The sequence below is a fragment of the Rhinolophus sinicus genome, chromosome 17 (assembly GCF_057876585.1).
Source record: "Rhinolophus sinicus isolate RSI-liver-muscle chromosome 17, RSI-T2T, whole genome shotgun sequence".
In the NCBI taxonomy this organism is placed as follows: domain Eukaryota; kingdom Metazoa; phylum Chordata; class Mammalia; order Chiroptera; family Rhinolophidae; genus Rhinolophus; species Rhinolophus sinicus.
The window spans coordinates 74624818-74696906 of record NC_142517.1 but is presented as its reverse complement, the minus strand read 5'-3'; the positions used below and the strand labels follow the sequence as shown (position 1 = coordinate 74696906).

The window sequence follows — 72089 nt, the reverse complement described above, 5'->3', positions numbered from 1 at the left end:
GTTTTCTGAAAAACATCCAAAACCTCTGATCAAGTTATTTTACTTTTGAAACTGTTTTATGGAATTAAATTGAAGAAAAGACGAAAACTTACTCCAATGCCATTTATTATTGCATTGTTTGTAACTGGTAAAATATTGGAACATACATATTCAACTTGAGGAAATAATTAAATATGATCCTGATGTATTTATATAAACCATAAAGATTTGAGAAAGATTTTTTAATATTGTGGACAACTGCATATGAAATAATATTAATAAGATAGGGTACACAAATATTCCGTATACTCTCAACTACATAAAATGTGTGTGAAACACAATATTCCAAAAACTTCAGAGCCGTCCTGGCTTTACAGAAGTAGTATGAGACTTAATTTGTTTTTGCTTTGTATGTTTTCAAAACAAATCTGTGTCACTTACTATTAGAAAAAGGAACAAGAAGTGAAAATGTTTGAAACATTTAAGAGGGAAAAAATTTAAAAGAAACATTTACTTGTGGCAAGTGTTAGTATAAAAATAGATTTAAAAAATTCAAATTTTTGGTTGAAAAAGTTTACTCACTCTCTTTCATTTAAGGATTCACTAACTGACTTTCTCTTAAAAGTTTGTATGAGGATTTGTTTTTTTTATTCCAAAAATCTGAGTCATTCTTTTTAAGATACTCTGGTGATTATACACCTACTTATTTATTTCTCTTTCATCTTTGTCTACCAGGAAAGGCAGCGTCAGGTATCATTCTAGGAAAAATAATCATGTTATTTTCTTTTCTTAATACAGTTCCCTACCTGCCCTGCCTATTCCTATTTTCACCTTTTTAAACATGTTTTATGATAAGATTTGTTATAGCAGATGCTACTATACTTTTTAAAAATGTTTATAATATAGAATATGTGAAAACAATTTAAAGAATTGGCATGATGATGAGAAAAGTTGAACAGTTAATTCAGAACAGAAGTTTGCAAATTACTGAAGGTTTAAAAGTACAGCTAAATTTAATCAATGTTTTTTATCTTAAATTTTGGACTCTAGATAAATCCTAGGTTTTTTTAAGCGTAAAGGTCATGAGGGTGACCAGTAAAGGAGACCAGGAAAATCATTTTCTCTGCAAGAAAAATTGAGTTGATTGCATGTAGAGTGGGTTTGTCAATAGGATTATCAGTTGAAGGGCTTTTGATTACATCATTTGTCTACGCATACTATTCCTTTGTGGAAGCTTTCTCTTGTCAGTAAAGCGATTCTATTATTTTGTTATACTAACCCTTGAACAAATCTTCTCTCTCTGGTGTAAAAAGCTTTCTACCAAGTCAATAAGTGAGCCATTGAAATATATGAGTAGAGAGAGTGGCTATACTTCACCACCTTCCCTGGTCATGCTGTGGGTTTGATGTTTTCTGTATAGAGTGATGACTTACGGATGTCAGTGGTTGTTTCTACCACTTCTCTTTAGGAAATGTTCTTCAGACTCTGTTATCATCATCTGTTACCAAAATGCACAGGTCTTTTTTCTAACATAATTTGATTGAAGTACAGCACATTTTGAATAATCTTGTATATTCTGTGCTACTAGTATTGTAATATCATGTCCTTGTCTTTGAGAGTAAAGCTATGGATTCACTTTTTAAAAGCACTTACAAATAGTTTTTTAAAAATCTTCCCAAAGTGGAATTAAATGTTTGTATTGCTCTCAACAAATGACAATGTTTTAGGAAGTTACAGATTTACCCCTATGAATAGGCCCATGCTTTGATTGAAATAAAAACTCTGGAAAATGTCTACATGTCCTAAAAGATTAACATCAATCTTGTCAAAAATAAATCCAGCAAGGGACAAAAGAGAGAGGGCTTGCTAGTAGATGGGACTTAGAGTGCTGATGGACACCTACATGGGGCATAAAAACTTTGCTGCTTCATTAGGGATTATCTAGCTAAATGCTTGTAATTGTTTTTTGAAAATGAACACTGGTCAGATTGCTCTGTTATATGAACTGGCTTAGGTTACTAATATCTAGAACTTGTAATTTAGTAAAAAAAAATTATGTGAACTGCTCATTTTACCTTTTAATTCCTTATATGTAAATTGATTAAAATAATTTGAAACACACTTCATATATATTCTCCTTGTGCAAAATTAAAATATTGTAAAATTAAAGAAAATGTTCATCATCAACTTAAATTCCAGGCTTCTTCCCAGAGGGACCCACCATTATCGAGTTTGTATCCTTCCTTCTCCTTTTTAAGGGTTTTTGTGTATATATATATATATATATATATATATATATATATATATATATATATATATTTGATGAATTTTTATTGTGAGTTACTTTTTAAAGAGGAGATTCTGTTAGAATGTTTGCTGTAGCACTTTTTTCTTTTGTTTGCTGTACTGAAATTCTGCTTTTGCCCTAGCAGTGAATTTAATGCTAATTGACAAAACAGCTAATAGAAACATAAGCTGTATTCTGTGATTCACATGCTGTCACCTTTCCCTTCTGGCAATTTGGGTGCACTTTTGGCCTTAGAAAGGAAACAATTAGGTAAAAAACAATGTTTTCACTGCCTGGAAGACAAAAATAAATAATTTCTTAGAGAACTTTGGGTAGAAAATTATAATTACAAGATTCTAGTATAAAGATGGCAGCTCAAAAACAATCCTGCTGTCAACTGTAAACGGTAAAATCATTGTGGGGAGGTTTCATTTCAGAATGAAGGTTTGTACTTCAAGAGGTTGTTTCCTTTAGGTCACTCCATGAAAAGAAGATTGGTAGGAAAGATGCAGTCCACAGCATTCAGAAACTTAGCTCCTAGCAGAGTCATGAGTAGAAAATCAATTTGAACAGGAATGATTCTAAAATTAGATGAGATTTAACTTTGCAAGAGATATTAGATCAAGTCACTTAACCTTTGTGAATTCCCAGTGACTTATTTAGAAACTGACATTGATCATAGTTATCCACACATCACAGGGTTTTGTGGGGACAAAAATGGGTAAATATATCTGATTCTATTTTTCATAAACTATAAAACATTGTAAAGCATCATTTGTCACATATGCAGGCCCTTGCTATATAACAGACTACCACGTTATAATTTATTAAGTTAATTTATAAATTACCAAATAAAATTTTGAAATTTGCTTCTGCCTTTGTGTATAATCATGCCTTTCCATCCTATTCTTATTTCAGATAGAGATGAATAGTTAAATAATATTCCCTTGATTTCTTAATATCCCAATCCAAAGGTGCAATTATAAATCATGTGTCACCATTGTGCTTGAACATAAGAATCTCTTAGATTGCTTGTTACACAGATAATAATTTCTAGATTCAGGAAGGGCCCAGACAAATGTGTTTTTAGTAGGCACCCAAAGTAAAATCTGTCATCAGAAATATTTGGAAAACACTGGCTAAAAGTAATGAGCCATAAAGATTTTCTAACAAGAATCACAAATTCATCTAGTGCTGATGGCAAAAGCTAAAAAATGATAACCCAGTAATAAACTGTCCAAAGTTTGTCAAAGGTCACCTGTATGCTCTCATCCCAGTGAAAGATACATTAAAATACTTAGAAGAAACCATTTTCAGATCTTCTAGTTTGTGTTGTATTTCTATTATTCCAGGTAGATAAGACTAAATCCTATTTCTTAAGACTTCCAAGTGAGAAATATTTTCCTCCTTTGTGATAACTCATTCCAATATGTTTCAAATTTCCAAAAGCCCTTTTTTTATATTTGGCTTAAATACTTAATGCATATAATTTCATTGTTAACATATTAACATTACTACTGACATGCAAAGAATTTTATCTTACATCTTAACTAAATTCACAAAATGTCTCCAAAATTATAAGCTACTCTTCAGCATTTATTAAGAGAAGCTCATTTCTTGCTAAGAGGTGCCAAAAGTTCAAAGCAAAGCAAAGCAAAGGAGAGAAAAAAGGAACACTAACCAGCACCCACTTAAACATCTCTGTGGAATGTGCTGTCAGCATTACCTGCACAGGGGCGGGAAGGGTATGTTTTCCAAGAGACAAATGATTAGTATGAATACACCATACTCAGGCATTTAAGAAAGCAAAATAGCCAGGAGGAGCTGGCAGCTGTCCAGGGGTGTTTTTATTTATAATTTCATGAAACCTGTGCCAAAAAAAAAACACCAAAAAAAAAACACTCATTCATCTGCATGATTGTCTTCAAGTCCTGTCTACAGCAGTAATCACTACTAAATATGCAGAACATTTTCAAGGCTCGCCAGTTCTCAGATAGGCTAGTGACAAACAACCTTGACTACATTTGCTCTCAAGGCCCTACTTAGGAAGACAGAGCTCCTGACATGGTGCCAGTCTTGCTGGCACACAGGAGAAAATCTGCCTTGATTGTGTACTTGTTTGCTAAAAAGCCTAAGCTGTTGTATTCAGCTCCGTTCTCATAGCAGCCTCTTCAATTGCTTGGCATGATCCCACAATCCTAAGAATGCCTGTTTATGGGTGGCCAGATGGCTCAGTTGGTCAGAGCACGAGATCTGAACAACAGGGTTGCCAGTTCGATTCCCACGTGGGCCAGTGAGCCGCGCCTCCACAACTAGATTGAAGACAACGAGCTGCCACTGAGCTTCCAGAGGGGCGGCCGGATGGCTCAGTTGGTTAGAGCCGAGCTCTCAACAACAAGGTTGCCCTTCAATTCCTGGGCATGGTGGGTTGCGCCCCCTGCAACTAAAGATTGAAAATGGCAACTGGACTTGGAGCTGAGGTACGCCCTCCACAACTAGATTGAAGGACAATGACTTGGAGCTGATGGACCCTGGAAACACACTGTTCCCTAATATTCCCCAATAAAATTTAAAAAAAAAAAAAACCTGTTTAAACTACAGACTGATGAAAAGAGGAAAATAGACTCATGTACCATTAAGACTTGTGGAATGGGAGACAACATTAAAACTTAACATATTCATGAGTATGCAAACATGAAACGTCATTGTGTGATTTTTAGTTCCTGCACTTTTGGGCACTTTTGGTCTGTATTTTAGTTAGAGATCTTTTATACAGCTAGATATGTAAATTTACCATACAAACACCAAAAGATCCATGATGTGAACAGTATAGCTTATTTGTTTTTAAAACTCTTTTGTATTATGACATAAAATACACATAACGAAAAGTGCAAAAAAAAATGCACAACTCAGTGAATGATCGCAAAGTCAGTTCCTGTGTAACTATACGTAGGTCAACAAAGAACATTGCTAACTCTGTATATGCCCCCTTTGTGCCCACTCCCAAGCACTGACCTTTCCCATTTCCTCAGAGGAAACCATCATCCTGCCTTCCAACAATGTAGCTTGGTTTTGACTATTTTGTAAAATTTTATGTCAATGAAATTATACAGTAGACACATTTTTGTTTCTGACTTCCCCCCCAGTATTGTAATTGTGAGATGCGTCCCTGTTGTTGAGTGTAAGGGTAGTTCTTTCATTTCTATTTCTATAAAGTATTTCATTGTATGATTCTAACACACTTACGCATATCTATCTACACTACTGCTAGGCAGACAGTTATGTTTTTCCAGCTTAGGACTATTATGAAAAACGAGGCTATGAATATTCATTTACATCTCTACTTGTGCACACATACACATTTTCTGCTGGACATATCTAGGAGTAAAATTGCTGGCTCACAAATTATGCACAAGATCAGCTTTAAGAGATACTGCTAAGTATTTTTCCAAGTAGTCTCACCAGTTTGTATTCTGAGAAGCAGTATAGGAGGATTCCTATTTCTCCACATTCTCAGCAAACCCTCTTTTTTTATTTTAGCTGTTCTGATGAGTATGTAGTGATACATAACTTGCTTTTCTCTCATCACCAATAAGGTTGAGTTCCTTTCAATATGTTTACTTGGATAGTCTCTTTTGTGAACTTCCTGTTCAAATTTTTTGCCTATTTTAATATTGGGCTGTCTTTTTCTTACTGATTTATAGGGTTGCTTTTATTAATTCTAGCTATCTAGTCTTTGATATATATACATATATATATATATACATATATATATGTATGTATATATATATAACAGCGTTTATATATATATTCTAGCTACGTAGTCTTTGTTTTATATATATATATATTAACACTGTTTCACTCTGTGGCTTACCTTTTCATTTTCTTAATGGGGTCTTTTGATTAAGATATTTTTAATGTTTATTAATCTTTCTTTAATGGTTAGTGTGTGTATATCCTTTATATCTTTTCATACACCCGAGTCATCAATTATTCTCCTATATTAATTTCTAGAAACTTTATTGATTTGCCTTTCAATTTACGTATCATGAGAGGTGGGTCATTTCACTTTTTTTTTAAACATATAGAATACATTTGAATCAGCACCACTTATTGAAAAGATGGTTCTTTCTTCATTGCATTGTACACTGCCCCTTTCTCTTAAGTCAAGTGCCCTCTAAACATAATTGCGATTTGGGGCTCTCACTTTTCTTCTAAATGTCCATCTGCCAATCTTTGTGATAATTCCACACTTTCTTATTAGTATAACTTTATAATGCATCTTCATATTTGGTAGAGCAAATCTTGCCACTTATTATCATCAAGAGTGCTTGGCATATGCTAGCACTCTGTATTCCCTGGTAACTTACATAGTTGATCAGTTTGTTATTTCCAAAGGAAATCTGTTCAAATTTTCTTGGGATTGTACTAGATCTACAAGTCATTGGTGTAAAATAGACAACTTTAAAATATTGAAATTAAAGATATATAAACATCATCTATTCCTCTGCTTACTTGTTTCTTTAATTTCTCCCAATACTTTTGATTGTAGAGCTCTGTAATTTTCTATGTAATGGTCTTGCCCATTTTTTACATTATTCCTATATAATTGATATTTTTCAGATGCTAATGTAAGTGGTAACTATTTTGCTGTCCTCTTTTCTACCTGTATGTTACTTATATATATTAATACCCTGGTGTCTTTTTAATAAACTTATATCTAACAACTTTGCTATATGCATTTATGAATTCTAGTAATTTATCTTATGGATTTTCTACATAATCATATAATTTGCAAATAATGAAAGTTTATATTTTCTCTCTCTCTCGCTATAATATATATATAGTGTGTATATATATATGTAGCTTTATTCCACTGACAAGGATCTTCAGTATAATAACAGACATCTTTGTGCTCTTATCATTCTGAAAGGAAAAACTTTCAAAATTTTACTATTAAGTTTTTTAATATTTGTTAGTACAGTAAATTGTACTGGTTCCTTTTTCACTAACGTATAGTATTTTAACAGCTTTATTGAGATATAATGTGCATATCATAAAACCAACCTATTTAAAGTGTGCAATTCAGTGGTCTTCGGTGTATTTGTAGAATTGTGCAATCATCACCACAATAGAGTTTTTAAATATTTTTATCACCCTAAAGACAAATCTCATACCCTTTAGCATTCATTTTCACCCTCACCTGCCCAGCCATTGACAACCACTAATGTACTTTCTGTCTCTATAGAGTTTCCTATTCTGGACATTTCTGGACTTTTCACACAATGGAATCATGCAATATGTGGTGTTTTATGACTAACTTTAGATTAACATAATGTTTTTGTTATTCACCCACATTATAGCATGAATCAGTACTTTCTTCTTTTTACTGAATTTGACATAATTTTATGGAAATACTACGCTTTGTTTATATATTCATCAGTTGACGGACATTTTGGTTGTCTTCACTTTTTATCTAGGGGCATCAGAAACTGATCCATGCCAGGAAGCTTTCTTGTATAGGGCTACTACTTAACTCCCGTGTATCATTAATCCAACTAAGTAAACAACTTTATCATTGGGTCTCTTAGTTTGAATATAATTGATTTTATTTCTACCGTATTTTTCTGAGTGTTCTGAGTTTTCTTTCTTCTTCTCTTTTAATTTTTCCTGCTTTCTGTTGGACTGACAAGTTTCCTTGTTTTTTTCTTTATTCATTTCCTGTAACTGATCTGGAAATTCTATATTATATTCCTGTCTGTGTAAAGTGTTTACCTTAAATTTGTAAGCCACATACTCAATTTTTTTCCAATAAGAACATTTCTTTCTTCCATCCCTGACAACATTCAGAGAATGTTTAAACTACCCAATAACAAGCACATCTTCTTATTTTCGTTGAATTTAATTTACTCTCTTTTATAAAACATTCAAAAATTATTATTGTCTCTATTTCACAATCAGACTGACTATAACTCTTTCCTACAGAAGTCAAGGAATGTATATATATATATACACACACACACGGAATATATATATATATATATATATATATATATATATATATACACACACACAAGGAATATATACATATATATATGTATGTATGTATGTATGTATATATATATATATATATATATATATATATATATATATATATATATGTCTTTTTACATTAGGATAATATTCCTAAATTCCAAACAGAAAAGAATATCTATCAGGCAACTGTCACCTCTAGTTATAGGCTTCTTCAAGTACATGTACGAGTCATGAAACTCAATACAAACCAAATGTTCAAGATTGAGCAAAATTTCTACCATTATCAAACTTGGAGCACATGGAAGCTCTGAGAGAAACATTTCATTGAACATTTGAAAGCATGCAATAATAACAGCTAATGTTTACATAGAACTTACTTTAGGCCAGTACTGTTTCCTGTGCTAAGAAAAATAAGCAACCCTACGGAATAGGTAGTCATATTATATTATTACTCCTATTTTACAGATGAGAAAACTCATACAGGAAGTTAAGTAAAATGCCCAAGGTTTATAAATGTCAATGCTGGAATTTGAACATAGGCAACATGTCTCCAAAATCCATGTTCTTAAACTACTGTCTGGCATATTACTAAAGAATAATTCATAAAAGTTTGTACCCACTTGTAACATATCAATAATTAGCAGCACATGTTTGGAACAGGAATGTATGAATATTAGTATTAGTATTTTTCATAATGGCTTGTAATGGCTAATTGAAACAGAATGCAGACCTCAGTGAGCTGAGGTCCGTCTTTGAGAAGCATTTTAATTTTAAAACCTAGGTATGGAGACTTTGCACTGCTTTTAGAAATTCCTTTGTTTAAACTTTTAAACATTACATTACCTAAAAATACAGCATTTGTAATCAAGAAGCCATAAAAATAAATTACCTAGATTTGGCAAATTTAACTGTAGCAAATAGTAATAATGATAAAAATCTAGGTCTATCTAGTCCTGCTCACGGATCATGCACACACCACTCCAACCTGACTACCTGAATATTCCAAGTCACAGATAATGAACTGAAGGGGCATAACCCCTATTTCCAGCTAAGATCTCACATGCATCGCACTGACGAAACGTGTCTCGGTGTTATAAGTTAACCAAGAAAAGTAGCACTAACTAGGAGAACCAAGTACTCAAATAACCCTGGCCCCATTTAATTTGAAAACCTTACTTATTCTTGCCATGCACTCAACTCAGACCCAATCACCAATTTGGAGAGCTTGAACTCAATGATCTCCCCCAATTCTCTCTGTCCCCTGGAGTCCATTCAGCTCTCTGATGGTAATCAGTCTTATAGTTTCAGCTCCACGGAGGTCCTGGGAGATCAAATATGGTCAAAGATAGGAATTCTGAAAAACACACACACTTAAATCTCCTCTGAGCAAAAGAACAGTAAATGAACAAGAGGAGAAAGTATAGTTGTGTGGAGCTATTTTCATCTAAGTGGTTTTGACTTCATCTGTGTATATTCCTCAGCTTTCAATTATTTAAAACAGCATCATTTCCAGCCAGTGTGCCTGAAGGAAAAACTAATGCAATGATTGTAAAATAATTTGCTAAAATAGATATTGCTCTAAAATATTCAATGAGATTTATTTCCTTTCTTGCAGAATAATAAGTCCCTATCGTACACACAGTAGGTATTCCAGATATACTTTGTTGCATATTTGACCGAATTTTGAATATTCGTATTGCCTAAGAATCCATTTATTAGAGATTTCATAAAAATACTTTTCAATATCCTACACAATAGCATAAATCCCAAGTCTTGTATATGAATTCACTAAAGTTGTATTCAAATAGAGTAATTATCCTTAAGTGCACCTACTTAAAATATGTATAAGATATTTATGTATTAATGCCAGTAGGTTCTGATTGCCTTTATTTTGATGGTGAGTTATGAATCCTTTACATTTAAGGGGAAATGTGTTTTCAAGCCCCAAAGCTAGAAATCTTTTTAAAACATATTGAAAAGGAAGTCTTATTTCCCTGGTCTATTGCAGTATACAGAACTTTGTAAAATAAATACTCCAAAGCGGTTTGACTTCATAATTAGTAATTGCTTAAAAGCTGCCCCAAGGTGAGGTCTGCATTGCAGATTTTGTCTGGTGGCCAATTATGATGGTTCTGTTAATGCTCCAAAACACTGTCTATAATGAAAATGTCAACTTCTCTGTAGTCCCTATGAATGAAATATTGCAAATTAAAGTATGCAGTTGATGTGCAACTTCTCCTATGAAATGCAATGATTGCTATTTGCCAATAAATTTTCAAAAGAATATATGAACAAGAATTAGTATGAGTGCTTAAGGACTGCAACTAAAAATATATTGTTGAATTCTTTATAATCCAATTTTCACTATATTGTACTTTGTGCCTAGTTCATTATGAGTTATACCAGAAAGTAAAACAGTCTTCCCTAAGTCAGTAACGTACCATACACTATTATTAGTTATTAGGGGCTTATATACATTTACTTACTCTGTGATTCTTTAGTAGACATTTTAAGCTATAAAGGAAGTAGAATTTAAAACAGAGATCATCCAATGAGAAAGAATGGGCATGCCAAGAGCACCATATTAGAAGCCAACTCACCTACTTCAAATTGGGAACAGTGATAAGAGCATGTTCTACCACCTGCCCCAGCAGTCCCTACTACACAGTCAAGAGAAAAAGAAAAAAAAAAAAGGAAGATTGCTGGGGAAACAACACCCTATGCAATTTAAGTTTGCCTCTTCTTCTGCTAGCTCTATTGTGTCTGTTCCAAGGGTGACAAGATCCAACCATATATGTGCATAGAAAGCATCCAAATAATACCAGTAAGTCAGGGAGCTCTTTCACTTATACTGGGTTGTAATCAAAGTTCATAAAGTCTTAAAATTCTGGGGAATAATTTATATAATACAGAAGTATATGTGTTACAAACTATCACATACATGAAGAAACAGCATTAGCCTGCTTCTTTCACCCTTGCCTGGAAACATTATTTCCATATAGCAGACGTGCTTGAAATCAGTCTATCATTTCTTCTTCTCCAAAAAGACGTCAGTCAAGAAAGGGTTAGACAGCACCAGATATATCCTAGTCACTGTGGAGGTTTAAAAAAAAAGAGTAATCTATGTGTTCTCCATCACTGAAAAATCCTATCTGGATGGTTAAAAAAAAAATTTAAAAATTACATATATATATATATTTTTTTAAATCATCCATATATATATATATATGGTTGAGAGTGAGAGAGAGAGAGAGAGAGAGAGAGAGAGAGAGAGAGAGAGAGAGACACTAGAATGTTTTCACACTATACTTGCCATAAGAATTTAGGAAGCAATAAAAGAGTTTGGTCTCAAACTGTCATTGAAGGAAGTACAGGTATTGGATTGATTGGTGGAAAGACAAGAAGATATTCCATGTGGAAGGGTGAGCATTTGGAAAATGGTACAGAATGGGAATGAGCACGTAGGGGACAGAGGTTAACCAATACGATCGAAGTGGAGCTTCAGCAATTAGATGTTTAAGATAGTGTGCACTTAATGATGGGTGCTAAATGTCACATGAGAATATATAGGGACAAACAAACCACCAGAAGTATTGACGTAGGACTATAACAAGCTTCAGGCTTTGTCTTAGAAGATTAATCGGGAAGCAGGGGTAAAGTAGGGTACTATAAAATTAGTGATTGCACTGGGCACTTTAAATGTGTGAAATACATGGGGCAAGAGGCAGGCTCTAGAGTGAGTGTGATTAAATTGGACACTCAGCAACTCCACTTACTAGCTATGTGATCGAGGACAAATTTTTGAAATCTCTGTGCCGTAGTTTCCTTATCTAAAATTTGACATAATAAAATACCTGGCTCATTGGGTTATTATGAAAATTAAATGGATTAATACAAGTTAAAAGCTTGGAGTAGAGCTGGCACATCATAAGCACTCAATAAAATATCACTATTATTATATTATTATTTACATGTACATGTTGCATAATCACACACATTTTTTACATTAATTCTCCCATACTGTAAAAAATATTATCTTGAGAACAGAGGATTATTAACTTAAAAACTATATCCATAGCAGTTTTCAAGTTGCTAGTCATAAAATAGGCATGCAATAAGTATTTCCTGTAGAAAAAAAATCAATATAGAAAGGAAGAGTTGGGCTAATGTTGGGTATTGATTATTAACCTACTGGGATAAAAATTCATGAGGGAAACAAGATTTCATCAAATCTACTTTACCCCCCTCAGAACTCAGTAAAACACAGTTAGCCAACACCAACAACATGTTCCAAGGGAATGCATGAAAAATTCCTGAAATTATGCACAAGAGCAAACTGATTGCTTAATCATGTTAGATCCTCCCCAAACAGACATAAAATCACACAGGAAATTTAAGAGGAATCAGAAACACTGCAGAGATGAACTGGAAAGGGGGCTCTTCAAAGAAAATGGCCTTGAGTCTTCTAAAACAAATATAAAAGCAGAGACCCAGAGATTTGTATGTGAGGAGATGAAAAATGGGGACAGTTCCTTAGAGAAGAGAGGTTTCATACCTTCTCTTCCAGGTGAGTGTGTGTGTGTGTGTGTGTGTGTGTATGACCTATGTATTTGGGAGCAAATGTGAGCACACAGCACATAGCTCTGGATGCATCTAGGTTAACAAGCTGTCAGTGAGCCTTACAAATTTGGGGAGCAGACATCTTGGATCAAATAACAAGAACATAAGAATGAGGAGGACTGGTGGAGATGAGATGAAGCCTGCCCCTGAAATACTCCTTACGCTTATGATCTTACTGTTCAAACCTTCAGTTGCTGGAACAAGTTGAAAGCTATTCAAAATAGAAGGACCTTAGCAGCATGGGTGAGATAGCAGGTCAGCCTGATATGCCACAGCTTAAATTTAGTAGATATTATTTTCTTTTGATTCAACTTCTTAGTATAAGTTGGGCTCATAATTCTTGCAAGATGTGGTGCATGGAAACAAAAGAATGGCAAATGAGTCAGTATAATAGAACTTTGCAATAGATCACAAACTAAAAGCAATTCCTAACTATTTTTAACATAGTGACAGTTTGATAAGCCCTGAGATTACCTATGCATACATAGTGACAAATATCTAACAAAACTATGTTGGAAAGGTATGTCTGAGTTAGCAATCTAATCATTCTATAGGTGCTACAAATTATGACTTCACAGGCATAGAGGAAAGAGAGGCTCTGGTGGTGGGCTGGTTGAGAAGGGAGAAGTTAAACATATAATTATTTAAATACTCTAATGTCATTTTCTCAATGAGGCTTTCCCAAGATTAGTGGACACTTGGTCTTGTCCAAAACGTCCACAGCAAAGGTCCTTGAAATTTGGTCCTATCAAAAACATCCATACTTGGGAAACATCTTTGGGTCTAAATAGCCCATAATATTTACTTACACATTGGGTTTATAGTATTAATACATAAAAATGTTATCATGTTTCATTGGCCCAATAACTGTGGACAGGATCAAATATCAAGGGGCTTTTGGCATGGACACAATGTCTCCATGGACATTTTGGACAGGATCAAATATCCTGCAAGGCTCTCCCAAATACTCCTATGAGAAATAGGTGTGCAAAACTCACTCTATCACAGAACTATATGAGCTTATAATGATTTTTTACTTGTTTATTTTCTTTTTCATCTATTAGAGTATAGGGTTCACGAGACAGAGGACAGCAACTGTATTGAGAGGCAATACAACATAATGATTAACAACACAGATTTGAGTGCTAAACAGTAGAATTATAGCCTTGGGCATACTGCATAACCTTTCTATGTCTTAGTTTCCTCACCTATAAAATAGAGTTAACAATAGGACAAATGCATTTTAAAACACATAATAACAAGAATATATGTGGTAGGTATGAACCTATAAATATTAGCCTATAAATATTAGCTTTTGTTATTAATGTTTAGCATACTCTTCAATGCCTAGAACAGCAAATGAATGGATAGTCAAATACACATATACATATAAACACTCTGTACATCCCACTTTCTACTGAAATGTGGGATATTCACCATCGGGTGTTCCTTTTAAATAATTAAAAGTGTTCAAATTAGCTGTGTATCAGACAATGGTTTGGTGGTTGCCAGAGGGTAAGGGGGGTGGGAGGTGAGAGATGAGGGTAAGGGGGATCAAATATATGGTGATGGAAGGAGAACTGACTCTGGGTGGTGAACACACAATGTGATGTATAGATGATGTAATACAGAATTGTACACCTGAAATCTATGTAACTTTACTAACAATTGTCACCCCAATAAATTTAATAAAATAAAATTTAAAAAAAATTAGACCAGAATTAAGCAAAATAGAGAACAAAAAGATGACAGAAAACAATTAATGCAACAAAGAGCTGGTCCTGTGAAAAGATTAATAAAATCGACAAAACCCTGGCTGGACTCGCTTCCTTCTTTTTAAGGAAAAAAGAGAAAAGACTCAAACAAAATCAGAAATGAAAGAGGAGAGGCTACAAAAAACATGACAAAAATACAAAGGACTATACAAGAATACTATGAAAGGCTATATGCCATCAAATTCTATAACCTAGAAGAAATGGACAACTTCTTAGAAATATATAACCTTCCTAGACTGAATCATGAAGAACTGGAAAATTTAAACAGACCAAACAGTAAGGAAATTGAAAGTCATGAAAAATCTCCCAAAATGTAAAAGTCCAGGACCACATGGCTTCACTAGTGAATGCTACCAAACATTCCAAGAGAATTTAATACCTATCCTTCTCAAACTCCCAACATTTGAAGAACAGGCAATACTTTCTAACTCATTTTATGAAGCCAACAATATCCTAATATCAAACAAAACCTAGCAAGGACAACACAAAAGAAGAAAATTACAGACCAATATCTCTGATGAATACAGATGCAAAAATTCTAAACAAAATGCTATCAAATCGAACACAATACATTAAAAAGATGGTCAAGTGGGGCTCATCCCAGGGGCACAAGGATGGTTCAAAATATGCAAATCAATGGATATGATACACCACATTACAACAAACAAAGTATAAAAATCAGATGATCATATCAATAGATGCAGAAAAAGCATCCGTCAAGATACAACATCCATTTATGATTAAAACACTTGATAAAATAGGTATAGAAGGAAAGTACCTCAAAATAATAAAGGCCACAAATGACAAACCCTCAGCTAATATCATACTCAATGGTGAAAACTGAAAGCTTTTCCTTTAAGATCAGAAACAAGACAAGGATGCCCCCTCTCACCACTGTTATTCAACATAGTACTGGAAGTCCTAGCAAAAGCAATCAGGCAAGAGAAAGAAATAAAATGCCTCCAAATTGAGAATGAAGTAAAATTTCATTTTTTTGCAGATGACATGATTCTTTATACAGAAAACCCTAAATATTCCACCAAAATACTATTAGGAACAATAAACAATTAAAGTTACAGAATACAAAATCAATGTACAAAAATCCACTGCATTCCTAGATATTAACAATGAAATATCAGAAAAACAAATGCAAAAAAAATTCCATTTGCAATTGCAATAAGAAGAATAAAACACATAGGAAAAAACTTAACAAAGGATGTGAAGGACCTATACACTGAAAACTACAAGACATGGTTGAACAAAATTGAAGAAGACACAAAGAAATGGAAAGATATTCCATGTTCAAAAACTGGAATAATCAATATAGTTAAAATGGCCATATTACCTAAAGTAATATACAGATTTAATGAAATCCCAATGGCATCAAAATCCCAATGGCATTTTTCAAAGAAATAAAAGAAAAACATCATCAAATTTGTATGGAACCACAAAAAACCTTGAATAGCCAAAGCTATCCTGAGAAACAAGAACAAAACCATTATACACAGTAGCCAAGATATGGAAACAACCTAAGTATCCTTCGCTAGGTGATTGGATAAAGAAAATATGGTATATAAACAATGGAATACTACTCAGCCATAAGAAAAGATGAAATACTTCCATTTGCAACAACATGAATGAATCTTGAGAATATATGCTAAGCAAAATAAGTCAAGAGGAAAAGGACAAGAACCACATGATTTCACTCAAATGTGAAATATAAAACAGAAAGCAACAAATGAACAAAACAAACTCATAAACACAGACAATGAAAGGGTGGTTACCAGAGGGAAGGGAATGGGGGAGGATGACGAGGGTGAAGGGGGTCAAATTTATGGTCAGGGAGGGAGACTAAACTGGACGATGAGCACACAATGCAATATACAGATGATGTATTATAGAAATGTACACTTGAAACTTACATAATGTTATTAACCAACGTCACCCAAATAAACTTAATAAATGAAAAAAAAAAAATATTAGCTGTGTATGTCAAAAATATACACATGCATGTAACATGAAGTGCTGCCATGATGCCCAGCACTGCATTTGGCACCGCGGGAGTGCTTGCTTCAGCCAAATCCAATGCTTCCAAACCAGTGGTCCTCAGAGTTACTGTGAAGTATCTCCAAGTCCATAGTACACCAAGTATAGTTGATTGAATCAATCTGTCTTGGATTTCTTTGACTAATTTTTCAAATATATGTAACTGTAACTAATAAAGCACAAATGCATTTAAAATTACCACTGAATTCAATGGAATTATTATTGTTTTGTAATTCATTGTTTGTCCTTCACTATTTTGCAGTTCCTTCATTGCTTTGGAGTTCATCAGCAACTGATTCAAAAAATACAGCTAGAATCTTTTGGGATTTTGAAAATGTTGACATTTAAAAGGGAATCTTATACTTGGAAAGATTGAAAATTACAGGTCTACGTTATGCTGAGTCACTACAACGTCATCTTGACCTCCCCGAGCTCTCAGGCAAACAGCAAGGGGCACATAAGTCAAGGATATACTCATATATATACAAAAACTAGAACTGTTCCTGCTAAGCTTTCTCTTCTAAAGAGCTCTGGGCATCATTGCCTGAGTTCGTCTACACTTGTGAATTCTATTTCAGCAAAATGGTCAGATCTTTGGTCAGAAATAGCTTAAACCATGTGGACAAAGTCTGCATTCATTTTTAATATAGATAATTTGAGATGGAGAGAAGGTAGTTGGCCACAAAACTCAGTTTTAAAATTTCAGTGGTGCCTTTCTAAATATTTACTTTTGTTAAGAGGCTCTTCAAGTAGGTGATAAAATATTAGCAACTTTACCCACTAATCACCCACCATCACTTCAGCTATATTCCAACATCTGCGCAACAAATATAGATGCCTGTATGCTATACTCAGATTCTGGAGGTGAAATGGTGAGCATGAGAGACATAATAAAGCCAGTGTGGAACTCCTGTATCAAGAGGAAGGTTCTGATGTCCTACTATATTCAAGTTTTCTGGAAATTCCTAAATAAAGACTACTACTATCAGGAAGATGAAAGCTCTGTGTTATTTTTATTTACTTATTTATTTATTGTCTGAGTAAAATAATAAGATAAAGCAGCAGCCCTTCAGTTATCTACACCATCATCAGTAGCAGAGATACAGTATATAGGCAGAACCAATGCTGCGGGTTCATGAAATCCTATTTAATTTTTTCCCCTTCTTAAAATACAAGAACACCACATTTCCAAATTGCCCTTGCTATTAGGTCAGGCCTATATTAGTTTGTCAAGCGGGGATGTGAATGGAATTGGTAAGTGTAACTTCCAGTCAGAATATCAAGAGTGAGTATATGTCCTCCACCCACTCTTATCTCCTGACACCACTTAAGACCTGCTGCTAAATTCACGTGAATAAGAAATAAAACATTTCCATATTAAGCCATGGTTATTTCATGTCCTAATTTGTTACACAGTATATCCTCACTTAACCTAACTAATACTTAGTGTGTTTTAAACAAGTTGCTTTTCCAAATAAAGATTAGTCATTAAACAAAAGTGCATTGGCTTTGAAGTTTGACAGACCTGTTTTTAAATACCAAGTTCATTTCTTATGATTGAGATCTTTGGAAGTTAAATGACTTCTGAGTCTTAGTGTTTTCTTTATAAAATGTATAGAATATCACATGCAATTCAGCACATTATTTTTAAAGATAGGCAAACTGAGGTACAGAGAAGTAAATAGCATTGCCTGACATGCTCTTCCTTCCATCATACTATTTGCTGCTGAATTAGATAAAACTTAAAAGGAGTTAAGAAATTTAATAAATTACTGTGCTTTATGCCAGATACCATAGCATCAAAATGTGGAATGGAAAGAGTTATTCATCTGTAAGATTTATATTAAAACAGCTCCTTTGTCTTGCCCAACCATAGTGAAATCAGAAGCACAGATGTTTCCAGCAGTGCAAAGGATGGAGACAAAAAAGCAGTGTTCTTTCCTCCATGTTAAGGCCACTGGTTCATGTATAAACTGACTATCGTACGATGGCTTCATTAGTGAATACTTAAGTAAGTAAATTTATTCACGTAATGTAGCACAGAAGTCAAAAGCCTCAATTCTCACCAATGTAGACTCAGGTCTGAATTTCAGTTTAACCACCTCCCAATTCTAGGATCCTCGGCAATTTACCACTTGGTAGCTGTAGGACCCTAACTTTCAGTTTTCTCCTCTGTGGAATCAGGGTACGGATATTTACTAAATAGACTTTTTTCTGTATATTAAGAGAGTTGTTTGTAAAATCATTTAGCATAGCATCTGACAAACTAGTAAGTACCCACTAATAGTAATTATCATGATAAACAGAAAATCCATTCCTCTGGATATATTTGAGTATAGATATTCATACCCACATATATATTGTGAATTACAGTATGCTATATCTGCTAAAGAATTTATTTTGGTACCTCTATGGAAATGCTCTTGTAATTGAGTTAACACATAGAATTTCACAGATGCAAAACATGAATGAGATATTATATAATGTAGACTTGAAGATTAAAATTTGTGTGAACTAAATTTTCAAAAATATTTACAATGTTAGTGTAGCCTCTTAAAGCAACACATTAAATAGCATTTTTTCCTTTGACTTAAATATAGTGTAACCAAATTTCACATTTTATCAATTACTTACAATTATCATTATAACATCAATTATACATGCCATAGCTTCTCCTGATGTGAAACATAGGGAGTAAGGAATATGAATTCAAAGACATACTCAGACATTTGCTTTCTATATAAAGTAGCTGATTAGTTTGCTTTTTGCTCATTTGCATATTTCTTGTGAAACTGAAATGAGTAATGTTGAGCTGTCTATCCTTCAGGGAAATAGAACACTACTAACTTTTTGAAGAATAAATTAATAAATTAAAGACTGAAGTAATCAGCCCTGAACGGTTTCACTTGCCCTCCAGAAAATTATCTTCTTTGCTTGTGCTTCCAGGATCTTTTGAATTGTCACTACCATTCAAAACATTTCTTATGATTTCACCATGGATGTCATTTCTTATCGTTTCTATTGCTTCTCACACTGCCCTCTCCTTGCCTGAACCAAATGACAAACTTGACTGTGTAATTTTGAATTAGGATGTGGAATAACTCTCAGTCCTGTAACAGGTGTGAGCTCCAAAATGCTTTGGTGCCTACTGAGCTATTGCTTTCTCAACCCCAACTTCCTGAGTTCCTTCCATGGCAATGGGAAAATGAGCCAAGTCCTGATTTACACCCCAGTTCTCTGACTAGGATTGGATCTGGGTCCTCAGCGTCAACAATCACAACAGGGATATAACGATCCCAACACCCCTAGGAATTGGACCCTCTGTCCCTCTACCAACAACTGGCTAGAATCCTGCTTCTATTCTGATGGACGCCCACACTCCTGAAACCACACAATTCCCATCCACCTGTCTCAGAATAGCACATGTTAGGGAAACTCAGACTGCTGGGCCCCAATCATCTGATCTGAATCTCAGGATGTCAGCTGAGCCAAGACGGAGAACAATTTGCTACATCAACTTGGATCCTGAACCAATTCCTGCCACATCCTTACAGGCAACCCCTCCAGCTGAGTAGGATTCCCTAGTCCTGGCATTGCCTGTTCCTAACTTACTTCTATCTTCCTGCAGGCTGAATAAGTGAGGACTCATCATGTCAAATGACCTGCCTGATTAAGTTTATTATAATAAATACCTTTGGCAATCTACCGCTCACTTCTTTCTCTCTAGCATCTTTCATTAATACAACGTCAATGAAAAGTACCCTCAGATATACCTAGGATTATTCTAGGATATTTTGGGCTCATTTTTAATGACTCAGCAAGAAAATAATATGGCATACTCTACAGTTAGGATACTGAGTTAAAACAATAACATTCGCATAGTTTATGCTAAAGTCTGTTTGGTACAGATTGTATTAGTTTGCTCAGGCCACCATAAGAAAATACAATAGATTGGGTGGCTTTATCAACAGAAATGTACAGTTGAGCCTTGCACAACACAGGAGTTAGGGGGTGCTGACCCCCTGTACAGTCAAAAATCTGTGTATAACTTTTGGCTCTCCCAAAACTTAAGTTGTTCCTCGGTGTCCCCAGGGGATTGTGGGGAGCCATGGTTTCTTGCAACCCTGAACCTTGCAGACTGGCTCGGTTTCTGCCCCCATAACATTGTCTCTGCCTTATCTGAGAAGCGCCTAACGGCTGCTGAGGAATGTGGTGAAAACGGCCAGTTCCCAGACACAGAAAACTAAGGGCTTTCTAGACAATTAGTAGAGTCTGTCTCCTTGAAATATTTACTTTTGTGAGTTTCAGTGACCTTGTATCTTCTATGTCAAAGTAAGGTTGAAGCTGGAAAGATTTACTTTCACTGAGATAATGCATATCTTCTTCGTTTAACTGCACGTACTCAAATTGTATATATTGGTTAGAGATAATAAACTCAGGGCTTCAGCATGACTGAAGACCGGCCGCATTAGCATTTGTGTGTGTCTTTTATTTCATTCCCACTCCCCCATTCAGGTACTGATCGACTCGTGGCGGCTGGCCCGTCACAGGGGATTGGTTCCAGGACACCCCCACACACACACGCACACACAGATACCAAAACCCGAGGATGCTCCAGTCCCCTATCTAAAACAACGTACGTCAATGCATACAATCGGCCCTCTGTATCCCTCGACCTCTTCCCATGGATTGAAAACAGTACAGGTATTAAAAAAGAAAAATCCACATATAAGTGGACCCTCACAGTGCTAACCCATGTTGTTCAAGGGCCCACTGTATTGCCTCACAGTTCTGTAGGCTAGGAGTCCAAGATCAAGGTGCTGGCAGGTTGGTTTCTCCTGAGGCCTCTCTCCTTGACCTGCAGATGACCTGCTTTGACCTGATTGTAGTATCCTCACATGGTCGGTTCTCTGTCCACATACATCCCCAATATCTCTCTGTGTGTCCAAATTTTCTCTCATTAGGATAACAGTCAGACTGGATTAGAGTCCACCGTAATGGTCTCATTTTCAATTAATTGCCTCATTAAAGGCCCTATCTCCAAATACAGTCACTTTCTGAGGTGTTATGGTTAGGAATTCATATGAAGGAGGGGGCAATTCCCCCCTCCTTCATATGAATTCCCATATGAAGCCCATAACCCATGTGAAATAATACCTTCTTCACAAGGTCTCCTCGGTATACTGCCTAGAAGAATAAACTCTCTGTTAGAGTTTATTAAGGGGTTGAATAACTATTTCATACCTTCAATCTTGATGTCCCTGAGAATATGTATGATAATACTGACAAGGCAAAATAAATAACATCTTACATCACATTAAATCTGATTTCCTGAAATGGGCTGGACAATAGTGAAAATAGCTAGTGTACCTTGATAAACCTATAGTTTCTAAATTATCTTTAATTGATGCTTCAGAAAGGAATATCCTGATCTATCTACACTCAGGCATGTTCTCTTCATACTGCAATCAATTCCATTCCCTTCAATTCTTTAATGAACAGTTCCAATTGCCAGATGTTTTATGTTATGTTAGTCTAGACTATGGACAACCAGATGACTCCTGGAAGTATTGTGTTCACTAACGCCTACTACTGGTATAACATTTGACAAAATCTGAGAAAACATGATTCACTTTTTACTGTAAAATGAGCAGAAAATGGTTAGTATCCAAAAATGAATTCTATGAAGAGACCCATATTTATTCTATGGTTTTTAAGGACTGATTTTTCTCCCCACTGGCCATGCCATTTTGAAATGCCAAAGGGTCTCATCCCTGGATTCAATTATTTCAATTAGGTAGGCTAATCTTGGATGTGATCAAATTTCAGAGTCCACATAGTGGTGAGGCTCCCATGAGTCAACCAGCATTGTTCAGCTGTATGTCACCACTGCTGGACAGGCTGCTGGGGTTCCTGCCTGGCACATAACCCTCTGGGACCAAGAAGGAGGAGGTTCCCTCACAGCTGGGTCTTCCTCAGACCATGTTCCTGAAGCTCGCTGTCTTAGCACAGCTCCTTATCTCTCCCACCCTCATCAATCCTATTGTTTCAGCTTTCTGCTGGCCTCAGCTTCTCCTTTTCTCTCCATCCTCATGCTGCAATGAATGTTTTCATAATAGAACTTTGCACCCTCATGGGAGTATAACTGTAGAAGAAATTCCTTGAACTGGACTTTTGGGGACTGTTCAATACTTTTTGAATCAGTAAAGAAGGAAAGGTGACTCAATAAGAAAACCCTTTGTTTTCCCTTCACTGTTGAAAGAACACAGGTTTCTATACTATTCCAAGTTATTTTAAGAGCATTTGTGGCCATAGAAAAGGTGAGTAAAGATCATTTGTAGCTGTGGATGGAAACAGAAGCAGAGGGGAATCCAAAGAGGAAGAAAAGAAGAAAAATAGAGAAAAGAGGGAGAGAAAGAATTGGAAGTTTTTCAGGCAAATGAGAGGAACAGTTGGCAGGGAGGACAAGATTTAAACCCAGTCACAATGACATTCACTTCCAAATTAAAATTGCCTTCTGATTGTAGCTGAAAATCCACAATGCTTTTCTTTTCTTATTTTTATATCATAGTCGTCTCAGGTTGACATAATTGCCTTTTGGGGTTTCATCAGCATTCAGCAAAATTAGAGTTTCTCCATTTTAAAATGTTCTATTTCCAGAAGGGAATCTATCTAAAGCCTCTTTTTTTTTTTTTTTAAACACATAACAGGTGGTTAGCTGTTAATAACTTTTTATCTAAAAGTGACGTAATTATCCCATGTGTTGCATTCCTATTGCTAGATGTCCTATTACTGACTTTTTTAAATCAGACTTCATTTAATAATAAACTAGCATTTGAAATCATTATTTATTCATAATTCTAGTCTGCTGACAACTCCACCCTAGGTTCTTTCACAGAATAGTCGTCTGTTCTCACTAGATTTTGCCCTGCTGCCGGTGACAGTCCACATGAGGGTAGACACTGGAGAAAAGAAAAAATATCAAAGCAGATATGCTGTGTCTTTTTTGAAAGTAGTTTATCTTTTCATTTCATATTCACATGAAGAATTCAAGATTTGTAGGTGACCATCTTTTGGGAAGAAGGGTCCAGCTGAGTAAAGTAGCCGGCAGGCTCCTTGGTCTCAACGACAAGGGGGGGGGGGGGGTGCTATGGCTTCAGTGGAATAGGTGGTCCTTACATTGGAGATTCAGAAATTTAATTGTATCAACTCAGGGAGGGAGATCAGGCCTTGGCAAAGGGAGGAAACGTAACCAAATCTGAATAGGCTGCTTTTTCAAACTGATGCCAATTGGTTGAATGGCGATGAGAAACATACTTTTGAATTAAAAAATCGTTTTCTACAGAATGAAAAGTAGTGTTTTTGTTTTTTTTAAATAACTGTTTATCAAAATGCAACTGTGAGCATGGACTCAGAGCAAATGAGGTTAACATGATAAAAAGAAGAGCACCTGCTCACAGAGCATAGTCTGTCTGTCAGCTGTTCACTCTGCCTTGCACTGTGAAGTAGCCATGAAAAGGGCTTCCTGGAGCAAACAGATGGGCAAGGCCATTTCCCAACAAAACTTTGTATACAAAACAGGCAGCACGCAGTATTTGGCTCAGGTCTACCCTACAAGTCACGGGCACAATCATATACTCGTATGAGAGTCATCACAACTCCCTGAGGTTAGTGGGTGAAGAAACTGTGGCTCAGATAAATTAATTGACTTACTGAGAATGACACAGGAAAATAGTGCTAATGAATTCTTCCAACCAGGACTTCCTCTTTTAAGTCGGATTCTACCACATCAAAGCTGTGTAGTCCAGAGGTAATTTCACTGAGGCAACAGCACAGTCTTATTAACTTTTCTTAATTCAGAATAATCCAATTTCCAGGCAATTTGTGTCAGTTGAGATTATTATTTTCTCCTAAGAGAGAAACACCAATATTTTAATTCTCAAACTCTATTATTTTTCCAAACGCTATGAGTTCACACTGAGAGCAGGGTTTGAACATTTACTCACAGTATGACTTAGCTGCACAAAGAAAATAGCTTTTTAATTCTTTAAAACTGCATTTATCTTTTTCACAACCTCCAACCATACTGGGGAGGAAGATTTTTTTCAACTGGCCAGTTTAAATAGTTCTGCCTCTTCTGGTTTCAACAACCCTTATTCAGTCTTTTCAAAAAGTTGAATTCCCTGTTAGGGCTTTTTAAAATGTGTCTCACATAATTTAGACTTTTAGGCAAGTACTCAGTCTTTCAGATCTTATGCCTTACTCCTCTCAAGTTCATGGGTGTGGAGGGGGCTTGACCCTGTCCTCATAGAGGTGGGTGAGGGACACGTGAAAGATGGTGGGAAGATTCGCATCTCAGATCCAGAGATATCGCCTGGATCTCCATGGTCTCTTGCAGAATATATGAAGTGGTCTGCTCCCCAGATTGGTCACTGCTGATGGACAACTGCCTGCAACAGGTTTTGAGGGTTACATGCTAATATCACAGTCAGAATCTACAGTACCGCCATCTTTACCCAGTCATAAAATCCTTACCTATGGTGGCCACTTTGCCATGACCCCAGGCCTCTGCAACCCACCAGCAATTTCAACATCTCTTCATCACTTTTGGAATATGAAGGAAATTCTGGGATCGCAGAATGCCCTGCAGACCATCTACCTCTGGCCTTACAGCAAGGACGTGCATAACCACCACGTGGTATGTTGGAAGTACCTGAAGGTTTGAAGACTTCCATTCAGTCTTCCCAGGGAAGCATGATCAGCCTGGATGGACTCAGGCCACTCATATCCATGTGAATATATCCAAAGTCAACTCCTTGTTTTTAAATTTAGGCAGATAATAAGGGCCCTTATTCCTGGTCCACTCACCCTCCTCTCTGTCCTTACCCACCAATTACCAGGACTACAAACAGCAGTTTCTTTCATTCTCTCTCTCTCTCTCTCTCTCTCTCTCTCTCTCTCTCTCTCTCTCTCTCTCTCTTTCTCCCCCTCCCTCCCTCCCTCCCTCCCTGAAAATGCAAATGAAACTCTGCAATCAAGTTGTATAGGCCTCACTCATGTTATGTTTCATAAGGAAATAAAAGAATCTAGAAAACCCTGTTTTAACAAAGCCAGGCTTTCAAGATTGTTGTCTTATGTAAACTTCTATTTGTAGTATCAGAAGCTGAATATTAATTTCCTTTTCTCTGTGATTTCCCCTTTTAGTATTCTTATTCCCTCCCTGAGGTAGATATATTCCCAAAACTGGATAGGAAATTAAGTGTGAATACATCACACACACACATTTAAAAAACATAAATTCTGTTACATGCTCACCATTACATCTCTCTCACTATACTGACAGATTTTTGTAATACTAAATTCCTACATTACTAAAACATTTTTCATTATTTATACTTTGAGTTGTGTGCTTCTTGATGACACAAGGAAATAAATCTGTAAGACATGTTCAAATGGAAAGTTGTACTGCAGCAAGAGAAACCCTTTCACAATTCATGAATTTTTTTTAACAGCAATAATGGAGAACTGCGTATTTTCACTTCTTATATAGATTGTATTTGGTCCCTAGTCCTCACTCCATAAACTTTTGAAAATAGATAAGGGGGGAGGGCGTTCTAGAAACTATGATGTAAGCTAGCCAAGGTAGCATAAGAAATGCATTTGAAATCTTTACATTCTCACATCCTAGATTAGAATTCAAGCCACTGAATGAGCACATGGCACTTTTCTATAACCTAAAAAGTCAAAATTTCAGGTCTCTGAGTGATAAGAGGTCATCTTATTTCAACTTTCTAGAGTCAAGATTGAAATAATTTCCTCCTACTCAGGACATCATAACTATCTTCTCTTTGACTATTTTATATTCAGAAAGTTTATTTTGCAATTTTAATTTTTCAAAGTTCCTTTTCTGACAGCATGTTAATTTATCCTAATACTTTATTAAATGAGTAAATAAAGTATAATGCCATGTATGGATGAAGAATCACACTCACATTTTATGATATATCCAGTGTGCTACAAAGAACTGAAATTAGGATTCCGTTTTCTAAGTTTTAGACCAGCTAACTGCCATTATCTCAAAATCACTATCTTCTTACATTTCTTCTGTAATATTTTGGTTCGCCACATAAAGATTTATTATAAGGAGTTATTTAGTCTACTCTCATCTTTCTCTATCCGAGTAGAATTTCAAATGCTATGTAGGAAACAGAACTGCTACTACCTTATGTGTTAATCATTTTATAATTTTACTCTGAAGCTTTGGGGAGTCGTGACTGTGTCATATTCAAATCTGTGTTATGAGTCATGTGGTAATAAGGGGTTTGCCCTAGTTACATTTCTAATTAAAGTTTTCTTGATAGCTTCTTTTTTGTGACTATTTGATCATTTTTGAAATATTTGAGCCTTTCCAATGTTCTTATTCATTAGATGAACTCAACAGTCTCATAATGTTTTAAATATTACTTCATATTTTGGCCAAACATCATAAGCCCTGATTTCCTTTATTACTCTTTTCCTGCTTGCTTTTGATATGTTTTTGTTAGACTATCCATTAATTTCTATACTAAGCTTTATTATGAACTCTCATCTCATATCAGGTTTACTCCTGAGTTTACATCTTGTACTGTACCTTGAAAATATAACCACCTATTTGTAAATTCTGGCAAAAAAAGGATAAGACATCAGCATTACATTTAAGCTATCAACAATAAAATTGTTTCTGGCTTAATGCAAATTATAGTATGTGACAAATTCATGTTGCAACACACAATTGTTGAATCTTTGTATGTAGAGTCTCATATCTAATATACTGTTTTAAGACAATTAAGTGTCCCCTGATTATGAGATAAGTAGAAATACATTGTCAGCAAGAGCTACTTCCTGGTAGCTAGACTGCCTTATTAAGAATCCAAGAAGAACAGTAATTTCCTGGGAGCAAATAGAGTTACATAGAAAGAAATGCCACTTTTGGGGAATCCTAAACACTTTTACATTCTCTCTCTCTCTCTCTCTCTCTCTCTCTCTCTCTCTCTCTCTCTCTCTCTCTCTCTCTCTCACACACACACACAGACCCACCCTTTCTTAATGAGATACTGAAAACATGTGACCCATCCTTCATTCCATTCTGTATTCCTTTCCAGGAACTAGGACTTGTTAGGTAAGGTAGCACCTGCTTTTTCCCCCCTTTCTCCTTAGAGTACTTTTGCATTTCCCATAGTAGTGCATTCTTTCTACCTTGTTAATCACCTCAAACTAGTCAAGCAGAAAAGCTCTCATTTTCTTAGTCACCAACAGGTAGGTAAGAATTAACTGAAGTTACATGAATATCTGTTCATTTTTCTACGAAAGCAGAGACAGAGCCTGTCTCTTCCACCACCAAATCATGAATGACCAGCACAGGGTCTGGCTGTGTGATACCATGCATGTCCATTACATGCTTCACATAATGGTGTTATTCACATGCAAAAGAGGCTCCTGAAATTTTTAAAAGATTAACTCTTTTGATTCATATATACGTATATGTGTGCCACATTTCTCTTAATAAAACAAGATGTTTTTACTCACAACATTCTCAACATTCTCATTTGTGAAATCTCTCCTACCTTTCCCTTGGCGATACGATTTTATGAGCAGTAAGGAGAGTCCTTCTGCTTTTTCGCATCTGCTCGCTGATTCAAACTCCCCCCAGTTTCAATTTTCTCATCAACAAAATGGTGAGCATGTAAGAAGCAACCCCTTCCTCAGAGCATGGTTACGAGGATTAAATGCAGCAACACACAAAGTGCTGCCCCAGAGCAGATTTATTCAAAACTGCCTACCAGGCATTCCCAATGTTCAACAAACATTAGGCACCTCCTTTCTTCTTCTCTTTTTATTCCAGCTACAAAAGGGAGTTCCATCAATTCTACAGCCATCTCATCAAGATAAGATGGGATTCTCTGTTTAAACAAAGCCTTTCTGTGCCCTAAAAACTATCCGAAGTTACAGCGTTGGGCTAAACACCAACAACAGTTGTATAGGTGATGGAGAGGTTATTTCAATAAACCACGAAATAATACAAAGTTTAACAAAGAAGAGTTTAATTGGAACATGTAGTATCTCCATCTGCTCCAACATCTTTTATTGAGTCCTAATTATTATTGCTGGAGGCAGATAAGCTTGGGACGAACATGAATGAAGTGAGGTGTGACATTAATTGTTACATTTGAACTCTTACTAGATTAGAATTTGTGAAGCTACACACATGCCATATAATAGCTTTCAGGTCCTTTTTTCTCCTTTTTTCAAAAGATTATTCTATTTTAGGTGTATTGATATGCTATTAAAAAATAAATTTTGCTCAGGAAAGATGTGCCCTGCGACTTTGTTTCATGTGAGAGCAAGGGATACAGCCCTACCAGGCTAGTAGCCAGATGCAATTCATATTTACTTTCCCAAGTGCAGGTCCAAGCCCATCTGCAGATAAATATATCATTACAGCCCCGAAAATACTGTCCTTGTCATGAACAAAAACAAAAAACTGTCTTTGGAAGAACTGATCTCAAGGAACGAAAGTAAATTCAGAGGACGAAGAAAATGAACCAACATTTCAAAAGTAATAGGCTAGGCACAAAACTCTCCCAGTAGGAACTATTGTTCATATTTCACAGATAAATAGGCTCATGGAGGTTATGTGGAAGTCACGCAGCTAGCAAGTGGAGGAGCAGAGATTCAAACTCAGCCAGGTTGGTTTCTTTCCTCTCAAACATGGTTCATTGTACTGCTCCTCCCTGTTTTATGAGCAACAGACTCAGAGGACAGTTGCTAGGATCAAATTAATAATGTAGATGAAACGTGCTTTGAACGCTGAAGGATGGAGGCTTCTGGTAGGCATATGGACACACTCTGTCCCAGTTTCTCAGTCAGTAAAATGCAATGGTATGAAAAATATAATTAGATGAAGTTCTAAGCACACATTAGAAAGTTAAAATACTATAATATATTGTAATTCTGTTTATGCTTATTTATAATAAAGAAGCAGTGAGCCACATGCCTGGAGACCCTCTTTCCTTACCTCTTACTTTTCCTCGTCACTGTCCTTCTCCCTCTTCTTCTATCACACATACTTGAAGAGAGAGAAGTCCTCAGATTGAATTTCCAAGCAAATAAAAAGAAAAGATGAAGAGGAGAGTGTTTAAAGTCTTCAGGGAGGAACAAACTTGTCATTCAGAGTTTAGGGCACTGCTCTGAGAATTCTTTCAGAATTACAATATAATTACTTATTTAATTTATAAGCTCTTTAAGGGCAGAGGTGGTATCTTAAGGTTCTTTGTATTTCCAGCATCTAGCACAGTAAATAAAACTTAATAAATGTTTACTCTTGATGGGGAATACATGCGCGCGCGCGCGCGCACACACACACACACACACACACACACACACACACACACAACTAATAGCAAATTCCTTCCATTCAAGAACTTTTTAGTACCCATCTTGAGATAACTGAGGCAACTATGGTGAGTTTCAAAAAGCAGATTAGGAGTTCCAGGCTTTGAAAGAGAAAACCAAAAGGATTATAAATTTTAATTAAGAGGCTAATAGGTATGGGGGCGGACAGAAAATTATAATGTCAACAAAGGCAAGGGAAATTTTTTCTTTCAGGATGAGAATAGACAGTATCAAATTCTACAGTGAGGTCAAATAAGATATATAAGGAAAAGAGTCCAATGTATTAAGCAACAAGAAGGACACTGTTAACTCAAAAACAGTAAATTAATTCAGTCTTCTAGTATGGCTGTAGTTACATTTACTGCAATAATGTCTACAATGTCTAAATCACTGCAGATCTTATTTACATGGAAAACCAAGTCATCATAATGAATGCATTCATCCATTCAACAAACTGAGCACTCACCATCTCTGCGCTGGGCACTGGGGATAAAAAGTAGATAAATATCTGAGTTTTCAGAACACCAGTCATCTAATGTACCGTTTTCCTCCAACTTTGATGTGCATCACAATCATCTTGAGTAGCCTTCCGGAAACATATATTTCTTTGGGTTATCCCAAGACTGAATGAATTTGAATCATCTATTAAGGTGATGCAAAAGCAATTGTGGTTTAAAAGGTTAAAAATAATTGCAAAAACCGCAATTACTTCTGCATCAACCTAATACTATAAGACCCAGTTATCTATATTTTTATAGTTTTTATGTATGCTAATAAATTTAAAGTAAGTCTCTTGTAGATAGAATATAGTTCAATCTTATTTTCTCATTGTTGTTGTTTGTTTTGTTTTACCAATTCAGCCACTCTGTCTTTTGATTGAGGAGTTTAATCCATTTATGCTCAAAGTAATTGTTAGTAGGAGAGGACTTATTGCCACTTTGTCAGTTGTTTTCTATCTGTATTGCAGCATTTCTGGTCCCACTTCACTTATCTGGCTGCCTTCCTTTATGTCATTAATTCTTTTTTTTTTTTTTTTTTTTTTTTTTTTGTGGCATGCTTTTTCTTTCTTCCTCATTTTCTTTTGTGTATCTTCTGTAGGTATTTTCTTTGTGGTTGTGATAGGCCTTATGTAAAGCATCATATTTTGAGCTAATAATAACTTAACTTCAATTGCATACAAAAACTCAACACGTTTACTTCTCTCTCCCACACTTTATGTTATTCATCATAAATTAACGTCTTTTTTACTGTGTATCCATAACATATTTCATAGCTAGTTATTTTTTTATATTTGTCTTCTAACTTCCATACCAGAATTAAAAGTGATTTAAACACCATCATTACAGTATTGCAGTATTCCGTGTTTGTCTACATATTGACCTCTACCAACAACCTGTATATCTTCATATGCTTTGGGGTTGCTGTTTAGTGTTCTTCATTTCAACTTAGAGGACTTCCTTTAGCATTTTTGTAAGTCAGGTCTTGTGCTGATGAAGTTTCAGCTTCTGTTTATCTAGTAAAGTCTTTATCTCTCCTTCATTTTTTGAAAGATATTTTTGCTGGATATAGTATTCTTGTTTGGTAGTTTTTGTTTTTTCTTTCATCACTTTGAATATGTTATCCCACTGCCTTCTGGCATACAAGGTTTTTGCTGAGAAATCTGCTAACAGTCATGTAGGAGTTCCCTTGTATGTGACATGTAGCTTTTCTCTTGCTGCTTTCAAAATTCTTTGTCTTTGACTTTTGACACTGATTATAAGGTGTCTCACTATGGATTTCTTTGAGTTCATCCTAATTGGGTTCTGTTAGGCTTATTGAATCTATATATCCATTTTCTTCCCCAAACTTGAGAAATCCATTACTTCTTTAACCCTTTCACTATGTTAGTCGATTTCAAGTGTTGTTGTTTTTTTCACAATGTGTCAAAAATCCACAAAAAATAAAAAGTTGATATTTTGACTATTTTATGCTATATATTCAAACTCCACAGTACAAGGAAAACATTGTTTTTTGAACTCATGAGGTAAACTCGAACAACACAGTCAGTAGATAGAAATATTCATTTGGATATATCTGAACGTCACAGCAAAGAAGTTAAATAAGCTTTCTGCTCCCTTTCTCTCCCTCTTTCTAGGTCTTCCCTAATGCATGTATCGGTCCATTTGTTGGTGTCCTATATGTCCCTTCAGCTTTCATCACTCATTTTTACTTTTTTTCTTTTACTTCCTCTGACTGAACAATTTCAAGTGACCTATCTTTTAATTTGCTCCTTTCTTCTGCTTGATAAGTCTGCTGTTGAATCCCTCTAGTGATTTTTTTAGCTCAGTTATTGTACTCTTCAGCTCCAAATTTTGTGTTTCATTCTTTTTATAATTTCTATCTCTTTGTTGATATTCTCATTTTGTTCATGTATTGTTTTCTTGACCTTGCAGAATAGCTTTATGAAGATTATTTTGAACCCATTGTAATTCATTTACTTCTATTTCATTAGAATTGGTTTCTGGAGATATTTTTTTGTCCATTGATTGGGCCATTTTTTTCTTTTTCTTTATGTGTCTCAGAGCTTAGTGTTAATATCCACACATTTGAAAAATAACCTTCTCCCTGTCTCTATACATTGGCTTTGTGTAAGGAAAGACCCTCAACAATATGTCCAGTTAGGATTCTGGGGCCCTCTACAACCATTTTGGGAAGTAATTTTTCAGAGCCTGTGCATGAAATTTCTCAATTAGAGAGACTTGCTGATTTCTTTAGAAGTTCATAATCTCTTGCCCCTACTGATATCTGTCTGTGGCATTGCTTGTTATCTGGTTCTTCAGCAGCAAGCTGAAGTCACCAGGCATGAAAGTATACCAGCTCCCTATCAGCACCCTGTAAAGCCAGAATGACAGAAACACACTGCACTCCTCTTCTTCCTTCCTGATAGAGAAGCCTCAAGTTGTGTGCTTTCTCCCAGTTACACCAAGCCATCAGTGAACCCCAGGCATTCAAACTATGCTGGTTCGCTAAGCTCCCAGAGTGAGGTAAGAAAGATACCAGTTCTCTGAGCTGCCCTCTGAAAAGCTGGAACTTTGGTACATATGCTCCACTCCTCTGTTTCTCCTGCAAAGTAGAAGTGGTGAGCCAGAGCAATCTCTCCTGGCACTGAGCTGTGCTGGGGTGGGGGAGGGATTGACATGGTAAAGGAAAATGGTTCTTAACCATTTCAAAGCAGCTGCTCTCAGCTTTATGTTCATTGGAGCACTGCAAATTCTTAATTGGATTTGGAAATTTCATAAAGGTATTTTGCCTTATATATCATTGTTAAATCAGTATTTCTATGGGGGGATGAGAACGTGGACCTCCTGTTCTGCCATCTTGTTAATGTCTGCTCATATTTTATTTTGTACACTAAAAAATGAGGGCAGGGGTGGCTGGATAGCTCAATTGGTTAGAGTGCGAGCTCTCAACAACAAGGTGGGTTGCGGCCCCTGCAATTAAACATTGAAATCAGCAACTGGACTTGGAGCTGAGCTGCACCCTCCACAACTAGATCGAAGGACAATGACTTAGAGCTGATAGGCCCTGGAGAAACACACTGTCCTCCAATATTCCCCAATAAAATTTATTTTTAAAAAAATAATGGCAAATTTCAGACATTTTAAAATATTTTATTCAAAATAAATAATTTGAATAAAAAAGGAAAGAATGTTTTGAAAGAAACCATTGTGAACAAATAAACTGACAAATTTTAGGGTCAATTTGAATACAGATTGACTCTAAAAAACAACAAAAAAAATCATGTGATATAAAAACTAGATAAAAATAAAATAGTGTAAATAGTACTATGTAAAATGGGAGAGAGTAATAGGAATTAAAGCTTCCTGAGCCATGTGAATTATACTAGTAAAAGATAGGAATTGATTAAATTAACTGTCAATTTAGGTGTGCATATTCTTATAATGATTTGGATATGTTTCTCAGGTCATAATCCCAAGAAAAAAACATACCTGTTCATTCCTCTTCTGCCATTCAGTTCAGCAGCTTAAGAAAGTAATAAATCATCAACTACTATTCTCTACTATCTATTGTAACAGGCAGATTTACTATCAATAAAGATGTTTCAATGATTATCTTCCCTCTTCAGAGAACCCTGAGCACCTGACTTATACTTTCCACCAGAAGTTAAATGTTTCCTACTCATCCATCCTCACCTCTTCTTTTTAAGCTTGATTCAGGATTCAGTTTCTTTATTTCTATCCAAAGTAGCAGAGTATAATCAGTGGTACATATCATAATTACCCAGAGAATGCTTTGCAAAACATGTGTTCTGGATTCTACATTGACATTCCCAGATGTACTTATACAATAGAACTGAGAGGAGTCCCAGCCAGTAATGTTCTTTAAAAGTTTCTCTTCACCCAAGTTACCCTGATGCACAGTCCATGAGCATCAAATGAGATCCATTTGCATTTTCCAGGACACCATGCAGCAAGATATCATTCATAGTAATGCTCTATCATATACGGAATCTACCCTTAAAAGTAGCTTCCTACAGTAAAATCTCAAGAGATCATTCTTCATCTATAAGGTGTACCTTCCAAAATTCCTTTTTTAAAAATTTTTGCAACAATATACGCTCATTACAAGACATTGAAAAAAAGAAAAAATACAGTTCTTGTTAATTCTTTATCTTTCACTTTTTATTCTAATATTTATGTATGTGCATGGATATGTATACTATTGCTAAAAATTTAAATCATGTTTTATATACCAGTTTGTTCTTGTCTTTCTTCATGTAATATTATAGTGTGATTATTTTTCAATGTCTTTACAAAAATCTTCCAACACTTGAATTTTTGTTTCATATTGCATTATATAAACATACTATGATTTATCTACCTAGTCTACACTGTTGAACATTTAATAGTTTTCCATTTTTTACTAAGATAAATAATGATGTAGAGTTCTTTAGGATAAATCTTTGCACTCTTCATAAAAGAGATTCTCAGGAATGGAATTAATGGGGGTGAACATCTTTAAAACTCTGCATTCCATATAGTTGTATTATGGTTCTATTATTTATATAGATCTTTATTTCTTTATAGAGGATTATACTACCTTAGAAATGCTACACTGTTTTATAGATCATTATGAAATATGTGTTCTGAGGATAGAACACTTTAATCTTCATAGAGTAGAATGAGGTCCCAGGAAAATAAGAGACACGAACTCTTTTCCCCTTCATTACAACTTACTTGCTCTGTGGCCTATAGCAATTGAATGAACTATTTTGTTGAAAAACTGGCTCAAGTTTCTACAGAGTAAGAAAAAAAAGAGAAATTTACACTCTCATTCTCTTGAAGTTTGGACTGTGTGCTGCAAAATTCAAGCAAACAAAATGAAATTTAAAAAGAATGGAATTTAACACACAAGAACAATCAAGTGACTATATTGCTTTAGGGGTAAAATTACAAAGAATTATATTTAACATATCTGTAGATGTTTCCAGAAACTGAACCACCTTGCCTTTCATAAGCAGGAATTTTCCTTTCTGCTTAAATACCTATAGTTTTTCACTTAACAAAACAAATTCACTTTAGAAAGTTACCATTTTTCCATAATTATTACTTAACTAATTTTTATTTAAGATTATAGCTTATATACATTTTCTTGTTCCTTTCTCAAATGCTCATTTAAAAGCAATAAAGGAAATGGACTAATTGTTTTTAAAGTACTAACAATAGAAAGTCTCCTAAGGTGATGCTGATTTGGTGGAAGCAGACAGGAAGCAGAACCTATGTGAAATGAAATATTTGTTGCAGTTTTTCTTTTAATAATTGTTTTATTTTTCAATTACAGTTGACATACAATATTATATTACTTTCAGGGGTACAATATAGTGATTAGACATTTATACAACTTACAAAGTGATCACCCCGATAAATTGAGTACCCACCTAACACCATACATAGTTACTACAATATTATTGACTATATCCCTTATGCTATAATTTACATCCCCATGGCTATTTTGTAACTACCAATTTGTAATTAATCCCTTCACCTACCCCTCAACACCCTTCCAACTGGCACTGTAACTATAAGTCTGTTTCTGTTTTGTTTGTTTATTTTGTTCTTTAGATTAGACATGTAAGTGAAATCATATGACATTTGTCTTTCTCTGAGTGACTTATCCACTCAGCACAATACCCTCCAGGCCAATCGATGTTGTTGCAGATGGCAAGATTTCATTCCTTCATATGGCTGAGTAATATTCCATTGTATATATGTACCACCTCACCTTTATTCATTCACCATTGATGGAAACCCAGGTTGCTTCCACATCTTGGCTATTGCAAATAATGCTGCAAGGAACACATGGATGCACATGTCCCTTCGAAATAATGTTTTGGATTTCTTCAGCTAAATACCTAAAAGTGGTATTACCAGGTCTTTCTTTGTCTCTTTTTATAGCCTTTGTTTTAAAGTCTATTTTGTCTGGTATAAGTATTACTACCCCAGCTTTTTCTTTTCCTTTTTTTTCATTTACATTTTCATGAAACATCTTTTTCCATGCCTTTACTTTCAGTCTGTGTGTGTCTTTCCATATGAAGCAATTCTCTTGTAGGCAGCATATATAAAGGTCTTGTTTTCTTATCCATTCAGCCACCCTATATCTTTTGACTGGAGCATTTAATCCACTTACATTGAAAGTAATTGTTGACAGAAAGGTAGTTATTGTCATTTTATTATTCACATTTTTCAATTTTTTGTCTTAAAGATTCCTTGTAATACTGGTTTGATGGTGATGAAGTCCTTCTGCTTTTTCTTGTCTGGGAAGTTCTTTATCTGTCTTAGTTCTAGATGATAGCTTTGCTTGGTGGCGTGAGCTTGGATGTAGATCCTTGCTTTTCATCACTTTGAATATTCTGTGCCAATCCCTTCTGACCTGCAAAGTTTCTGTCGAGAAATCAGCTGACAGTCTTATAGGAGCTCTCTGTAGGTAACAAATGGCCTTTCTCTTGCTGCTCGTAAGATTCTTTGTCTTTAAATGTTGGCATTTTATTTATTATTACTATTTTTTAATTAAAGTTTATTGGGGTGACAATTGTTAGTAAAGTTACATACATAGGTTTCAGGTGTACAATTCTGTAATACATCATCTATATATCACATTATGCTCACCCTTTTGGCTAAGACCAAGTGTAGAAACTGGAGTAAATAATGATAAATTGAGCCTAAAGTGAGGTATGGTGAGAAAAGCTTTTCAGAGAAAGTGATTTTTGAACAGACAAAAAAGGAATGAGCCTTTATAGCACTGAAAAGAAGAAACACATTGAAGCCATCGAGGATAGCATGTTGCATTTTAAAAAATAACAGAATTATACAATATGACTATACTATAAATAATCAGAAAAGTCTCACATTAGGTAAGAATTCTCTATTAATAAGGGTTCTCTCACTGTTTACCATCAGATGTCGCTTCTCTGTCTATTGTAACCCTAAGAGGTCACTAGAAGTTGTTTTATTTAGTGCTTTTGTGCAGATATTTTGCACAACTCTCTCCAAACTAAAACTAATTTTTAAACGAAATTGTAACAAAAACATGAAAAACAAAAAAATCAATGATGGTGCTAGATCCAGATGGGCCATGAATCTTCAGGATTTGAGATGCATGCCACAAGCGATAAGTAACTGAGCAGAACTTCAAGAAATTGATGACACATAAGAGACAGTTAGCCCATAGCTCAGACTTCCTGCACGGTGCAACATTTCCAGCAGAGTTGAATGCAGTACAGAAGAGAAACTGGAATCCTTCCAAAGTCTCACTTTCTGATCAGGACTTTGATCTCTTTGGAGGGAGGTCTGATGCAAATACAAAGCATTTATTACTAACTTTTCACAGAAAAGTTATGTCAGAAAAAATTTAAGAGCTGAAGAGTAAAATTTCAACCTAAGGAAACAACATTATTTTATGACTAACAGCCTGTTAAATTAAAAAAAAAGAAAAAAAACTAAATGCTATAAGCAATTAACACCTTTCATACTAATGGGGTGTTTCTGTACAAGTGCCTCTGAAACATTAAGGTGGAGGATGGCTGGCAGACTCCAGGGCGCTGCCAGCCACAGGGCGCTGCCAGCCACAGAGCACCTCTGCAGCCACCGTTCGTCTGCATCAGCAGAGGCTGCAATTCAAAGATATTCAAGTTCTCCTCCCCCTCTTGATGTGCACCTGTTCATTTCCTTTTTCTTTTTATCCCCCTCCCCCATGAAAATCAAATTTTATCATTTAATATTTACAATTTAAAAAACTACCTAGAAAAAGACAACTTAAGCTGCATTGGGAGAGAGAATGCTGGAATTGCACCCTGTTTCCCTAATATTTTCTAGAATGAAGCATGAGTCAAGAAAAGGAAAACAAGGAGAATTTGATGGTCTATTTAGTGGGAGCTTGAAAAATGCGCATGTCAGATATGGAAATATAGAATACATGGTGGAAAGTTAGGCAGGAGCACCTTGGCAAACTTGTTACAACGATGTTGCTAACCTTTTTTGATATCAGAGGGATTATTCATTATGAACTTGTACCAACTGGACAAACAGTTAACCAAGTTTACTATTTGAAAGTGCTGAAAAGGCTGCATGAAAAAGTTAGACAATCTGAACTTTTCACCAGCAATTGATGGCTCTTGCATCAAGACAATGCACCAGCTCACATGGTACCGTCTGTGAGGGAGTTCTTAGCCAGTAACTTGTAAACAAATAACTGTATTGGAGCACCCTCCCTTCTCATCTGATCTGGCCTCCCAATGACTTCTTTCTTTACCCAAAGATAAAGGAAATATTGAAAGAGAGACATTTTGATGATATTCAGGACGTCAAGGGTAATACGGCGACAGCTCTGAGGGCCATTCCAGAAAAAAAGTTCCAAAATTGCTTTGAAGGGTGGACTAGGAACTGGCATCAGTGCATAGCTTCCCAAAGGGAGTACTTCAAAGGTGACCATAGTGATATTCAGCAATGAGGTACGTAGCACTTTTTCTAGGATGAGTTCGTGAACTTAATTGTCTGACCTCGTATATCCAACTTAGCAAACGTTTCTACACAGTGCTATATAGTCCATGCTCTGTGGTCCAAGAAATATTTGCTCTTCAGAATCTTTACACTCCCACAGCACCTTGCACTCAGCTCCACTATATGCTACTCACACTGTCTTAGATTTATTGATTTATTCCCTTGCCTTCTTTGCCATATTGACAGAGGACAGAACTTGAGATTTACTTGTTTTTCTATCTCCATACACTAATCTGGAACTATCAGGTACTCCCAAATTATTGGTTGAGTGAATAAACAATGTCATCACTCTCCAAGAGTTTACATTATAGTATTAAACATAATAATAGGCATTCGTTTACATTATAGTATTAAACATAATAATAGGCATTCTATTTCAAAATTAAAATGTATTAAAATGTAATTTAACACAGTGATGTTTCAAGGGTTACAACTAAAAGATTTCTGAAACCTTGCTGAAATTTCCATTCTTTGATGGAAAAAAACAATTCTTATTCCAGATTTTCAATTCAAATGGTTTTATTGTGACATTTTGAAAAAGAAGGGCAAAGTATTTCTATTGGTAGTTTGAATCCTATGAATTTGGAAAATATGTGGGTATTTTTTGAGCCTGCAAAATACGTATTTTTAAAATTAAGACTTAAATTACTAATATTTCTTTGAATTTACAAATATATATGTTTATAGCCAATACACATTAGATTATAAGTAAGCTAGTGTATTTTTCTAATTACATCTTAGAAATATTTTCTTAAAAATTAGGTCAATTTTCAGTGATATCTTTCAGAAAAAAATCCTACTGCTGGATTCAGGCAATGAGTGCTGTAATCAGAATCAACGCTGTGTTCTGGCCAGACTTTCCTATGATTTCATAACAATTCTTCACACATCCCAGAAATCAAGATTAAATCAGGAAGAACTGACACACATGCTTACAACTACCATATGCCAGGAACTAGCAGTGTTGTTTAAATGGATACTTTATACAGAACTGCCTCTTGCTTCTGATTTCTGTCATCCAATGTAGAATTTGATTACACACAATACTCAGTGTCTCAAAGCTATCTTTTGACATTTTAGGTCCGAAGTAGTTTTGCAGGTAGATGGGTGATTTTTTTTTCCTGAACTCCTAAAAGAAGTTGTAGTTTTAAGGCAATACTAAAACAATTCAAGAAGCAGTGGAAACAATTTTTTAAATAATGGAGATTCATCAGACAGGGAGCTTCCAATCTTGCTTGGCCTGTTGGTACCTAGCTGTGTGGCCTTTGGCTAATCTCTTACCTCTCTATGCTCACTTCCCCATAAAGAAGGTTTTAGGATTCACTCATTCATTCCAGGTATTTATTGTGCAAGACACTATGCTAAACTGCATAGCAAATGCAAGTAGCCTTCAGGTGGCTAACTAACAGAAATAACTGGTTCTTTCAGGAATTTAGTTAGAAGTTATTAAATTGAGACAGATATTACTTCCAGAGACTCAGAATTCCTACATCTTGTCCTGTCAATCATTCTTTTCTAAGCTTTTCCCAAGAGAATTACACATACAAAGAAGAACCAAAATATAGTTCTATTGATAAATCAGTAATGATAATAACAGCTGAAATTTTTAATCACCTACTATGTGTCAGCGCTCATTCTAAGCATTACATGCGTTAACCAATTTGATCCTCAAAGCAAACCTATAAGAAAGTTTCCATTATTACCTCCATTTTTTCATAAGGGAAAACTGAGTCCAACAGAGTCCAAACAAAACTGAGTTAAACATTAATAAGTGGCAAACTTCAGGATTTGAATCCAGGCCCTGTGTTCTTAACATTCCCTCCATTGCCTCCTTTAACATGATAAGGGCTCAATAATTCAATCCAGAATTTCATTGTGAGAGCTGAACTATAGCAAATATCTTAGCCCCTGATGTCTACCCTATGAAACTAAACCTTGTGTTTCGGTAGGGGATACCCCTTTGGAACTGGCCCTACTATCCCCAGGTGAATACCACTGTCTTCAGTGCTGCCCCAGGTCACAGGATGGGTTTGTCATGCCTGTTAAGACCAATGACAGCAGCAATGTCCCGCGCCCTCAGTTCCCCTGGGAAGGGACTCTCAGGCTGTCAAAACAACAACCCCCCTCTGTTCTGCCATTAGCCTGCATGATACATTGCCTAGAAAGGTGACCCGTAGACTCTTTTATCTTTGCTTAGAAAATATTCTCTTTTCTTCCAAATTAGGTCCAGAAAGGCCAAAACCATGCCTGTATTTTGTGTGCATTTGTGAGTTTGTGTTCTCTGTGAAAAGTCATACACGTATGAGAAAAAAATAAACTTCTCTGAATACCCCTCCAACAACTGGACTGTTGTTAATTGAACTAATCCACATGGGGCTTGGAAAAGTGGAATCAAAAGAGTCATCTGGGTTCACAGTATGGGCCCAGGCTCAACTACCCTCTCCCCCATATTCACAAAGGTGGTGACAATGAAAGAAAATGAAAGAGGAAAAATAGCAAGAACTGACCTGAAGCCAACATTCTGCCCCACTAGATAGAAGAGAATAGAACAAAACTACCTGAATTTTGACACATTGATCTATCCATTTGTAAAAATATGACTTACTGAATAGTCTTCTGTCATTGGGGTAGATATACGAGGAGATAAGCAGAAATGGAAGATTCCTGTTACAGGCAGAGTAGATGTGTTGCTATCCCCACATATATAGAGAAAGTACTCTTTCTTTTTCAAACAGATTTCCTTTCTATATTTTCTCTTGTATTAATAGTATAAGATATCCCAGAATCCATATAACAACATTGTAGAAAATATCTCCAAATACATTAGTTCCAGATGTACATGCCTTGTTACATAAGTAAGCACACACCCTAGCCATAATTCCTGAGTGTGGTCTGATATTAATTCTTACATGCCATGTATTTAAATCAAGAGAGATTTATGAGAACCTGTTTCAATTCAAACACTTGTCTCATTAATATATTCAAGACAACCAATGACAATGAATAAAATGGATACATCTGAATATGTTTCGCCCCTTATTTGAGGATGTTCTTTCAGAATTTCACTGTGGATTTGGAGTCTGACTGACAATCCACTGTCACTGATCTGTGCCTTTGCATATGCAACCATCTTTGCTTCCATCCCCTGTCCTTTCATATGCCTGATACACTCTCACTTAGACCTAACGTCCCACATCTCCTGGGAAGCCTTCCTTAGCGGTCCCAACTCATACAATCCATTCTCAGTGCTGTTCCGTATTTCTTACATACTACTCTATCAGAACATATCGCATAACATGCTAACTATTCATGTGCTTGTCTTCCCCTGAGTTTTTCAAAGCCAGGAAATGCTATTCAACTTTACACCACAAGGGCCTCAAGTGCCTTGTTAAATTAAATTGAATAGAAGGTACTATTACATATTTCATAATAGGTGGTGTTGACCAAGGCTAGATTCATATGAAGCTCGTCCATATTTGCAAAAATGTGACTCACATTCACTTTTATTTAAAATAAGTTATTCATGCTTCCAAAAATGTTATAAGGAAATAAGATTTAAGAATTTTGAAAATGGAACCATTTATTTTATTGTACGATGATTAGTTTAGTCATCCTAGCAGTATAGCTGGAATTAGGAACCTCAAACTAGCTTAATAAATATAGCTGGTTTCAGTGAAGAATTAAAGGATAAAATCGTACTGTGTTATCAAGGTGCAATAATACATTGCACTTAAATAGCACAGCAGAAGTAAAAGGTTAATTGGAATTTAAACCAAACCCCATTTAAGTAGACTAAACAAGCTTTTAATCAAAAAATAGAATTCAGCATTAAACTCTGTAATAAATAAGTATTACCATCTGAGATGCTGGCTTATACAAATATGATAAATCAGGTTAACTTCATTAGAATACAAACAATTTTGCAATATGTAGGGACAAAGATAGCTAAGGCATAGAAAAAATCTGGTAAGGCACAGTTTACAACATAATTCAGAATATCCCGCCACAAAGTAAAAGCCTAAGTCAGATGTAATTTCTCCAGAGGGATTAATTAATAACACAATGTTAGCCCAATCCAGTTCAAGAATGTGAACATCCCAGGAAGTCACCTCAGATTTTAAAACTTGGTTAAAACTGAGTTCAAGCACAACTCCCTGATACAATCAAATGGCCATTGAATGACAATAAATATAGATCTTTTTAAGGTTTAACTTTTAAATATGAGATTTTATTTGAAAATTTATATTCAATTACTTATTTTGTTACTGCATTAACATGAAAGTTAGTGCATAATAATGTCAATAATTTATTCTGAAGTCAGTAAAAAGAATTGCAGGCTGTCAACAGGTTTAAGAGCTTATGCTAGTCATACCGACAGAAGCAAATCACAGCCTTCTTCAATGAACACTTACAGAATGTCCAAAATTGTCATGCAAGGAAATTCTGTTTTCTCTGAACTTACAGTTTATCCCAGAAAACTCTGGTGTTCATATCCCTGGGATAACAAAAAGCTACAAGTCTTCAACACTGCTTTCTCATCCCCAAGGCATGTGACACAGTTGATGTCTCCATCTTAGAAAAGCTTGAGGAAGGAATGAGGGGATCTTAATGTCCATCTTAAGCAGAGAGAAATGAAAAGTTAACTACTTTTTTCTCTCTCAGAAAAGATCAGCCTCCCAATTAGGTACTTGGCAGGCACTGTATTTCCCACAAATATGAATTTCTCGATATTCTTTTAGTCCATCTAAAAAGCTAAAACTCCTCACCAAGTTGCAAATCATTAGCATTAAGTGACATTTATGAAGTCCTAGATTTGCATAACTGTGCATTGGAAATTGATAATAAAACTGTCTAAAGACAGTTCTCTCCAGAATTATATTCATATAATAATTGTTTTAATCATAGAAAGAGTCATAGAAAGATAACTGCAATTATCTGAACAGTTGCTGCAATCAGCTGCAAGAGCAATAGCCAAGAATACACACAGTGTGACGACACCCAGAATTCAGTACCAGTACTTTCATGCAAAACCGTGACAAGACGCTGCCCGTAGTCCATCTGCTTGTGATAACAAAAGGAGACTGAATTGGAGAACCTCGGAACATGTTAGAACCTGGGTTTTGATACCCTCAAGCCTACTCTGTATACGCTGCAGCCTTCTACTCTTTGCTCTGGCTTCAACATAATACTTATGACGCTTCCTACTGATGATTTATACTGCAAGTCATGGTGACCATTGAATTATCAATACATATTGTATCATTTGAGGCTATCACATTAGCAATTCCCACAAAATGGCTGCTGATTCCAGAATTCTTCCTTAGGAGGCTAAAAATGCACACACAACATAGGAAATGTCCCTTCTCCCTGTAGTGTAAACAGAAAGGCTAGTGCCCAGATGTCCTGTTAAGGAACTTAATGTCATAAAGTGTAAGAGCTCCAATCAATATCTTTGACAAGTCAGAAGAGCAGCTCAATAGCATTCCCACCCAGCATGGTCAGTTCCATGATGTCAACAGTGAAATTGATGGAGGCAGAGTTCATAGGCCAATGTGCTCAGCAGATGACAGACTTGCCATGTAAAGTGACTGGAGAGTGACATTTTCCACAGCTGCTTAGAGTCAGTAAATATAGGAGTGTGAACACATAGAAGAGAGATTCCTCACATACTATTATAGCTTATTAATTCTTGGAAGATACTTTGACTTCCCATTTCTGTCTCCACCGAAGATCTTCTAAACTGAGCAATATTATCATTCCTTGACTATGGTCTTCACTTGCACACCAAATAATCTTAGGTAGATTTGAGCCCTCCTAAATGAAGGTGATTTAAATTGCTGCTAAATATACTATGGTAGAAAGGAATGAGCACCTATCTAAATATGCCTCTAATTGTTTTACTTTTGCCACAGGGAGATCCTGTGGAAACTTCATAGAAATGAAAAGTTTTCCTGGAGAAAAGCAAATATCTACCTAACAATACCACACTTAAATTACTCAAATAATCCTTTTTTGCCTAACTGAGGATTGATAGATTTGAATTGTTATCCTCACAGTAAACATGTTTCTTTGATTGTCTTCTTAAAAGTCTTATTAACATTTTATTGTAACACAGGCTGAACCTTATTTCTATAAATATTTCATAACGGAAACTATGGCTCATGAAATTTCTTTTTTCTACTTTACAACAATTGGTAAATTGAGTTCAAGATCTTCAATTATTAAGCAATCATTCTGCTGCTGTACTTCAGGTAGGCAATAGCAGAATAAGGTGGAAAGGGCATTAGGAAGCATGGATAGCAAACAGATCTACTTCTGGAAGTGTTTGAATCATTATTAACCTCCCGACTCAACATTAAAACAAAAGACGTCTGAAGTATAATGGTACAAATGAAGCTCAAAAACATGTTGGCCATCCAATAACCAGAACAGAATAAGTAATCTAGTTTAATTCAAAATTCAAACCAAAAGCATTTGAAGAGTCCCTATGAGCAAGACAATCTGGGGGACACAATGGAGGCTGTGTGCCTTAATGAACTAGCACTAGTAACTAGAATACCAGGTGCCAAGTGATTTAATTGGAGTGAAAAGGAAGCCTCAAAAAAAAAGAAAGATCCTATTTTTTAGAACAAGAGAAATGTCGTGAAGGATTTGACATTAGGAATAAATTTGGCACAAAGGGTTTTTTGAGAAATCTGTTTGCCTGGTCATTTATTTCTCAAAATGCATCTGAAGAGAAGGTAATGAATACAACAAATTAAATTTCTTATAGTCCATATAATCTTTGGGGCAAAGAGTGGGCAGGACCATTCAGTTCTTATACCTGATCTTCGTCTTCCTATATCTCCTAATACTACCTACTGCATAGTTGGGTTTTCATTTGAAATCTAGCTTAACATAGTTGAGTGGCTAAATATGTTTTGATATACCCATACTATAGAATATTAAACAGTAGTTTTAAAAAAAGATAGATTTTCATGTAGTTAGATAAATAAATTTCCAGAATATATGTTGAATGGAAACGCCAGTTGTAGAATGTTGCATATAACAGATGTTATAAATGCCAGAAACACTAAGGTGGAGTCATTATGATTTATGTAACTCTATTTTTTTAATTTCTAAGATAATACTCAACTGACTTGAGCTTCCAGGCAATAACTTTGAAAACTTGGTTATAGATCAACCCAAGGGAGACATATTTTAAGTTTTCAAGATAGGATTCATCCCCAGGAATGGTTAACCCTGAAAGAGTCAACAACGTGTGTAGGGTGACGAGGACTTCAGGACAGGGTGTTACTCACTGCTCTGTCTGAGTACAGTATCCAGTCATGGCCTGGAAGGCAGAATGTTTCAGCTCCATACGGAACATCCAGCTCAGCTCCTGCTAAGCACTCTACAGGCCACTGGCAGTGCTCACTGAGCAAATCTGAGAGATCCTCAATTTTCTGTCTTCAATCCTTCTCCATCTCCTTCTCACGACTCGCAAGGACACTGCCTATCATGTGTCCAAAGTAGGTTTTATTAAACAAAATCAAAAGTTACTGATATCAAGCAGCAGGGAAGGAGAATGAATAAAAATGTGCTGATAGACCAGCAATTATCAAATATATTCTACACCTGTGATTTTTCTCCACTCAGAAAGAGGACCAGGTTTGGAAAAGTCCAAGAACAATAACCCTATCTTGGAGCGTCAAGATTTTCACACATACATATTTAAACAAATTAAAAGTTCTGAGAAATCATGCAACAGAATCTGTTGAACACTGTTTAATTTCTCTCTAAGCTCCACCCCCTCTGCCTCTGACATATCCCAAAGCACGTAAGCCTTCATGTATCAAAAACTGAACTATGGGTTACAGCCCCAAATCTGATGTTCCTTGAATGACTCCTAAAATATGCAAGTTATTCATCTAGTGGTGCAAGTCAGAAAGCTTTATCCCACTCTCTCTCATCTTATATACCAGGGTACCAAAAAACTGTATACAAGTAGACACTTTGGTCAGTGTTCCTCAAGCTGTAGTTCGCTGTAATCAGAAGTGTCTGGACACTGATGGTAACCACTTTGAGCACCTCTTGTAATTGCAGAAGTCAAACGTGACTTGTATTCATCTTCTGTTATTGGTATATATTAAGTACTACAATTTTAATAGTATTTTCCTTTCTTAAAATGTGTATACATTTTTTGGCACCCTCGGTATACAGTCTAACATCAAATCCTGTTAATTCTACATACAAAAAGCCTCTCGCTTCTGTACATTTTTCTCAATTTCTGCCATTCCCATTATAGTACATACTATATTATCTTTTAGCTGAACTAGTGCTCTGATACTCCTATCTATATTCCCATATCCATTCTTGCCACCTGTATTAATCTGTTTAGGCTGCTGTAACAAAATCCCACACACTGGGTGGCATAAACAACAGAAATTTATTTTCTCATGGTCTGGAGGCTAAATTACATATATGATTAAAGGGCCAGCAAATTTGATTTCTGGTGAGACCTCTCTTCCTAGCTTGCAAATGGCTACCTTCTCACTGTTCTCATGTGGCCTCTTCTCTGTGCATGGCTGAGAGAAAGAGAGAACTCTGCTATCTACTCCTCTCCTTATTAAGACTACAGTCCTATCAGAGTAGGGCCCCACCCTTATGACCCCACAACATTTATTACCTCCTTATAGCCCCTATCTCCACATACAGTCTTAATAGGGTAAGAGCTTCAACATATAAAATTGGGGGGCATCAAAATTTATTCCATACCACCCCCTTCTACTCTATTCTCCACAATGTGTTACTTAATAAATGAAATGCTGATCATGCCTCTCTCTCTCTCTCTCAAAAATGTTCTTTAAAAAAAAATCACTGATGTTTTACTAATTCCGGCCTCTACTTACCTCACCAGCCTCCCTGTGTGTTCTTCTGCTGCAAGGACCTTCTTTGTCATATTTCTGTTTATTTCCTTTTGTACGTGCTGCTCCATTCCTGTATCTCTGACTTCCCTCTTCTCCTGAGAACACTTCACAAGTCCCCAAATACTCGTAAAACAGTATGCCATAACATCCTACACTTTTTATTCACTACAATTATCTTAGTTAGATATTATATATTTGTGTGATTAGTTGCTTAATGTCTTCATCCATTTGAGCTGCTATAACAAAAAAGACTGGGTGGCTTATAAACAACCAAAATTTATTTCTCACAATTCTGGAGGCTGGAAGTCCAAGATCAAGGCACCAGTATGGTTGGGTGAGGACCTTCTTCCCTATTCATAGCCACACCTTCCTGCTGTGTCCTCAGAAGGTGGAAGGGGCTAGGGACCTCCATGGGGTGTCCTGTATAAGAACACTAACCCCATTCATAAGGGTCCAGCCCTCATGATCTAATCACCTCCTAATGGCCCCACCTTCTAATACTATCACATTGGGCATTAGGATTGCAACATGTGAATTTGGGGGGAGACACACACATTCAGACCATAGCAATTAATGTCTATTTTCCTTACTAGACCATAAGCAACATGAGGCAGCGATCATGTCCATTTTGCCCATCATTATATCTATAGCATGTTATATTGGGTCCACCATACAGTAGATAATGAATGAATGAATGAATGAATGAATGAATGAATTCTTATAATTTATTTTTTAAAAGACTGCAAAGCCTACTCATAAATACTTTATTTAACTAGTGCTATGCAATACTAGTACTATCCAGAAAACATGCCAATAGGCTAAACTTCCCAGAATAAAGATCTATTTTGGCAAATATATCAATAGGAAATTTTTCTAAAATCTAGAACCCACTAGGTCACATAACTGTGGATATGGACAAACAGAAGGTACAATTCTAATTAAGAGAGTTTTAGACGGATTACTGAAAAACTTCAAGTGGATTCTGAAAGGACCTCTTTCTTTCTCTTGCATTAACTGGTGACTCTGTGGGCAGAATTGAAACCCTGTTTCTCAAGTACAGGTACCCATATGTGTGTGGTTTAAATTATGATATGTTTACTTGGCTCTAACAATAAATTATTCTATCATCTGATTGCTGCGAGTGTATACGTATATGGTTATGTTGAATTAAGGTGCATGTGCCTTGCTCCACATATAGAAAATTCCTTTCATTACACTTAGGGGAATTTAACAAACAAATGATTTTTTTGGAAAGGATGATTTGTACATCAAATAGTGGGTTTTACAAGCTAAGCTTAAAGGTCCTGCCAAACGTAAGCTATTATGATTCTACTTTTTCATGCTTAAGAATTATTACCTAACAAAAATGGGTGATATCTTGAGATCCTAGAGAAATATCATCAAGGATGCTCTGGACAACAAAGTTACTGGACGATCCATTCATGTAAATGCCAAGAGAACAAAGGTGCTGTCGTTCATAGTGGTAAATTGAACTGCCTGATATCTAATTCCAGAATACTAACGCAAATTCTATTTTTAAAAATTATCTAAGGATTAATTTAAAAGCTAGCAGAGAAAAATTAAGTTAATGTAATCTAAAAGTTAATGTAAAACTATGAGTCATTCATACCAACTTGTGGTATATTACTGTCCCTATTGAATCAGGTGGAGGGGGGGTCTGGAACTTAAGATCATAAAACCTCATTAATTTGTTTTTCCAAACTCAGGATAATTTGTATTCAGTTGATTATAACGTTTGCTTTTATATAATCCATCATAAAAGGGTTTGCTAAGCAAATGAATATTATATACAAGATTATAGAGATGTTTATCCTTCTCAACTCAAACTGTTCAAGTACTTAAAGTCATTTGCATATAAGCAATTAATATGCTCAATACAAGAGGTGCTTATGTATTCATTAGAGTAATTCCTGTGGGACTCTACTTGGCAAAGCTTTGGGTGTGATTAAGCATAAATTATATGATATATAAATGGTTGAATACAAGTACCAAACATTTAGAAAAGTTCTGTTTGTTAGCCAGTTAATAGCAGAGTGTTTCATTTCATTATTTCTTTCTAACTCCCACATGTGTAGATGCATATTTACTAGTCGTATCAGATACAATATGTCCCATATATTATTTAAAAATCAAGTTGAGTGCTCTCCAAATATTCTTTGGTTCAGAACTTTTAGAAAGTCTTACTGGCCTTTCTCTACTTCTTTGAGCTGGTCTTTCAACGAGGGCAATTACCACGGGGGTGTGAGCCAGAGCAGGCAGGGCAGAAGCAGCCTGCAAGGAATGGAGTCTCACCCAGGCACCACCTGTTCAACCTACAAATCCGTGCAGCGAGATAATGAGTCTAATAGTCCCAGATGGGGCCTCCTTAGCAGTGGGAAGACCCTCAAAAAAAGAAGTCCATGGAAAGTGTCATGTCCTTTCTTCAAATCCCTGACTTAAAACAATGCTTAGTATAACTTAAACTTTAATGATAAATCCTCAGAGTAGTCTAATTATAGAAGAGAATAATAGGCATGAAAAGACAGGGCTAAGGCTGAAAACAAAATCAGAGCCAATCTAGAAAGAAAAGCAGAAATTGGGCCTAAACCAAACAAACACACGCTCAAGCAGCTATTGAGCTTTTTAGTTCCTGCAAAGATGTACATTTTGACAAATTATGTGAGATATCAACTCCAAAAAGTCTGCCACTGCCTCATATTTAGTTGTTCAAAACCATTTATTCTCCTTTTGGGCATTAACTCAGAGTGAAATCTCTGGAAAAACAACAAAATAAAACAACACTTGTGTGTTTACCACTCTCCTTCCCTTCTTCCCTTCCTTCCTTCCTATTTTCCTTCCTCCCTCCCTCCATCTTGACATTCTCCCTCAAAGATATAGGAGTATTATGCCCCGCTGAAATGGAAATTGTGCTGAGGTCTGTAACATGTATAATGATGAATCAAAGCCCCACAAAGATGGGTTTTTATATCAGAAAACTGAATAGACTCAATGAAAATTGTGTGTCATAAAGAGAATTTGTGGAAATGACTTGCAAGTTATAAAATGCAAGTATTATTCTCATCCAGGGGGCAATCAATAAATGCCTGCTAATAAAGAATTCCTAAGTGTTCACTAACTTGTAATGTCTTTCCTGTCACTTATCTCTGACAGATGCCATCGGGCATTTGTCTAAAATCTAATTTAATAAAGTCAGTGCTCATCAAGAAATCAATTAAAATGAAAGCTGCCTGCAGGCCGACTTCTTCCCTAGGTGATGAGTACAGCATGTTCTCCTCAGACCAAGTGGATCTCTGTGTCGATTAAGCAATTCTCAGAAGTTGTGAGTAACTCAAGATTCCGCCTCTGCCTGCCACAGAACACTAATTCCTTCTCCCAAGGAGAGTCCTATACCGACTCTAATACATGCTGCCCATCACCTTTCCTTTGCCAAAATATATTGGGTTAGGAACGACAACACTGGCTTTTATTTTCTTTTTAACTATAGAATTATAATCAATGACCACATACAAATGACACCCAGGGGAAAGTGCAACACCTGTGTTCTTGGTAAGAATGTTTGCTGCTAATAAACAAACAAAGAAAGGGTCTTAAGCAAACACTAGTGTTTTGATGTGAGTGTCAATCATCACTGCTAGATTACAAGCCACTCAACTAATATTTGCATAACACCTGACATTTACAAAACACTTATATATAATTCTCATATTTGATATAAAAGCAAACCTATAAAGTTGTATTTTACTATGATTGCCCATTTATACACAAGGAAATAGAAACTGAAATAGGATATACCATATGACTTTCTCAAGTTCATGGAACCAAGCAGAGGCAAAGCTGGGCTCAAACTCAGTCCTACTGAATCCTGGTACTCTGCTTTCTCCGTCCATCTAAGCTGACTTTTCACAACAATTCCATAGGACTTTAGAAACTATAAACTAATTTCAGGCCACGTCCAAGTTCAGTAGTCTGCAGAATGGAAACTTTAGGGCTCCCAAAATTCTAGATTGAGAATTTTGTAGGTCCACTTCGCATGAGAACCACAGTAGTAAAGCCTTCTTTTTGGGTTCAATTCCTCTGCATGAAAATCTAAGAATACCAATTTTATTTAGAACTCATAACACTTATGACCTCTGTTTTCTTTAAAAAGTGTTCTGCTTCTCAAGTCCTGGTTCAAGTACTGAACTTGTAGCAATGCAGAACCTCAGACCCCATCCCAGTCACATTAAATTAGAATCTGCAATTTCACAAGGTCCCCAGATGATCCATAAGCACATTACAGTTTAGCGCTGGCCTAAATCTCACAGGAATTTATATTCTGGTGAACTCGGGGTCCTGCCCCCATCAGAAATTTAGGACTGTGGACCAAATATCTCCTGAATCTAGAATACCTCTGGATTCACTTTCTCATTTTACAGTACTCACATGTCAGCATGTTTCCCTCTCAAAGGCATGAGCACAGCAGCATGGTCAGCGAGAGCAAATAAAAGCAGAGCGGAAGCTAGGCGACTCGAAATTTTCTGCAAGACAATATAAAGGAGAGAGCATTAGAAAACTGGCAGAGTGTTTTAATACATTAGCAGTCTTTGTTCAGAAACAATGGCTTATTAATTAATCCCCTCATTACCAAAGAAGAAGAACTACATGTTGGTCTCAGTCCTTTACAGTCCTGAAGATTAGTGTGAGCTACTCTGTAAGCATCAACAAAATATATGTATAACTCATCTGGACGCTCCGATATATGCTAAAAACTCTGATCCTGGAACTTACTTTAAATCTAATTATGATCTACATTTTAGATGATGCATATTATTCTGAAATGTTCATTTGCCTACAGAAAACAAATAAATTAGCAGCCCACATCCAGTTTCAAAGGTTTCTATCAATAATATGTAACTAGAAGCTGACAGTCATTTTGGAGATTTGTTCTCAGAATCACAGAATCATGGAGCTGGCAGTGAAGTGGACATCGCAGGTTGCAATGAAGTCATGAATAACCAGGTAGCATCAAGTCCAGATGCAGCATGTCTTTGGGTATTAAAAAATCTGGTATCAACATTCAGTTGAATGCTAAGCAACTGCAAGGTCCAAAAGGAAGGGTGTTGCAGTTAACGTCCCATGGCTGTGACAACTAGACCCCTATTGATGCCCCACCCGGCATCTTAACCCACTTCCTTAGCAACCACTAAAATCCATTCTAACCATAAAGGTTCATCATGTAAACAACGTGGTCCAAATCAAACAAAATTTTCTTAAATTGTAAAATAAAAGGCCTTTTCAAGAAAAAGCAGATACGAATGGGAAAAAAAGTCCTAAGGAGAAGCCCTGATTGATAACAGGCAATTAATAAACATTTGTTTAAAGATTTTGAATGAAGGAATCAATGAATCAATGGAGGCAGTGATCGCTGCTACTCCCATCCCACTTTTCTATCTACAGTCCTCTTTGCTGCTCAAATTTTGAGGGTATTTTTGCTTTGCTGTGGTTCCCTTTCACATCAGTGATGAGATTCACCAAAGTCAATAACATGGAAAAATTGTTATCTTCCAAGTATTCACGCTGGAATGGGTAACATATACAAAATGTATGATTTTTCTTTAATTGCAGCCACTTTTAGTGCACTGAAGTGGAATCTGTAATGCAGAAAATTCAGAAGTAAATTTATAATTGTCACAAAACATCCTACAGTGCAGCAAGGCATGCTGCCTAAAAGAAAGAAGCAAAGCTTTATAATTGAAGGAAGGATTGCGAGCTAGAACACATAAATGGATCCTCGTGCTGTTGGGAGAGGAATGTTGATGGAACTATGTAGTCTTTTGGGGCCACATCAACACACAATTATCCAGGTCACTAGCCATATCTATGTAGAAAACATGAGATCCATATCTATGTATATATATATATACATTTCTCAACACTGTAAATCTTTCAAGAGCCATCACAAAAGTTATGATTGGAAAACTGTTAATATCAAGAATCATTTACTGAGAACCTGTTAAGTGTAAGGCACTCAGGAATATTAGTGGTAGAAGTAAGAAATCCACATTAGCTATAAAAGCAACCATATTTATGAGTATTTCTTTATGTTCCATTTAAATCACTTTTGAAATTACATTTGTTGAGGAAATTATCTCCTCACTACCACTTATGCATTTTTACATGAATCCAACTGTATCAGTCACAGGATATTTCTTATTAAATAAAGAATAATTAGCTCCTTTTCTAAAATGAATGCAATAATTCAAAAGAATAGTAGCCATCATCTCTTAGGGTGGGGGCGGAATGAATTAGCAAAAGTAAAGTCTCTCAGTAAAAATTTTCAACATATTATATTAAGAATGCAGTGACCTTTGGTAAGAAGTTAGAGTTGAAACAGGAGGTGAAGTTGACCTGAATTTACCAAAAAGAAGAAATCAGAGCACTGGGTGTTTCCATATTCCAAAGCAGAAAAGTTATGAAGGCAATAAATTATGATAAAATGTGCAGCTCTGGTGGAAGCATATAAAAGCATAAAGAATCACCAAATTAGAGCAAGTTTATGATTCATCCAGGAGAGTATTAGTCTCTAGAAGTGGAAGCTTGTAAACGCATACCGTGGAGCTGAAAAAGAAAGTAAAGGTCTGTCCCTAAGGTTGTGCACTGTAAATTTATCTCAAGTAGGAGAAATGGTCTTATGATAAAGCTACTCCCCAGTGCTGGGCCTTGGGTCACAACAAACTTTTTTATTGAAAAACAACAACAAAAAACCACTGTTCATAAATCTGTTAGTAAACCCAAGGTACAGAAAATACACAAACTAGTAACCATAATATTTTGTTGTAAATGTCATGTTATAGGTGTATTGTAAGGGCACGGAAAAAGAGAGAATGAGAGACGAGGGGAAAGGAAAGGCAGAAAGGAGTGGAGAGGAGGAAGAACTCTTCCTGAGTTCTCCAATGTTCGCTGAATTCTAAATTAAATTCAAACTAAGTTTCCAAAATAAATTTCAGCCAAAAAGATTATTAACATAAATGAAATAGTTTCTATTATACAGTCAGCCCATGATTTTTCTAAGTTTGATTCCACAGCTAAGAAGTGTGACCACAGAGGACATAAACTTGAAATGAAAATAATGCATTTATTAGATGGATAAATGTGGAGCACGTTACAGCGAAAGATGACATTGCTGAAAGGAGTAACTTTGAAGTGATAAGGAAAAAGGAACAGTGGAGGAGAAGAAAAGAATTAAAAGAAATGGAACAGGAAGAACATCACTTCGTGTAAATTAAAATTAAATGTAAAAGGATGGCAGGAGCTCTGATCTTGTCAGGCGGAGGTATTTAGGTGGCAGCCAGTAATATGAGAATTAGAAGCAATTTGCAAACCACAGGTCTGCAAGCATGCACATTTCTCCTCTCTCATGATTGTTAATTGAGTTTTTTTTCTCATGGAAAAAATACAAATTCTGAAATATTGGTTTCATGAATCCCTGCCAAAATCTGGAGCAGTTTGGTCCCAGCCAATGACAGACAGCCCCTGGCAAACTGCAGGCAAAATGAGGCAGGCGCTGCACTGTCTTTGATGGCGCCTTCCTGGAGTCTGTCTTTCAGACAGAATGCTGACTGCCCCGTTTTACAGGCTGTGTCTCTGAGTTAGCTACTGTTCCCTGGCCTCTCCCTGCCCAGGCTACGGCCGCTGGGTCTGTACTCGCCATGCTGCGGCCCTCTCACCTGTGGCTGCCAGGGATCCCATCCCTGCCCAGCCCCCTTCTCAGGGTTCACATCAACAATGGTCTGTATCTTTCTCTTCTCCTCTAATAACAGCTAACACATAGTGCTTGTTATGTGCCAAGCATGTAAATATATATTAATCCATTTAAAATACTATGCTCTGAAAACCGCCCTATGAGGCTGATACTGCTATGACCCTCACTTAGCAGAAAAGCCTGAGCACAGAAGCAATAATGACTTGGCCAAGGTTTGCCACCCCAAATGTGCCTTTTGGGGTATCGACTTTACGCTGGTTATTGATAAACCAAAGACCCAGAAAGAACCTTTGACTCTGCTCCTTTCCACGTACAGGAATTGAGATGGAAAAGCCTGTTTCAGGAAGGGAAACTTCACACATACAAAGTAGCACACGTATGACAGGACAGGAAGAAATCTAGCAAATTGTTTCTGGATGGCCTTCGTTTCCGGATGCCCTCACGAGAATTTGTTGACCATATGTTCGCTCTTTCTCCTACCTGCAGATTGCCTACTTTCCCTCTGGAATCCCAGACTCCTGTTAACATTCTCCTTTGACCAGCATGGTGTATAAGCCTCAGCTGCCCAGTGTGTTCCGGGAAACGTTCTCACAGACCCCTGAAATAACATTCGTATGGTAAACTGTGGACATTTGCTTCTGTGGATCTGTCTCTCTTCATTTGATTATTAAACCAACTAGAAGAACTTAGAAGGTAGAAGCCTATTGATATTTATTTATCAATAAATAAAAGAGAGATAGCACTTTTTCTCAGGAGCTCACAGTTCAGTTGGAGTGATAGACGATGAACAGGTGACCTAGCATCTTATCACTACTGTGAAAGTGTTCTAAGGTGAAAAAACATGGTGTGGTTACAGAGGATAATAGAAATAATGGAAAAGAGGATCATATTTGGCCAAGACCTGAGGGATGAGAAGAGTCAGGCTACACAATGGGCAGCACAGGTGAGGAAGAGCATGAGCAAAGGCCCTGAGGCAGGAAAACAGCTCCCCAATTCTAGGAACATAAAGGAAGATTGTATGACGACACCAAAGATGATGAGGAGAGACATAGGATTCACTAAAAAAGGAGTAAATGAGATTGTGCAAAGCATTACAGGCGATGTAGGGAGTTTTCATTTTGTGCAACGTGCAAAGGAAAGACAAGGTTTTAAGCTGCAGGAGGACATGAGCATATTTATATATTTTGAAAACTTCTCTGCTTTGTGAAAAAGTGGATTGGAGGAACAAGAGTAAACGTGGAAAGACAAGAAGGCTGCTGTCATAGAACCATCTAGAAGTGGTGGTGGTTATAGGGTCACGCTGGAGATGATCAATGGTCACATTCAGGGTGTATTTTAGAAGCTGAGCTGACTGGTACTGGAGTGACTGCAGGGAATGAATGGAAGGCAGGACTTAAGGGTTAAATTCCCATGGTGGATGGAGTGCCATTCTCTAAAATATGAAAGACTGGAAGAGAAAGAGTTGAAGTCACGAGTTCAGTTTTCAATGTGTTATAGACGTATACTTGGTGTTGAGTCTCCACTTTCATGTGTAATCAACATATGACTTGACTAGCCCCAGAGTGGGAGACAATAATAGAACCCTCAGAAATATTTGGAAATCTGGGAGAAAAGGAGACATATTCTCTTCCTAGCTGGAGGCTCTGAAGAGGGGATAAGTCCTAGAATTCCCAGCACTATGCAGGCATAGCTGCAACAGAACAAAGTTTGTTTCTATAGCAGAGAGCCTGAGACAGCCAAAGGAAAGGCAGGCAGCCAAGAACGAATGGCACAGGAGAGAAGCCCAACGTCCCTGGCCCCTAGAATAATACAGAACAGCTGGGGGGGGTGGGTGTTTGACATGTCTTATGTTTGTGACAAGGGACCCTTCTGCAACAGAAAGCTTTGCAGCCAGCCACCAGATGGTAACACTGACACCTCCAATCATCATTGGAGGGAACAACCACAAAAGGCCAAAGGCCAGATCGGATGAGTGACATTGCAGTTTGTGGATCCTGTATGGGAGAAAGGACAGCCTGGACCAGATGCCTCTCTCTGGTGCCAGAATACTGATGCCACTCTGAGGAGAACAGTGTAGGAAAATTCTAATTAACTCAGTTTACATCCAAAACGATAAAGAAAGCATGAAGGTAACTGAGTTTATCTAGAAACTATTACAATGACATGGTTTGCCTTTATGCAGAATGTGATTGATGAGTTTTGAAAAGCAGCTCTATTTCTTTAAACAACTAAGTAAACTTCCGTGGAAATTTGCAATGACAACAGTAAACAACTCATTGGCTTTTATCCCTCAGTTGTTTTCACAATTTCCTAGGAGGCTGCGGGAGGTGTTCAACATTGGCTCATGAATGACTCTATTTTGCTTTCGAGTTTATTCAAATACTACCCCTGGTTGCATTAATATGGTTGGATCCTCTGTGATGGGATCTCAAGTAGGGCTGTTTGGACTTCGATATCCTACACTTATGTGAGTCCAATAACTTTTCACTTTGTACTTGTCAAGCCTCCTATCTGCTAAACACATCCACGTCCATCACAGGACTCAGATACATGTCTAATAGGAGTTATGCTGAGAGACAAAGGTGAACAATAGATCATGTGCTCCTGCACTGAAACAATACGTCTTCATTACTAGATCAAACTCAAATATCCTCGAGAATAAATGTTCTCCCGAAGAAGACCCTGGGTCTCCCTGGAAAGAAACTTCTGGCAAGACCACCAATGTATCATTTATATTCATTTGTCTATACCTCACTTTGACACCAGCCAGGATCCAGCCTACACAAATGAGTGGCAGACATCTTAGAAGTTGTAGGCCAGGTAGGAAGCAGATCTGCACCTGGTTAGACCATTTGGAAAAGAATTTTGATGTAGCTGGGTTTTTATGGGGACTCTCACATCACAGTTTTTATTCAAGTCACTAAAGCCATTATGAAGATCACCTTTTTGGGTAACGACACGGTTGTGTAACTTGGTCTATCTATTGACTTTTAAATAACCAGATGGGATCTATACTTATTTTTTCCTCTTCCTCCTCTGTCTTAATCTGATTAAGCTGCTATAATAAACTACCATAGATGGCTTATAAAGAACAGAAATTTATTTCTCACAGTTCTAGAGACTGGAAGTCCAAGATCTGGGTGCCAGTATGGTCGAGTTCTGGTGAGGATTTTTTCTGGCTTGCAGACAGCCAACTTCTCATCATATCCTTACATGAGGAAATAGAGAAAGCAAGCTCTCTCGTGACTTTTATAGGGGTACTAATCCCATTCATGAGGGCTCTAGCCTCATGATCTTATCTAATCCTAATTACCTCCCAAAGGTCCTACCTCCTAATACAGTGGTACCTCAGTTTTCTTACATAATGTGTTCCAGAAGACCATTGGAGTTCTGAAACATTCAAAAACAGCCGACATGTAGGCCTCAGGATCTTGCACTCAATGGAAGCTGCGTAACAGGTTCAACTTCTAAAGTGTGTTCGAAAACCGAAGCATTTACTTCTGGGTTTACAGCACTCATAAACCGAAATGTCCATCAACTTAGATGTTCGAAAACTGAGGTACTACTGTACCATCATTTGACAAGGCGATGGTGGAGTTCAACATATGAATTTGGGGGACACAATCATTCAGTTTGTAACATTCTCCTTTTTCTTTTTTTTTTCTTTTCTTTTTTTTTTCCTCTAACTCTTTACAGTAGAATTTAGGTGGTAGCTTAAAAATTACTCCCTGATTCAATCATTTATTCCAAAAATATTTGTGAAGGACCTATCATGTGCCAAGCCCTGGTTCTAAGTTGTCTGTGAAACATCAGAAAAAAAGACAAACACAGTCATTGAGCTGATACTCTAAAGGCTAGAGGGGAAACGGGTGGAGAGACATTGTGTGTGAAATAGACAACAAAAAATACATAATCATATGTGTATGCTATATGGTTAAAATAATACAGGCTTATCTACCAGAGGACAAATGAGGAAGTATCATTGTTCCTTCTGTAGTCTTAGTAGAATCTAACTTCAAAATTGGAGTTGTCATTATGCCCAAATTAGTCAATTATTTGTATCATTCCTCCCTTTGCAACCTTCAGTGGTTTGATCCATGTGAGATTACAACATCACTAACAGTTATTTATTTTTAACTCTATTTAAATTTGCTACTGCCATAAAGCACCTTAACGTGTGGCATATGGAACAGTACAGTGGGTTAGAGAGGGCACAAGCTTCAACGGCAGGAGGTGAGGGTTCCGATCCCTGATCATACTATGATAGCTGTGTGCCCTTGAGCAAGTTCCTTGGTCTTATGAAACCTCATCTTACCATCTGCAGTGTGAGAACAATAACATTTAACTCAAAGTTTTGTCATGCATATAAAAATAATAATAAAATTAAATAATATATCTTTACTTGATTAAGGAATCATTTAAGTGTAAATCTGGAATCCTTTTACAGTTTTCCCAAATAATACCTATCAAATGTCCCCTTTCAACCTCCATTCCACCTAAGTACAAGTTCCTTAAAGATCTCTCAGCCCTCATTTCTTTAGTTTTAGTTAAGATGATTTCATTTCTTACTCACATCTCTCCCTTTTCCACAAAAGCAGGGCACACTACTGGCTGGAACTTTCTGGGGGTGGGGAGGAAAGGGAGTGGGTTCCAGAGACAGTGCCCTACATCTAAACTTCGGAGGCAAGCAGACATCTCTTCACTTGAGTGATCACAATGCCTGGTTACAAACTACCATTCTCTTTCTTTTAGTCGTTGCTATTTTTCTGTTGGACATTGACTGCTTGTTAATTCTACCTTTGAACGAGATATCAAGTGGTGGCTCTTTGTAAGTCCTTAGGAGTGCACTTTGGGCCTCCCCACACCTGGTCCCTTGGCTGGGAGACCAAGCTAAAGCCAAATCTAATCCTTCCCACTTCAATACCAGCCACCCCTGGGCCCTCCTCACCCTAAAGGGTACTTGCAACACTGCCTAGGTTACAGTCACAATTAGCAGTGTTTTTCCAACACATAGGAAACTTACATATCCTTATTAAATGAAGGGAATAGGACTGAAACTCTGTCACTCCATTCAAAGCTCTGTGTCTGTCTCCTGCCTCGTTATCCAAGCCTAGAAAGGACTATCAGATAGTATGCTGGCTCTGTGGTTCAGCAGCTTTCAGGAAGGAGAAGGTCATCAGTTGTAGATCTCATAGAGTGGGAAAAACTCAGGCATTCACCCGCAACACACACCCAACATACCAACTTCAAAGCCTCTCGTGACATCCCATTAAGATTAATGCCAAAATCCTACCACAAGCATCTTCCAATCACTGCAAAATTGGACCCAGACAAGCACTACAGCTGCATCCCATGCCACCCCCATCCCATTGCTATCTGTTCCCCTGCCCCAACTATCTTCTTTAAGATCTTCAAACACTCCATGCTATTCTTCACCTCCATGCTACTCCTGCCTTCATGCTACTCCTGCCTCCATGCTACTCCTCCACTGCAGGCTACTCCTCAGCTCCGTGTAAAGACAGACAAAGAGCACTCATGACAGAGTTCTGAGGAACATCGATATTTTGTGGTGGGTTAAAAAAGGAGACGATGGCACAAGAAACAGAGGAGAAATACCCAGTGAGGTAAGAAGAAAACCAGAAAATGTGATAAGGCAGAAGCCAAGGAAGGAGAATGTATTTCTAATAAAGTAAGTGGTCAACTGTATTAAATGAAGCCCAAGAACTGGGCTTTGACTTTGACCGGCTGGAGGAGGCTGGGGACCTTGAAATAAATGTTTTAGTAGAGTAGTGAGGACAGAAGCTAGATGAAAGTACCGTGGGTGGCTGGTTAGCTCAGTTGGTTAGAGAGCGATGCTCTAACACCAGGGTTGCCAGTTCGATTCCCACATGGGCCAGTGTGAGCTGTGCCCTCCACAACTAGGTTGAAACAACTACTTGATGTGCAGCTGATGGGTCCTGGAAAAACACACTTAAAATAAATAAAAGTCAAAACAAAATAAGAAAATAAAATAAAATTATAAAAAAAAAAAAAAAAAAAAAAGAAAGTACCGTAAAGGTGAATTGGAGATGATCTTTAAGATAATTATACTTAACAGTAGGAAAAGTATTTATTAGCACTTAAATTATTTTAACTTAAAATGGACTTACTCTTTGCCAGGTACTCTGCTAAGCACTTTGCAAGCACATTCTCATTAAATCCTCACAGTAACACTGTTAGACACGGGAATGAAACGTACTAACCAAATTGCCAAAGACACAGCTAGTAAACTGTGGTTGATGGAATGAATGATGGCCCCCAAAGATACCCAAGCTCTAATCCCTGGACCCTAAAATGTCACCTTACATGGCAAAAGGGACTTTGCAAATGTAAGAGTCTTGAGATGGGGATGTTAACCTGGGTTATCTGATGAGCCCTAAATGTGATCAGAACTGTCCCAAGAGAGAGGCAGAGTGAGATCTGACACAGAAGAGAGAAGACAATGTCACAACCTCAGCAGAGAGAAAGATTTGAAGATGCCACACGGCTGGCTTTGAAGAAGAGGCTCATGAGTCAAAGAATGCAAGGAATGCAGCTCCACAACCAGAAAAAGGCATGGAAACAGATTCGCCTAGGGCCTCTGGGAGCACAGCCCTCAAATGAAGAACTTTAATTTCCTCCCAGGAAACTGGTTGCAGACTTCTGACCTCCAGCACTGTAGGACAAGAAGGGCATGGTGTTGCAAGCTACCAAGTTTACAATTATTTGTTACAGAAGCCATAGGAAACTAGTACAGAAAGGGTCATGATTCTTTCTTTAATGCAATTTGACAATACATTGAAGTATCATGCATATGGAAAACAGACAGAAGGCAGGAGAAGAAAGCAAGGAAGAGAAGAGAAAACAGAAGTAACAGAAGTGGGGGGGTGAAAGGAAGGGGAAAAGTAGGGAGAGAAGAGAGGACCCCAAATATTCTTAAAGTAACATCCAAACTGTCTATGGCAACTTCATCTCAGGGACTATTTTCCCAGCCTGAATCCGAGTTGGCATTTGGCCCAAGCTGAGAGTTAGCTCCAGGGAATAAAATTCCAGTGCAGAGTAATCTGTAAATCCTGTGGCATCACAGCTGAAAAGAAAACAGATTGGTACAGTCCTAGTTTGGAGGTCGATTGGCTTAGTAACTGTTAGAGACAGTCAACAGTTGAAGAAACAGTATTAAATCGTGAGAGATGAAGTTCAGAAAAAAACAACTTGATTCATTTTTGCGCCACCAACTCAAGTCTGGCCTTGATTTGCTTTCTAAAATATATTTTGTAAGGTTTGCTTATCTTTTCTTTACTTGAACATTATTATCTTGTTATTACTTATTACTGGCTGTCATTTGCTATAACAAAATTATGTTCAGACATCTTCACTTTACATACTGTGAAAATCTATTTTAAAAAAGCTATTTTATACATGCATTATTATTTGGATATTCATGCTTAAATAATGCTCTGGTATATATTAATCAATGACCGCATCTTAAAAGATATACCTGTACCCAATATTTAATAAAAGAAGAGGAAGCTTAGCAAGAAAACAAATGATTTGTGTGTCTACCACCACGATTCAAACAACCTGAAATTCATGGCAACTTCTGGCTCTTGGGTTCAAGGGCATAGCTGAGTGAAGTCATGAAAGCTGAATCCTTAAATCTGACTCACTGTGCCCTCCTGGGATTCTTTTCCTAAGTGAGGTTAGTGTTACGTCACTTTTTCCTAAGGAAATTAAATAGTGCATTTGAAGTCTCTAAGATTTAGAAGAAATTAGGAGAGAAACATTCTTATATAGATTCTGAATACCAATAGTACAGTGATCTTCCTAATTTGCTAATAAGTAGTCCTCATAGAGCTGAAAAGTACAAGGGAGAATTAAGAATTAGTAAGGATAGAGGGGAAGGTGCATTGGTGGAAGAAAAGCTTTTGATTCTGTCTCTCACTTTTAAAAACAGAAAGGGAACTAGCAACCAAATAACACAATATACGGAGTATCTGGGGATAAAAAGGCCAGGTTAAGAGGTCTTTATATTTAAATCCGCACAGACAGCATTATCCTCTCCTTCTGAAGACTGTTTCCCCCTGCACACATGGAAAAGCGGCCGACTGCTCTCAGTATCTGTCACAGGAAAGTACGAGTAACAGCAACACCTAGTGGCATACGGTGATAGAGAACAGGGAAAAGAAAGAAATGCTCAGAGAGAGCTAAGACAAAACCTTGGAAGGACGTTGTTACATTTCAAATGTCCTGATTTATGTGACAACAAAATTGCATTGTAAAAGAATCAGGGAGTCCTGTCTCCCAGCCAATGATATTGTTCTAGGTCAACATTTGGGGTGTAGAAAAAGTCACTTAGTATTCACTGCTGGGGAATGGGAAAGCCTGTCGTCAAATCACACCACTTTGATCTTACAATTGGAAATGTGGCAATATTGTTAGGATTAAAAAAATGAAAGAGCATTATTAATATAGCTACAAGGGTGATGCTCCTCAGCTAGCAGAAAGGCAGATGAATAGCAACTTCTGAATGCCAACCTTCAGGTCTATCCAAAGATATTAAATTTCACTATTTGTGCTTTTATTATAGACTATTTTCTCCTGTCGACCAAAGAGGCCACATCAGGCCACTCTCTACCAGCTGAAACTCTGGCCTTTAGCCCTTTGTGTCAGACCTCCCAGCTACAGCATCCTTTCGTCTGGTTGCCAAGTCAACAATCTCTCTTGGCATCTGCCTTTTCCACCTCTTTCCTCCTCCCGCCACTCCATCAAGAAATTTAATTCCAAGTTGGCAGGCAGGAGGTCAGAAATCTTTGAAAGCTGCAACTTCTACTGCCCACACTCAGGTCTTGCCTCCACACATACTGCCAAATACCGACTTCCTTTTCTCCCTCCTCCAGAACATTCCGTGTCTTTGTAATGACCAGGTCATCACCTGAATCTTGCCCTCACATCTGTTTCCTTCCCCTTCCTATGCAGCAGGGCTGTCTTTTATTAGTAACATCCTGCCACATCTGTCCCCGAGGCTCAGCACATCTTGTCATCTGTCCTGGGACCAGCAGCCTCTCCAGAGTTATCGACTCGGGGTCGTGCCTCGTCAGAGGTGTCTGGGGGCCTAGAGTTGGCCCAGAGCATCTGGGGAAAGGACAGCTGACAAGTTCCTGAATCCCACACAATCATGTCTTTGAAAAGTGGGCCATGTTCAAGAAAAAGACTGCAGGCTAGTGTGACAGAAAGACAAAGGACAAAGGACAAAGTCACACCCAACCCATAGGTGACAGTTTTATTTCTTCATACATTTTGAAATGACATATTCAGGGCTACTTTAGAACAGTCTTTTGGGAAAAACTTAAATATTTTGCTTGGGATTTGCCCACTATGAAAAAAATTTTGAAAAATGCACGCTCTAGGGCTTGGCTACCGTTTTTTTGTTCGTTTTAAAAAGGGGACAATGTGAGTGTTTAATTTTGAAGCTACAAATGTACAGAAATTATATTCTTAAAAAAACACGATTTTCATCTCACTTGTTTCTAACCACGTATAACCACTGTGCTATCACTATCAATTCTTTACCAAAACAGTGAAGTCAGAGCTCCCTAAATAAAGAGTAATAATATGGAAGCATTAGAAAAACTTAAAAAGAGATTAAAAGGCAATTAACTATGGTAAAAATATCCATTGAGCAGAAGCTTAAAAATTGACTCAAATACCTATGAAACTAGAAAGATATTTACTCATAGCAACACAGAAAATATGGATAAATCACTAACTAGTAAGAGTGAAGTTACCAAAAAGTCTTTGAAATGTGCTTTAGCTATTTAGAGCAATACTTCTGTGTTGCTCTGTTACACATGTAGCATGTTGTTAAGACTCGACAAAATTATTTAAACTAGGTGTTATACGGAAATCATTTAGTTCCATCCCATTCTTTAATGATGAAACAGAAGTCCAAAGATTAAGTGTGTTTGTTTTTTTCCCAATAGCAAAGCAGGAAGCAGAACCTAACTTTGTGAGTCCCAATCCCGTGTTAGGTATACAAGTATACGTATGTAGCATTTTTAAATAGTAAAAGGTTGTGATTGTATTAAATAGATGACGTTATGGACTGACTTGTGTCCCCCAAAATTCATATGTTGAAGCCCAAGTCCCAGCATAATGGTATTTGGAAGTGGAGACCTTGCAAGTAATTAGGTTTGGATGAGATGATGAGGGTGGGGCCCCATGATAGGACAAGAAGAGGAAGAGAGAGAGGCAAGCACTCTCTCTCTACCCACCACATGGGCCCAGTGAGAAGGCAGCCATAGGAATAATGCAAGCCAGGAAGAGGACCCTCACCAAGAATCAAATCTGCCAGCACCTTGATCTTGCTTCCCAGCTGCCAGAACTGTGAGAAATGCCTATCGGTTAAACTGCTCAATCAGGTATTTTGCTATGGCAGTCTGAGCTAAGTCAGATGAGTTCTGCCTTACAAACTTTTCCATTTCTAAAATAAATATAGCCATAATCATGAAATACTGACTATATACCACTGAATCAACTAAATCATCTGATCTACCAAAATTAGGCATATGATTGGGAGAAAAAGAAAAATTAGCCTATTAAAAGCAAGTGCTTAAAAAGTGGAGATGGCATCAGACAACATTCTTTCCTGGAGGGTGTAAAAAGAAGAACAAAAGAACATAGAAACAGACTGAGATGAAGGACGGAGGTCTGGAAAGAGTAGCAACGATTACAAAGTTCAGACTTCACATACTGAGAGTCCGGAGATTTTGCCTGGAACTTGCTTTGTCCTCACCACGTTTATTTGTGTTGCTAAGAAGATATTCAGCTTGAGGTGACAGGAAGCCAATATATTATTCAGGGACTAATGCAAAAAAGAAAGGTGTACGGACAAACAGGCTTCTGCAAACTAAAAGAAGATCTCTCTGTCTGTACAGAGTGAGTGCTGGAGTGATGCTGAGTGTTTGCCTACGACTGTAGCTCTCAAAGACATCTTTTATTATTCAAAACAACCTCCTGACCCCAAAATAAAGAATTCATTGACACTGGTTGCAAAAGACACCACCATAGTCGGGGCTGCCTGAGTTGAAATCTGGCATTCCCTGGTTATGTGATCTTAAGCCTGGCACATAACCGCAATGAACCTCACTTTCAACCTTTAATCTGGAGATAATACAGGTCCACAGTCTCTTACATGATATCGTTAGAACTAGATTTCAGCATGTTTTTATGTTGTAATGCACTGCATGAACTGAATTTTATATCACACCCATAATGTCCAGGGCAGCACTTAGTAAGCAAACATACTGATAGTCCTTCAGAAAAAACCTAACAATAATCCACTGAATAAGAAAAAAAAAATTATTAAGAATTTGGGAGCCACAATCCCGCAATTGAGCTGAGTTACGGTAGGGTCCGTGGGGAGCTGTGGGCGCCTGGCTGGGCATGGGCCCCACACCGGTTCCCTGCACGTGGCTGAGCACCCGCCCCCTGCATCCTGGAGCCGCTGGCCTCAGGTGCCCAGACGGTGTCATCTCTGACCACCGTGGAAGCATTTATCAGAGCAGGTGAGAGCCCTGCTCTGTCCCACCACTCCCACTCCCTCACCCCAGGCATCCTAGGAGGTCATCTGCTTCCCTAATTGCAGCTCCAATTACAAGGCCTGGAAGCCAGACGCTGGATCACCTGTGCGATGGGGGTTCAGAGAAACACTGTTTATTTGTCACTAGAAGCCTTTGTCAGGGACCACCGCCTGAGCTACCAGCCCTGATTCACACTGAAGAAAAGCCCTTTGTGTAGCAAGTGTCTGTGATAAAAAATTCAACACAAAATCCAACTTGAAGAAACATTTTGAACACAAACATAAAAAATCAGCTAAAACAGTGTGTATGCAGTTTTGAAGGTTGTAATTAGACTTGCTGAAAATCCAGCAGCGCCAGCATACCAACAAACCACTATTCAAGTGCATCCATGAAGTTGTGGAAAACACTCTGCCTCACCTGACAGGCTGAAACAACATGGGAAGGTCCATGAGGGCTATGTATGTCCAAAAGGACGTTCCCTTGTAGCCAAAACATTGACGGAGCTTTGGGGCCATGTGAGAGACACCCATAAAAAGGAAATGATATGTGAAATACACCAGGAAAACAATTAAACACAAAGCTTATCTGAAGCAACATATGAAAACTCGTGCCCCAGAAAGGGATGTATATAGAACCTATGAAACTGTGTTCAATCTCCAGAGCCATATTGTCTTTTCATGAGGAAAGCAGCCCTTTTGTGTGTGAACATCCTGGCCGTGGCAAAACATCTGTAACGAAACAGTCTCACTAGGCATGCCGTTGTACATGACCCTGAAAAGAAGAAAATGAAGCTCAAAAGTAAAACGATCTCGTGAAAAATAGAGTTTGGCCTTTTGTCTCAGTGGGTATATCTCTCCTAAAAGGAAACAAGAACAAGACTTACCTTTACCTAAAATTGGAGAGTTGCTGATCTGTACTGAAACAAGGCGCTCTCGATGTTGCAATATTTACCCTCAGCTAAACATCAAGTTGCATATTGCTGTCTTTAAAGGACTACAGACCAGCCAGCTCAGTTATAGGCAGACCTCAGAGCTATTGCAGGCTGGTTCCAAATCACTGCAGCAAAGTGAGTATTGCAATAAAGCAAGTCGTAATGTTTTTCTTGGTAGAGGGACTTGCCTTCAATTTGTAAAAAATACAACGTCTGTAAAGCACAATAAAATGAGGTATGTCTGTATTTTCTCTCAAAAAATATATTAGTACTTTTATGGCAGTTCAAGTCAGGTTTTGTCACCAAATTACAAAAAATAACCTAAAAGAACTTTCCAATTTAGAGCTTTCTAATTTTGGAATTTTAGGTATGAGATGGATGGGTCACCCATCAATATAGTCATGCTAGAGTGATCACGAGGGATAAATGACATATGGAGGATAGAAACTCATGTAAGTCTGTGTAGAATGGATTATAAATGAGAATCCCAGGGATTCTAAAGAATCCAAGTACAAGCAAGGAAAATCTTTACTGAGCACAAACTCCCTCCTCAGATAACCAACAACCCGTTGCCATGTGACCTGAGAGGCACGCTGTGACAGTGCAGAGATTCCCTGTTGCTTTCTTCTATTCAATAGTCCTTCTTCAGATCAAGATCTCCAAGCCCTATGGGAGCCAGATTTTCTGGAGCTTGGGGAAAGGAGACGCACATCAGCAATGTTTTCTTTTTTTAATACTCCACCTACCTGCTTTTACCTCACTCCTCCTTCTGCAGCCCCCAATGAAAACAGCTCTGTACATTACTTTACAGCTTTTAGCATTTTGCCTGCACTGACTTCTTTAGTCATTACACCAGTCAGTGAGGGGCAAGTCTGAACCTACTGTTTGCAGTTAGTACCAGGATCTAGATTCCATACTTTCTGTATCCCCTCCAAGTGGATGACATCATCCAAGGAACTTCTCGGCTTCACACCAGATGCCAGGTCTAGGAAGATTTGTGTCTTCTTAGTTCAAAGCCTAGTTCAAAGCTTTAGTCCACCTTTCCAAGCAAGCCACTAGTTTCCTGTTTCTAATCTGAAGAATACTTTCAATCCTGCCCAGTGACTCATTCATAAACATCCCTCACACATCCTATTCCTATCCCCCTAGAGAGCCACCTTTCCCGAATTCTATTACTATGGGTTTTACAATAGAAAATTGCTTTAGCGTTTCAGCAGCAAAGACAGCCATTCAGCTACCACAGTGAGCAAAGATTTGTTCTCTCACGGTTCCTATGCAGCTTGACAGAAGTCATAGATACAGACAGGTATTAACTCTGTCGTGTATATACCCAAAATCACTGCATGGAGATGTAGCTTGATTTGAATCTAAATTCCAATTTTTAAAGCCCTAGCGACGCCTACTGAGACAAGGGTTTGGGAGAGGGAACAATTTCCATGGACAGTCAACCAACCATCCGTACAAATATCTTATGACTCAGATATTGTATTTCTTAAACATCTTCTTTAAAAGTCTATAATAAGTCAGGACAAGAGTAATCATTTCAAATATGCCAGTAACTAATAACAGGGCTGTTACAGCTGCTATCGCTTTTGTTAAAATTCAGAGCTCAATAATTGTGTGTATGTGCACATGTGTATGTGTGTTCCTGTGTATTTGCACATATGCACATAAACTTGATCCTAAAATGTACTTAAAAGCACTAAAATATCGTCTCTTCCTATGTTGTTAGAAGGAGTATTTTTCTAACGTAGCAGAGTTACCCAAGTATCTCCTATAAGAAGAATTAGTTTATTATTATTGTTCTTGTTGGCAATTTAACCATATGCTTATTATTTCATAGGTCATCATTCTGATCCGACACCAAACTGTCCCCGTGGTACATGCAGACTTTTTCTCTCCCATCATATAAAGTGGTTCTATATGGCTCTTGGGCCTCACACACCAGGTGGCGAACACTCAGAGAATTTAAGATGCTGTTACCATGGGGACAAGATGCTGGTCCTTCTCAATGCAATCAACACACTTCCTCTTTCAGGCAAAATTATTTCCACCGGAAAATAAATGAACTTAAAAACTGAAGCTTTTAGTTTTAAAAGAATAACTATTTCTCAAAGCCCTGTATTTAATTGTGACAGCAGAGATGGGCGAGCAAAGAAGATATATTTAGGAAGAACTGTTTTCAAAGACACCCTTCTGACATTCTGCACTGGCTAGGACCAGGTGAAGGAAAAAATTTCAAATATCTCAGGCTGCACTTCTCAAATGTTTGTCCTACAGGGTAGGTTGCTAAGTGACTATACATCATTTCTCTCCCTTTTTCTATATCTGTTTGCACTTGATTTTGCACCTCTTGCCATGAAGAGTTGGAATGCATTTCCTCACTCCTTGAATTTGCGCTAACGTGGTGCCTTCTCTGACCAACAGAATGAGGCAGAACTGAAAGCATACAAATTTGTTCAACACCTTGGGTTCGAGGGCCTGCCTTTCACTCTCCATTCTCCTTTTTAGGATCCTGCCCACTGTCCATGTGAACAAGCCTGGGCTGTGCTGCAGGAAGATGAGAGACACTTGTCTCAGTCATCTCTACTGTCACTCAGCCTGCAGCCAGCCAACCCTCAGAGGTGCTGCCTCGCTGACAGGCAGCTGACTGTAGACATGGGACTACGCCCAGTGAGACCAGAAAAACCACTGACCCACAGAATCATGAACTAAAGAACTTCAATGTCTTAAGCCACTACATTTTGGAGAGGTTTATGTAACAAAGGCAACTATAGACCATATCCGTTTTCGTTAGTTCTGTTAGTTTTAAAGGACGTATTTGTAAATATACAGTTCCATATCAAAGTATGCTTGGGGTGACCTGAACACCTACTGAAAACTCCAACCAGGTATGCACAAGCATAAACAGATTCACTGCCCTCCCCAAAGCAAATAATTTCCTTTCCCATATGAATTCCGATGATTTTTATGCCAGATTCTGTAGTGTTAGAAAGACAAAACTTAACCCAAATGAACAATCCACACCTCTTAATATTTATTGAATGAAATCACCCTTGCTCTCCCAAAATAAGTGTACTGCTATGAATTCTGTAGACAACAGTCACACACAAAATAAAAGAAAAAATTTCACTAGTTATCTTCACAGAAGCAGAGAACATCATCCTATTTCATTGATCAGTGGTGGGTGAAATTCCACACAGTAGAGAGCAAAGAGTTAATTTTAAGATAACTTGGATTTTAACACCTTTATGTCTAAAGCAGCTTTTCCAAGAAAAAAAAAATAATAATGTTATTCTCTAAAGCTTCTTTTCCCACCTATGTGTATGCCACCTTCCCCTTCTTTTGACGGGTCATAGGGGACCCTAAGAGGCATGTGTGGAGATGGTGACCTCACAAGCTGAAAGAACCAAGATCACCATGTCACTCTCCTGGGGGAAAGCTGCCCTGAGGCATCCAGTACCCATTTGAGGCTGTATAAGCAAGACACAAATCTCTGTTGTGTACATTAAGATTTCAGGTTTGTAACCCAGCACAGCAATGCCTGTTGTAATGAAGTATTAGGGTATACGAGTATGCTGACAGAAAGGGCGGAAGGGCACTGATGTAGGTGAGATGGGGGACAATTGCAGGAGCGTTTCCTTGAGGAGGTGATTCAGA

General features: G+C 37.1%; 1 pseudogene; it reads left to right on the top strand.

Annotated features, from left to right (window-relative positions):
* The first annotated feature begins 20219 nt into the window (after positions 1 to 20219).
* On the top strand, positions 20220 to 71144 carry LOC109453298 (transcription factor IIIA-like; annotated as a pseudogene).
* Positions 71145 to 72089: the final 945 nt, after the last annotated feature.